The 72089-nt window shown below is 36.8% G+C and overlaps 2 protein-coding genes across 10 annotated transcripts; both read right to left on the reverse strand.

Moving 5' to 3' along the window:
* Positions 1–1790: 1790 nt before the first annotated feature.
* Positions 1791–29313, reverse strand: LOC131158430 (common plant regulatory factor 1-like). Of its 5 annotated transcripts, none has more exons than XM_058113293.1 (14): positions 29052–29313; positions 27441–27577; positions 26403–26447; positions 26163–26267; positions 25916–25996; positions 9999–10159; positions 9691–9742; positions 9521–9569; positions 9334–9441; positions 8998–9182; positions 8541–8618; positions 8301–8426; positions 6066–6131; positions 1791–2200 (listed from the first exon to the last, which is right to left on the reverse strand). In XM_058113293.1, exons 2-14 carry the CDS (start codon positions 27501–27503, stop codon positions 2132–2134), a joined length of 1188 nt encoding a protein of 395 aa, XP_057969276.1. In that variant the 5' UTR covers positions 27504–27577; positions 29052–29313; the 3' UTR covers positions 1791–2131. The 5 variants fall into 5 exon arrangements, with proteins under 5 accessions (XP_057969276.1, XP_057969277.1, XP_057969278.1 ...); XM_058113294.1 differs by having other exon boundaries at positions 27441–28870; XM_058113295.1 differs by lacking the exon at positions 6066–6131.
* A 6225-nt stretch (positions 29314–35538) lies between these two features.
* LOC131158431 (hydroxyproline O-galactosyltransferase HPGT1-like) lies at positions 35539–48590 on the reverse strand. Of its 5 annotated transcripts, none has more exons than XM_058113299.1 (12): positions 48310–48590; positions 48060–48123; positions 46930–46979; positions 46640–46833; positions 45275–45338; positions 45120–45192; positions 44494–44617; positions 42058–42145; positions 41901–41951; positions 38213–38284; positions 38004–38116; positions 35689–36102 (listed from the first exon to the last, which is right to left on the reverse strand). In XM_058113299.1, the coding sequence occupies exons 1-12, from the start codon at positions 48420–48422 to the stop codon at positions 36080–36082; spliced, it is 1029 nt and encodes a 342-aa protein (XP_057969282.1). In that variant the 5' UTR covers positions 48423–48590; the 3' UTR covers positions 35689–36079. The 5 variants fall into 5 exon arrangements, with proteins under 5 accessions (XP_057969285.1, XP_057969282.1, XP_057969284.1 ...); XM_058113301.1 differs by having other exon boundaries at positions 38034–38116; positions 48310–48570; XM_058113300.1 differs by having other exon boundaries at positions 38012–38116; positions 48310–48570.
* Positions 48591–72089: the final 23499 nt, after the last annotated feature.

The following is a 72089-nucleotide window of genomic DNA, read 5'->3' on the forward strand; positions in this document are numbered from 1 at the left end:
TGACTCAAATTCAGTATTTGAAGAAGGTAGTGCAAAGTTTTGGCATATCTGAACAGTTAAAACTAGTTAGCACTCCGTTTGCTCCTCATTTCAAACTTAGTGCATTTTTATCTCCTAATTTAGATGAGGAACGTAAGCGCCGCAAGTTCCTTATGCAAATGCAGTTGGTAGTCTAATGTATGCAATGGTTTGTACAAGACTTAATATTTCACAAGCTGTTAGTGTGGTGAACAGGAATGTGCATGATCCGAGTAAAGGACATTGGCAAGCTGTGAAATGGAATTTGTGATACATTATGAATAATATTGATGTTGGTATAGTATTTGAGAAAAATAGTACTATTGATCAATATGTTGTTGGATATGTGGATTCTAATTTTGCAGGTGATTTAAATAAACGTCGATCAACTATTGGATATGTATTTTCATTTTCTAATGTTCCAGTGAGTTGGAGGTCTACCTTACAGTCTACTATTGCTTTGTCTGCAACAGAAGTAGAGTACATGACAGCTTTAGAGGCTGTTAAGGAAGCAATTTGGTTGAAGGGTTTACTTAAAAATTTGGGAGTTATTCAGAAGCACATTACTGTGTTCTGTGATAGTTAGAATGCTATTTATTTGACAAAAAACTAAGTATACCATGCACGAACGAAGCACATTGACGTTCGATTTCACTTTATGCGGGACATAATTAATGAAGACAATATACTTCTTTATAAGATTGCTACAGCTAAGAATCCCGCAGATATGTTGACCAAAGTTGTGACGACAATCAAGTTCAAACATTGTTTGGACTTAATCAATATCCTGCAAGTCTAAATACTTTTAGAAGGCATCAATGATGTGGAACTCTAGAGAATGTTTGTGACTAAAAAATTTGTTGAATTTATCATTAAAGTGAAAATTTGTTGGTTTTTAGTCCCACATCGATGGGAAGGCTTTTCTAGCTCGAGGGTATATGAGGAGCTTCCCTCACCTTTTGTACAAAACACCTCTCATTTTGTAGAGTTAAAAATAGTATTTGTACTCTAGGATATTTTTAACTACTATTAGTAATTTGAAATTTGCTTAAGTTGTAATTTTCTATAAATAGTGAATTTATCGTCGACACCCGGTGACGTCGGTAATTCTTTGCCGAACCTCGTAAATTATTGTGTTGTTCCTTATTACTATTTTTTATTATTAGTTTTTGTATTGCTCTATTTTGATTATATATTCAATAGCAATAATTGTAATATTGGTGTTTCGCACAAATAGAGTGTCGAACAACAATAATTATTTGTATTAAATTTTGTTTATCCACTTAATAGAAGGACCAGGTCACTGAGCCACTAACTTATGTGGATTTTGACAAAAAATGAATAGCAAACTCATTCCCTAACACACAATACAAATAAATTTTTCAACATGATTTAATAGAATTAAAAGATTGTGATGTGAAAAATAAAATAAAAATAGACCTAAAATAACTTGAAATTTAGTCAAGAAAAATTTAATAATTCTTAATTTAATCAACGCTGATAAGATGAATTGGTGAAAAAAATTCCATATGACCAACCTTACCTAATACGACTAAAAGCTTGTTATTGTTGTATAATTTAATAGAATTATTTGCACAACGTTACTTGTTTGAAAATTACTGTAGTTATAATTATTAAATAAATTAAAGCAAAAATACATACAAAGAACCATAATTCTCACTAAATTGTGGTAAAGATTCTGATCTTGCAAACACACTTTCCCGGCATCCCTATTTAAGCTCAGAAGCAAATCAACCACTGCACATGTTACAAGAAACCCAAGGCAAATTGAAAATTAATTCCTTGTAATCAACATTGCAAACAATAAAAGGTTTTTTTAAAAAAAGAAAAAAAATATATTATAAATGCCCTCTGCACAATTTGCCCTTGCTACCATCAAACTCTGAGCAAACAAAATGAAAATCTAGTGGTTTGCTGGATTGTACATATAATACCAACTCCCTTGGTTTCTGATAAGCAAGCAGCAAAAGTATCAACCAGAAAGCTCGAGTTGAATCCAAGAACCGAAGGAGCTTGGTCCCTTTGCATGATCATGCTAACCGAGTCCGAGTAATTTAAGGTTACAAAATTCTCAGAACTGTTAGGTAGGGGGTTAACTTGGCTCAACCCGGTCTGAAACCACTTCTCCTGAGTGTTCTAATTCTGCATTATTTAGCTTATCCTGCAAAAACAAAGACACGTTAGCTTTAGTTTTTAAATGATTACAAATCCATGCTTAGGATGAGAAGAGGCAAGAATATCCCAAGCTCCCAGCATGCCCATTCAGATCCACCATCATAATTTTCAATATCCCACCAGTTCAAAAAACTATAGTATAGCCAAACCTGCTTTGTTGGTTGGCAAAAATTTGTTGGACAGTGTACACCACTATGAACCAAAGCAATGAAACCCTGACTTCTGAAAACTTGAGCTGAGTTGAGGATGTGCGCGTGTATGTAAGCATCAAGAACATAAATCATCGAAGAGGTATGATGAATCCAAAGAACGACTCTTTTTTGGGTTTTCTACACATATACTTGATATTGACATATTCAACTCCAAAACAAAAAACATATTAACTGTACTAAGGTGGTGTTTGGGAGCATGAATTTCAGGACTAGGATTTAGATTTGTGTGGATCTGGTAGAAACTCACTACATTTTTATACAGGGTAAGAGTATAATTCCATGCTCCCAAATGCACGGTAAGAGTTTTGTTAAGACAAGATCAAAATTTTATTGGGTGAGAAGGAAAGAAACACAGGTTAGGAAAGGGCAGGCCATGCTCTTAAAGGGGGGAAGAAATACAATAAAATTATGAGCACTTGATAAGAAATCCCAATTTCAAAGCCTGTACCTTAATATAACTAGTCATTGAAGTGCCTCATTTGTGGCTAATTCTTCTTGAAAGAAGAAACGATTGAAAATATTTTCTTCATTATTTTGTTCATATGTACAATCAAATATATAATACGATTACCTATTCTAAACAAGGAAACAATTTCATACTGAATAATATCAAATCCCCCATAATTACCCACTTTCCTAATTTGTATATTATTTACAAAGATACTTGGGATTGACATTCTAACACTCCCCCTCAAGTTGGATCATAAATATTAATCATCTCCAACTTGCTAATAAGATCATCAAAGCTCTGTCGTCCCAACCCTTTAATGAGAATATCTGCAGTTTGTTCCTTGGTTGGTACATAAGTCATACATATAATTCCTTCTTCAATTTTTTCTTTGATGAAGTGTCTGTCTATCTCCACATGTTTAGTCCTGTCATGTTGAACTGGATTAAGAGAGATGCTGATAGCTGCCTTATTGTCACTGTAGAGTTTGATAGGAAAGTTCACCGCTACCCGTAATTCCTCCAATAGTTTTCGTAACCACAATCCTTCACATATCCCTTGAGCGACTTGGGCGACTGCCCTAAATTCAGCTTCAGCACTACTACGAGCCACCACATTCTGTTTTTTGCTTCTCCAAGTTACGAGATTTACCCAGACGAATGTACAATATCCTGTGGTGGACCTTCTATCTTCTACTGATCCTGTCCAATCTGCATCTGTAAAGATCTCTACTTCCTTGCTTTCACATTTCTTAAAGAAGAGTCCTCTTCCCGGGGATCCCTTGAGATATCTAAGGATCTTGTATACAGCATCTAAGTGAACTTCCTTTAATGAATGCATGTGTTGACTTACTACACTGACTGCAAATGCAATATCTGGTCTAGTATGTGATAGGTAGATCAGCTTGCCAACCAATCTCTGATACCTCTCTTTTTCTACTGGTTTTCCACAATCTTCAACCCTCTTTACTGTTTCTATCGGGGTTTCGCTGGGTTTGCATCCTAGCATGTCAGTTTCAACTAGGAGGTCGGTAACATACTTTTGCTGAGAGACACTAATTCCCTTTTTCGTTCTTGCCACTTCCATGCCCAAAAAATACCGCATCTGTCCCAAGTCTTTAACTTCAAATTCAGTAGCCAGAACCTTCTTCAATCTCTCCATTTCTACAGTATCATCACCAGTAAGGATTATATCATCAACATATACTATTAGAATTGTTCTCTTACCTCCTTCATACAGTTGGAAGAATAGCGTATGGTCTGATTGCCCTTGCCGATACCCTTGATTCTGTAGTACCTTTGCGAATCTATCGAACCACGCTCTAAGAGATTGTTTGAGGCCATATAACGATTTCTTCAGTTTACACACTCTGTTTTCTTCACCTGTTCTACTGAATCCTAATGGTATAGTCATGTAAACTTTCTCTTCTAATTCTCCATTTAAGAAAGCATTTTTAATATTAAGCTATTGTAGTGGCCAATCTAAATTGGCTGCCAGGGACAAGAGAACCTGAACTGTATTTAAATTTGCCACTGGTGCAAATGTCTCAGTATAGTCAATGTCGTAGGTCTGTGTAAAGCCTTTTGCAACAAGTCTGGTTTTATATCTTTCAACTGTTTCATCAGATTTATATTTCACTGTGAAGACCCATTTACAACCCACTGGCTTCTTCCCTTTCAGTAGATCTGTTAACTTCCAAGTTCCATTTTTTTCTAGGGCTCGCATTTCTTCCATGACTGCCTCTCTCCATTCTGGTATTTCTAGAGCTTCCTGAATGTTTTTTGACATTTTCATCCTATCAAGGTTAGAGACAAATGCACGATATCCTGTAGACAAACTTTTATAAGACATATATTTCGACAAAGGGTATTGAGTACATGACCTGGTTTATTTTTTGATTGCAATAGGTAAGTTGATATCATCAGGTGCAGGATTATCAGAGGAAGACTCAATTACCAGATCGGGATAAGGCAAGGGCTCATGGTTATTCGGAGCCATCACCGGTTCCAATGCTCTTGGTGCCTCAGGTATAAGATTCTCCCTCTCCTTTGTTTTCGGCTTTCTTGAGTAAACCAATATGTCTACGTTGTTTTGCTCTCCTGCATCTCCCCCTGAGGGTAAGTGTTCAGTTGTGTTTGGCAAGTTGGGAAGTAATGCAATGGAAGGCTCAATAGATGGGTCAGGGAATGAAGTAACTGGAGTAACCGCAGATTTAGTAGTAAAAAGATCAAAGAACCGATCTTCACTCCATTTCTCCCCCTGAAGAGAGGGCTTTGGGAAATAAGGAGTGGTTTCAAAGAAGGTGACATCAAGACTAACGAACAATCGTTTTGAGACCGGATCATAGTATTTGTAGCCTTTCCGGGTAGGTGAAAAACCAACGGAATGCACATTTAATGGCACGAGGATCCAATTTATCGCAATGGTGTGCATGGACATGAACAAAAGCAGTACAACCAAAAATTTTTAGTGGGAGACTGGAAGGGAGTCGAGAGGTAGGAAAGTGTTCCTGAAATTTCTGAAGAGGGATGACAAATGAGAGTACCCGACTTGGCATTCAATTAATGACATGTGTGGTTGTTAAGATGGCATCACCCCAAAAATAATGTTTCAAGTGGGTAGTAAACATTAACGCCTGGGCAACTTCAAGTATATGTCTATTTTTTCGTTCAGCAACCCCATTTTGTTGAGGGGTATCCACACAAGAACTTTGATGAACAATCCCATTATCTTGAAGATAAGTTCCCAGGATGGTATTAAAATATTCCGTATCATTATCAGTATGTATGAATCATGGTATGAAAATTGATGAAAATGGAGCGGACTTCAATTTTGTCTTTCAGTAAGTAGACCCAACAAAGACGAGTATGGTCATTCATAAAGGTCACAAACCATTTTGTATTGGTGCAATTTAGGGAACGTGAGGACCCCATACATCACTGTGAAACATAGCAAATGGGCGAGATGATTTGTATATGGACGATGGAAAAGACGTACGACAATGTTTAGCAAGCTCAGATACTTCACATTGAAACTCAGAAGCCATTTTATTTAAACAAAGAGAAGAAAACAAACGTTTTAAATATTGAAAATTTGGGATGACCCATCCGTGAATGCCATAACAAAAGTTCACTATTTCTAGTAGATGCAGAATCACAAATTGCAGTATTACATAGTTCACTCAAACTTGCCTCCTCAAAGTAGTAGAGTCCCTCATACGCTTTAGCAGTGCCAATCGTCTTCCCCGATGATAGGTCCTGAAAAACACAATGAGAGGAAACAAATTTAGCAGAATAATTCGAGTCTTTTGTTAACTGACATTTAGATAACAGATTGCAAGATAAATTGGGGACATGTAAGACCGATTGTAAAGTTAAGGAATCAGATATGCGAATACTTCCGTTTCCAACAACTGGTGAGAGAGAGCCATCTGCAATTTTTACCCTCAAATTCCCGGCATATGGTGAGTAGGATGAAAAATATTGATAAGACCCAGTCATATGATCGGATGCACCCGAATCAATTATCCATGGAGATTTGTAACAAGATGTGGTATTTAAAACTGACAGATAATTACCTCGGTGAGCCAAGGAACCAAAGGAAGACTGACCCGATGTTTGCATTGATGAAATTATCTTATATAACTTATCCAACTGTTCAGGACTGAATGCACTGCTAGACGGGGTATTGTTGTTCTCTCCTTGAGATCTTTCAGTTGATCCGTCAATGCTGGCCTAGTACCCACGATTTTTTTGGTATTGTCTCGGTTTCCAATCTGCCGGTTTTCCATGAATCTCCCAGCAGGTATTTTTTGAATGACCTGTTTTTCGGCAATGTTCGCACCAAAATTTTCCTCTTTGCGGTCGTTGACTAGGTCCCCCTGGGCCTTTTGATACAAGAGCCGAGGCATCCGGCCCAACGTGTCCAATGAGCCCATCTAATTTTTGGGCAGATATAGGTACGGGAAGGTCCAGCCCAGCGGGTTCATTTTGAGGCCGCAGCATCACACGCCTCCTGTTCTCTTCCCTCCTGACCTCTGCGCAGACTTCTCGGGTTGAAGGGAGAGGTCACCGGCAAGGATCCGTCCCCTCGCGTCGTCGAGCTCTCGATTCAGGCCAGTAAGAAACTCGAAGACCCTCTCGTTTTCTAGCCTCCTTCGGTATCGCATGCTATCGCCGGAGCACTCCCACTCCTCGTCGATGCTCAAATCGAGCTCCTGCCATAGATGAGTCATCTCCATGAAATACTCGGTAACACCTCTCTCTCCTTGCCTCATCTGCCACAATCGGGTCTTGATGTCGAAGATTTGTGAGTAGCTTTTGACATCAGAGTATGTCTCACGTACGACTTCCTAGACTTCCTTCGACATTGGCAAGGACAAGTAAATTTTTCCGATTGATGGTTGCATCGAGTTGATGAGCCAAGCTGTGACCATGGAGTTTTCGGACCTCCATCTTTGCAAGGCTACAACGTTGGAAGGGCCTGGTTTCCTCCGCTCACCAGTAAGATAACCCAGCTTCCCTTTTCCCTCAATCACCAATTTCATGGACTGAGCCCATTCACGGAAATTTTTTCCGTTTAGTTTTTCCAATGAGAGTGGAAAGATTGTGTTAGCCAGCCCATTCGAACCCCACCGAACGTAGCCTCTGAGTCACCGGTGATGTTTGCAGAGGGGGTAGAGCCTCTGTTGTTAGCCATCGTTTAGCTAGGTTTAAGAAAACCTAGCTCTGATACCATGAAAGAAGAAACGATTGAAAATATTTTCTTCATTATTTTGTTCATATGTACAATCCAATATATAATACGATTACCTATTCTAAACAAGGAAACAATTTCCTACTGAATAATATCAAATCCCCCATAATTACCCACTTTCCTAATTTGTATATTATTTACAAAGATACTTGGGATTGAGATTCTAACACTTCTTTGCCATGCAAATTTTCATGGACATGCCAAGTCTGATTTCCTTCCTTCCAAGGATAAGCAACATCACACCCACCTTATCTAAAAGGTCCCAGACATAGAACCAACTTCTTCAACTGATAGAGTTGGCAATAGACCACCTCTTTTGATGTTTCTGTCGCCATCTCACTCTCTTTGCCCAATTATAGTATTATTAACACGAACTCACATACAGTCTTTGACTTTGGACAATCACCCTCACTTTCTTCACCTCCCACCCTGCCCAATCCTAACAATAGCCACCAAACCATCCAAGGGCTGAAGAGATGGTATCTAACACAGCACTAGCTCAAGCGCCAAAGCATCAATTGTACAATATATAGAAACACGTTATTGCATGGAATTTGAGATGGAGAGGGGTTCATTCTCAATTATAAGAACATTGCGACAAAAGGGAAAAAACAGAGAAACAGATTTTGTAGACATGCATGTGTACTGAGAGAGAGAGAGAGAGAGAGAACCTTTAATGCTGCATTATCTAGCCTCAATTTTTCTGAATCTTCTGTTAGTTGCTTAATTTCAGACTTGAGGGCCATGTTCTCCGCATTCAGGGATTCATAATTCACCATCAGTGCCTCATTTTCAGCCTGGAAGAAAGAACATGAAATACAGGGATAAACTAGCTCATTGACCGAGGCAAAATGCTCAAACAAACTAAATGCCATGGAAAACTTTTAAGAAACAACAGTACTATTTTATACCTGCTTCCTCAACCTAGACCTCCTAGCAGAATCTCTATTAGCCTGCTTTCTCCTCTCTCGTTTCAACAGCCGTTCATCCTGATGAAATAAACCACAGTGAAAAGAGCATCAATGTGATTATACTTCCATTCATTATTATTCAATTGTCAAATATGACAATATTCCAAAACTTCCAAACTCAACAGGCACTCATAACTAACAAATCAAAAAATTTAAATGAAACAGCACTTCCAACGCTAAATGATCCTGAAAAACAACAAATCTGATACAGCCCAACTGAATTAAGTGAATCCAGAAGTCAACTTTTTCTTAGTCATTAAAAACAAAAAAGGAAAAAAAAAAGAGAGAACAAAAATCTACAAGCACATTCTTGGCCAACTCAGCGCAATAAGAACTAGCTGAATTACATAATAGCCTCTTCAGCACAAAGTTACAAAAAACAGTTAAAATACTGCACCTGCACCCAGGCAGCAGAAGGCAACTCTGCACCAGCATTGGAACCAACATGAGATGCACTCATAGCTGTGCCACAGTTTGAAGGTCTGACTGATTTTTCTGAGACACTGGCAGAAACCACAGCAATATCATAGGTTGCAATTCTTTGCCCTTCAGGAACGGCACAGCCCAGTTGTGTGTCACTGCCTGTTGTACAAATAATTGAGCAAACAAATACTCAGGATACGGATGCCATCAAGTTTTTTCCAACTATACCAGAAACAAGTCCAACAATCCCTATTCCCTTTTCCCCCTTCATGATACTCCACCCAAAAATTAAAAATGTATTATACCTTACCAAACGAAAATTGGAAAGAAATATAGGAAACGTGAGGAGTAAGCATTATTATTTCAAAAAAATTGGATGCTGTAGGCAATGTTTCCTTCCACATTGAACTCAATTGTGCTGCACAAGTCATGCAACACTACATAAATTTTAGGTCAAAGTATAATATATATTTTAAAAGAAAGAAACCAATCATTACCGGTGGATAACATGCCCTTGGAACCACTAGTCCTCAGTGTTTGCTGCACCTAAAAGAAAATGACCACAGCACATATTACTAGTAACTGCATGCCTCTGAATCCCATACTCAAAAAATTTAACAGACAAAAACAAAGAAACAAAGCAGACACCACAACATAGAATTCCTACACCAACGTCTCCATTACTGCCATCGCTGGAACCATCAACGCTTTGTTCCTCACTGCATGAGTTCAAATCCAGAATCAGAAGCTCGCTTTAGTCATGTTCAGAGAAACCACTGTCAGAATACTACACTACTACTAATATTCTTATTATATATAGTGGGAATATATTGAATGAAAACAATTGGATGGCACACAACTTCAAATTATGCATTAAGAGTGTGATGCATGTATACAATTCATTCACCATCTTCTGGAAATGACACAATGATCCCAAAGAAAAATATAAGACAAATAATGTCTTCGTCAACATACCTCAATGTTGCCATATGGACTGACGCACCAGCATCAACCTTGGCACAATCATTGCAAACTGGAACTGCAGGCCTGTCCATGCTTTTCAATTTCTTTGCTAGGTGCTGATCCATTTTTTCAGGCGATTTGGAAGGGACATCTGGGCTTGATGGAGTTGCACCCTGCATCATGATCACTACTATAAGATCCATGTTCCCTCTAAAACTGCCACATACAGCAGAAATAACAACTGCTTCCTATCTTTCCTCCAGCCTCCAGGAATGAAGTATTTCTCTAGATGATATCACATGGTATTCAGACAGATTGAAGTGAAACTGTAGAAAATTCATTAGTAATTCTTCACATAAACATGGACAAGGTTCCATAATCATAGGGATGTGAGCTCTAAATATATGCAATGTGCAGATGTACTAACATAATAATGGCTTGTTTTGGACAGCTTTGAAGAAAAAGTGAATTCACGCTAGAAAGTTTACTTCTACACTAACATGCAAAATTTTGTTTGAGAAGTAATCTTTGATCCAACTTCCACTTTGGAGGAAGCTTCAACCACCAATTTTCCACCTAAAATCAGTTAAAAGGAAATTTCAACTACAAGCACGAAGCATGCAATTTACTAACCAAGCTGTTGAAGGCTGCCTAAAATACTACAAACCACTTTTAACTGAAATCTGTCCCAAACAAATATTAGATATTCTAGGTTTGGGACTTAATCACCAGCAATAAAAACTAGATGTTCTAGGTTTGGAACTTAATCATCAGCTGGATGATGAGGGATTCAGGAACCCACTGCAAGCATGCACCAACCCACAAGGGGATTACACACCTGCAGTGGCTGACCCAAACTAAATTTCAACTTTTATTTGGGGGGATGAATGGAGACATCAGAATCACCACCCCTAGATCCAAGACCGCAGAAAAGGTAGTGCTTGTGTGTGTGTGTGAGAGAGAGAGAGAGAGAGAGGACAAAGAAGCAAATGGTACAGTAGTGGAATCAATCCACATGATTCAGTAATTTTACTATAATTTAAAATTAAATGCATTCACTTAATTTTTTTCCGAAATACTCATTGTTAGACCAGATGGCATCCCAAGATCATTTTGATTTTATTCCTCAAGGATAAATTACTAAAAGTTTAGAAAAATAGAAAAGTTTACAAAAAGAAGAAACACCAGCACATGGCACTCACTTCACCTAGTGAAATTCTTATGGTGGCTTCTAGAAAAGAAGGGAGTAAATAGTAGGTATATAGATGTTATATATATCGTAGGGTAATAACCGTTGTGAGGACTGTAGTTCAAGAATTTAGAAAATTTCCAATTAAAGTATGAATGAAGGGTCTATTTTGAGAAGTGTTTTAAAAAGCAAGGCGTTTTACCCTCCACGAGGCGAGGCGTAAGCCTCAAGGCGTTGAGGCGATGTGGGCCAACAATGTATATCAAGCTTTAACACTCCCCCGCACATGCAGCCCGACAACACGTGGAGAGATAAACAAATAATAAATAACACCATAGAATAGACACGGGCGACAAGACTAGAACCCAAGACCTCCTGTTAACCAGAGCTCTGATACCAAGTTAGAAAGCTCATCCTCAAAACCTAGGTATTAAGGAGAGAGAGCTAAGAGGATCTTATACTAACTTTGGAATTGCTCACAGACGCGATGTGGAATTGGATGCACACCAAAACTCCCCCTCAAGCCCATGGGGGAAAATGAGGCAAGGAGAGCCCATGGGGGAAAATGAGGCGAGGAGTCCAACCCACGGAGGAGCCAAGCAGCCCAAGACCCAGCTCTAATACCAAGTTAGAGAGCTCATCCTCAAAACCTAGGTATTAAGGAGAGAGAGCTAAGAGGATCTTATACTGGCTTTGGAACTGCTCACAGAGACTATGTAGGACTGGACACACACCAACAGTTTCAAACGTGTTGTGCGATTGTAGAATACCTTTAAAATTTAAAGGAAAGTTGCATACGACAGCCATAAGACCAACTATGTCATAAATCAGAATGTTGGTCAACTAAAAAACAACATATCTAAAAAGTAAATGCGCACAAATGAGAATGCTAATGTGGATGAGCAGAGTAATTCTTACACATAAATTAAGGGATGAACACATCTGGGGTATGTAGGCATAGCACCTATAGAAGATAGGATAAGGGAATGGCACTAAAATGGTTCGAACAATTGCAATGTGGGCCAGATAAGTGATGGGCGCTAAAATGTTAGGCATAGTGATTTAGTCAGTATTGAAGGTCATGGGAGAAAAGGGAATAGACCTAGAATACATGGTGACACCTCAATTTTTTAGGATATTGCTCTAAACCACATTGAATGGCTGAAAATGATCCATAGAACCAACCTCACACATGATCTCATAGCATTTTTAAGGATATTCTTATTCTTATTCTTCTACATCAGATGAGTAAACCAAGCATAATCTAGAAGTTTGAAATTTGGAGAATTTTATCACAATGTGCATTTTAACATGTTGCTTCAACAGAGGATATAATTGCAGGGTGTTATAGTCAATGCTCAAGGAAGAGAATAACGCAACTGCTATGTGATCATGCACACACAGTACTATTGGGGGTGGATCTATGAGCAACAATCGCACACTAGAAAAATACACAACCACAATGCAACCCCAGTGTTGGCCTTACAAGGCTTAATCTCTTGTTTTGATGATAACAAATGAAGAAAATGTTTGATGACATTGTGTGTTCAAGTAATGATGTTTTTCAGGCAACTTAAAAGTATGTGATATATCTTGAAGAGATCAAAAAGGGAAGCTCAAAGACATCTGAAGATGGAATGAACTCAAAGCTTCAAGAGAATCATGAAGTTTCAAAGAACAAGAAATGCTTATTTTGTTAGGAAATCTTCATGTAAGTACTTCAAAGTTAAAAATGTCATTATGAATAAATTGAAGCTCATTAGGGGATAAATATAAACTTTGAGATTTTATTTTAATATCCCAAGAAAATATTTTTCAAGAGTAAGAAAGCAAAGAAACCAAATTTCTTTGAAAAAGAAAGAAGGAAAGTAGTTGTGTACTACCCAGGCAACCGAAGATTTTTGCTAAAGAAAATTAAGCAGGCAATGTACCTTTAGGCGCCTAACCCTGTGTCTATAGCCTCCTGAACCTCAGGCTACTAAGGTTGGACTTCAGGCAACCGAAGTATGGCAACGGGCAGATTTTTTAAATCTCTCTTTTTCAAATTTGATTGACTTGCACCCTAATATTTTTAGAAACTTTGAGGGCACTCCAAGGAAACTTGAGGAGCGCGAATGAAAGTGTTTTTGAAGCCTATATATACATGGTTTATGAGAATCAAAAGAGACCAAGCATTGAAAATTCCTTCAAGATATCTTTCACTTAAAGCTCTTGCTATTTTGTTTCTAAGTTCTGAATTGCTGCGAAATTTCTGATAAATCTCTGAGTTTTTACAACTTCTCTGAAGCATACGATTTAAGTTCTTGATCCTCATCAAAGAGAAGTAATCCGGTGATATTCACATAGAGCTTCTTACTTCATTCTTTTTATATTTTGATTTTGGAGTATATTAGTTTCTAAAGTGTACTAATCAGCTCTTTGTGTGAGCATTATTTGTACGTATCTATTTGAATTATTTCTTGTAGATTGACGATTCCAAGGGTTGTTTGGATCGTTGGCTAAGCAAGGAGATATTGCTTAGAGAGGCGAGCTCTAGCCTAGTTAAGGAGTGACCGGACGAGGGGATATCGTTTGGAGAAGGCGGGCTCTAGCCTTAACCAAGGAGTGTTGTAAAGGTTTGTTCCACCCGTCAACAGAACAAGTTTAGTGAATCCTTTGGTGTTTTGCCAAAGGCGAGGACGTAGGTTGGGTATAAGCCGAACCTCGTAAAAATCCCCGTCTCACTCTCTCTTTCCCTATTCTTTATTTTCAGTTTATATACAACTGCGTGGATGTTTTAAATATCTAAATTATACATACTACGCATATTTGGAAATCAAATAAACTTAGAGTCCAATTTTGATTTGAGTTGCGGAAACCGAAAGGGAGTACGTTTGTTACACCATATCTTGCGAAAACCTTACGAGAGTACGTTACTTGGTTAACATCCCAAAGATAAATTTGCCAAGAGTTTATTTGAGTTCCAAATATTTGGGAAAGAGTGGTTTGATTCATTTATACAGGGCTTTACATCAGCAAGCATAAATTCTCATTCACTACAGGGCTTGGTTCAAATTTGGCTAATATCAACAAACAACTATTTTGAGTTTTTATATTAAATAAGTACTGAATACTTTATATCTTGGTTTGGTTGTTTGTTGTTTAACTTGTACTTGGAAAATAAATTGATTGTTTGGCTTGAAGATATTGTTTAATTGATTGGTTGTTTAATTGTGTTATTGATTGGATAAAAGAACTAAGTTCTTGATTGATTAAAGAATTAAACAAATAAGTCAAGAATTGGTTAAAAGAAATAAAGGAAGTTTAAGGTATCTTAAAAGGAATTAAAAGAAATTGAAATTAGAATCCAATTCACCCCCCCTCTTGGGAAGCTATTCCTAATTTCACCCAGATTTATGTGGTTCGATCCAACCTGACCTACATCCACGGAGCACACACAATTTAACTATAAACTGAGAGAATTACAAGGAGGGGGAGGAGCACCTGCTCTCTCTCTCTCTCTCAACACACATTCGCGCAACTCTGCACTCACAACTACTGCAGCACACTTTGCAACTCACCACACATATTTATATATACATGGATGGAGGTGGAAGTCAATAGTAGGTGGCTGAATTTCAACATGGTCGGTAGGGTAGGTGGCCGCCGGTCTCCAACGTCAACGAACGCAGCTGGGTTGGTGCGGCTGCCTACTCCATTACGAGCCACACCCTAACAAATACAGAGATTGAAAGAAGGAATGATGAAGCTCCACTATGTCTTGAATCTAAAGATGAAGAGCCCAGACATCAGCTTTTCTATGTACGCCATTATTACGCTGGATAATAGTTTCCCTCAATATGTTTAGGTTTATTAGAGAAATATATACTTTCCATTTTAGAAAAATATACACTTTCCATTTTTTCAATTCTCTCATGTATATATATACCCTTGTAATCCTTGTAATATACGAGAATCAATAAAGAAAAATTATCTTTTCTCCAAATTTAACATGGCATCAAAGCTAGGTCTTGGGCTGCTTAACTCCTCCATGGGCCGGGCTTCTCGTCGCCTCATTTCCCCCATGGGCTCGAGGGGGAGTATTAATATCTGTTCAGTCCCACATCGTCTCTGTGAGCAGTTCCAAAGTCAGTATAAGATCCTCTTAACTCTCTCCTTAACACCTAAGTTTTAAGGATGAGCTCTCTAACGTGGTATCAGAGCCTAGGGTTTCTTAACCTATTTTTTCTTTTTTTGCCGCTGCCGCCATCAGCCTTCTTCTACTCGGCTTCCGTTTCTGCCGTTGCGATCTGATCAAGCCTCTCATCTTAGTTCGTTGGCCTTCTTCTGCTCGGCTGTCGTTTCTGCCGATGCGATCCGATCAGACCTCTAATCTTAGTCAGTCTCCTCCGCTAGTCTCAGTTGCAGCTCCAGTGTCGTCTCCATTGTTTGCAAATCTCCCGTTTTCTCCAGTTTCCGGCTCGTCTTAGTCACCAGCATACGCTCTCCTCTCTCTCTGAACCCGATTGCGGCTCACCTCTGTTCATCATTCTCCGGCATCTGTTCGTGCTCAGTTCTCAACGGCAACCCCCCCCCCTAAGCTCTCTCAATCTCCGGCGTCGTCTCAGCAGCTTCTTGATTTTCCGACAACTCACGGGCACGCAGTTCTCTCTTGGCTCTCTCTCGTTTCAACTCCGTTTGTCTTCTTCAGCAACTCTCCGCATCTCAGTCCGTCCTCACATCTCTCTATTCAGGTTCTCCCGTCTTCGACTGGTGCATCTCTGACGTTCACGTTCGGTTCGTTGTCAGCTCTCAGTCCCACCTGTCATCTTCATCACTCTCTGGTTCTTCTCCGGTTATCATCGTCTCTTAGCTCTTCGGCATTCGACTGTGGATCTCTGTTTTCTAGCTCTCGTCTCTCCAGTATCTCCGACTCATCTTAGCGTCTCCAATCATCTCTTGTTTCAGCCGTCGTCGTCTTCGACCCTCACAGCAGTCTCGAGTTGCCTTCTCCGACGACATCTCTGCTTGTTGCTCCGACTCCGGCACCATTCTTGTCTTCTAATAAATTTCCAACAGCAAATCCTCAAGCTCACAGCCTCTCTGTTTCTCCGCATCTCCACCTGGAAAAGGCTCCCATGCGGCACTCCAACGGCACCTTCGGCTTCTCTGATTAAACTCGAAGATTATCAAATCGAAGGTTTATATTTTTGGTCATTGCAAAGATCAGGTTTGACTCGATTCAGCAGTTTGATTCATCTAAACTGATCTGACGTTATAGAAGCATCTGATTCTTCAATGGCTACAAATATTGTCACAAATTCTTCAACCTCTTCTGAAATTGCTATCCTTGGTCTCACCAACAAACAATACCGTCAACTCTTGGATCTTTTATCGCTCTTGAACACCAACCACACCAACTCTACCAATTTTGCTGGTAACCTTGCCTCTTGCCATTCTGCTTCTCTTTCTAATACTGAATGGATTGTTGATTCGGGTGCCTCCGATCATATGACTTCAAATTTGTCTTCTCTTGATAATATTCAACTTCTTAATCCACCATGCCCCCATTAAGCTTCCCAATGGTGACATTGTTCTTGTAACTCATACCGACACTATGCGGTTTTCTTCTAATTTCTCTCTTTCTAATGTTCTTTATGTGCCTTCATTTAAATTTAATTTATTGTCATCAGCAAACTTACCACCGATCTCAATTGTGTTGCTGTATTTTTTCCTACCTTTTGTGTCTTTCAGGACCTATCAACGAGGAGGCTGATTGAAACGTGTGAAGTACGGGATGGGCTTTACCACTGTAAACCTCCCTCCGCCTCAATTTTCCACTCTCTGCGTGTTTCTGTCACTGCTCTTTATCACCGACGTCTTGGTCACATTTCTATTTCATATATTCTAAAAACTTTAAATATTTCTTCTTCTCATTTGCCTTGTGATGTTTGTGCTAGAGCAAAGCACACTCATTTACCTTTTTCTTTGAACACAAATAAGAGCAACTTTTGTTTTAATCGGATTTTTTGTGATACATGGGGTGGTTATTCTACAGCTTCACTTTCTGGTGCACATTATTTTTTAACAATCGTGGATGACTACTCGCATGCTACATGGGTCTATCTTATGCGCATGAAATCTGATACGTTCACTTGCCTTAAGCACATGCGCACTAATAAATGTCGAGAATTTCTATTCACTCCACTTCAAACCTTTTTCCATGATCAAGACATTTTTCATAAACGCACATGTGTGGATTCACCTCAACAGAATGGTGTTGCCGAGCATAAATATTGTCATCTTCTTAATGTGGCTCGGTGTTTACGTTTTCAAGCTATTCTTCCCATATCTTTTTCGGGTGAATGCATTTTCACAGCCACTTATTTAATTAACTGCACTCCTCCACCCAGTCTCAATCATAAGTCCCCTTATGAACTTCTTTTTCAGAAACCACCGTCATATACACACTTGCGAGTGTTTGGGTGCTTGTGTTATGCCCAAACTGCTCGTCAACATCGCGATAAATTCTCTTCTCGTGCTTTTCGATGTATTTTCTTAGGTTATCCTGCTCATCATAAGGCTTATCATGTCTACGATCTTGAAAACAAAAAAAATTTCATCTCCCGTGATGTCACTTTTGAAGAAAATGTTTTTCCCTATTATCTCATCTCTCCAACTCCTACATCTTCTCCAATCCTTCTTCTTCTTATTCCTGTTATACATCCTTCTTACACTTTACCTCCTCCACCAACCACACCTAACCCTAGCCCCTCATCTCTCACTCCTTCTCCCTTGGTCTCCTCCCCAACACCCCCACCCTCACCCCCTTCCCCATCACCCCCTCCACCCACCTCTTCACGGCCCAAACGAGCTGTCACACATCCCTCTTACTTGGCTGATTATATCTGCCCTACTTTACCAAAGTCCTCCATGGCTTCACAAGTTTCAAGATGTTCCTCAGGTACGATTCATTGTCTCTCCTCTTTTTTATCTTATCATCATTTCTCTAATCAACATTTGGCTTTTCTTTCTGTCAATCCCAACATCCCAAACCCACCTCTTATTCTCAGGTTGTGCTGCATCCACATTGGCATGATGCCATGGCTTCTGAAATCCAAACCTTAGAAACCAATAATACATGGATTCTTCAACACCTTCCACCTGGAAAAAAACCAATTGACTGTAAATGGGTGTTCAAAACAAAACTTCAAGCCGATGGATCCATAAAGCAACAGAAAGCTCGCTTGGTGGCCAAGAGCTACACTCAGGTAGAAGGTTTGGATTATCATGACACTTTTACTCTTGTTGCTAAACTCGTTACTGTTAGGTGTGTTCTTGCAGTGGCTGCAGCTCAGAATTGGCATCTCCTTCAATTGGACGTTAACAACGCTTTTCTCCATGGTGACCTCTATGAGGAGGTTTATATGCTCCCTCGACCAGGTTATTGCAAACAGGGGGAGACTTGTGTTTGTCATCTTCAAAAATCCCTTTATGGTCTTAAGCAAGCCTCTCGCAAATGGTTCTCTAAATTATCTTCTGTTTTACTTGCTACAGGTTTCATCCAATCTCAGGCCGATCATTCTCTTTTCACCCATTCTCGAGGTCAGTTTTTTACTCTCATACTTGTTTATGTTAATGACATTCTCATGACAAGTAATGATCTCTCTGATATTAGCACTTTCAAAGTCATGCTTGCTCAGAAATCCAAACTAAAGGATCTTGGCAAATTGAAATATTTCCTTGGCCTCGTAGTTGCTCGCTCTCCCACTAGCATATTTCTTAATCAATGAAAATATGCTCTTGACATCCTCACTGATAGCAGTCATCTTAGTAATTGTCCTGCCCACTTTCTCATGGAACAAAATCTCAAGCCCAATAATATTGATGGTGATCTTCTCTCCGATCCAAGCTCGTTTCGGCGACTCGTTGGACGTTTGATATATCTCACCATCACTCGTCCCGACATTGTATTTCCGGTCAACATTCTCAGTCAATTTATGCACCAACCTAGACGACCATATTATGATGTTGTTGTACGTGTTCTTCAAAACATTAAGACTTCTCCAGGACAAGGCTTATTTTTTCCTACTGCCAACACTCTTCAAGTCTCAGCCTATTCTGATTCGGATTGGGCTAATTGTCCCCTCACTCACCGCTCCACCACTGGTTTTTTCATTCAGTGGGGCACTAGTCCGATTTCCTAGCGCACTAAGAAAGAAGCTACAGTGTCTCGCTCCTCCGCCGAAGCTGAGTACCGTGCACTTGCTCCCACTACTTGTGAACTTACATGACTCAATACTCTTTTAAATGATCTTGGAGTACCGCATTCTCAACCTATGCTCTTATATTGTGACAACCAAGCGGCTCTTCACAGTGCCCAGAATCCAATTTTCCACAAACGTACAAAACATATAGAAGTCGATTGTCATATTGTTCATGAAAAGTTACGGGCTGGCCTCTTTTTCACTAAGCATATTCCTACCCACAGTCAGTTTGTCGATATCTTCACCAAAGCTTTGGGTCGTGAACATTTCCAAGACTTATCATACAAGTTGGGCATTACGGATCTTCATGCTCCAACTTGAGGGGGAGTATTAGAGAAATATATATACTTTCCATCTTAGAAAAATATACACTTTCCATTTTTTCAATTCTCTCATGTATATATATACCCTTGTAATCCTTGTAATATATGAGAATCAATAGAGAAAAATTATCTTTTCTCCAAATTTAACAACGTTCAAATTGGGATTTCCCAACCCGATCATAATCAGGTGGGCTAAAAAACTACTTCAATTTGCAAAATTCAAAACATGCAAAATCTAGTTCTGAGGTTCACAGCAGGAATGTGACTGGGAATGCTCTTAGAAGCATTAGGGGTGATACTAGCTAATAGGTGCTTTCTGTGTGAAGAGTCTAGGGAAATGCTAACCACATTTTTTGCTGCATGGCACTTTAGCTCAAAAAATTGGAGCCTGATCTGGCAATAGCTTAAGATTTCTTAGCGGATGCAACTAAATAATCCTTCTTTCCTTCTCAACTGAAAGCTAAGGGACTGTAATCAGAAGCTAGAAATGTGTGGAAGATGGGACTCTGCCTGTTTTGGAACATTTGAACATGAAGGAAGAGAAGGGCTTTTGAAGGAGTGGAGTGGTTTCTCTAGAAAAAAATATGTCAATGTGAATACTCTATCCTTTCGAAGTTCTAGAAACTTTATACCAGACCTCACGTCTCCATTTGGCTTTTCTGAATTGTAATCCTTGCTTTTTGGTGCAGCTGTATATGAGCTTGGCACCCTTTTGTCGACACTTTCAATTTTCCCTATCAAAAATGAGGGTCAAATGTAGTAATTACTACTACTAGGAACCCAAACAATGGTACAAATCTATTCAGGAAGCCATTACCTTTATGAATGGATACCTCCCTAGATAAGGCGACAAAAGGCCAAAAACACTCTTTATTCAATTCATGCTTTTATAATCCAAACTAAACTACATGACGTACGATAAAATTTGATTTCTCATTACTGCAAAAAGGGGGTGTAACTTGGTACCCCACATTAATTGCATGTTAATCATTTTAAGTGGTCTAAGTGTCTGGAATATTAAGTTTGGTTGTGAGCGGAATTCAATTTCAATATTTCTTGAATTCTTTTTAAATATGTACATCCCAATCTTACAATATATAATACAAACAAAGACTCTAAACAAGGAAACAATCTCCCTACAAAATAATACACAATTTTCTACATTTACTCACTTTCCTAATTTACTCAATATTGTCAAGGATACTCGGGATTTCAACACTCCCCCTCAAGTTGGATCATAGATATTAATCATATCCAACTTGCCAATGAAATCGTCAAAATTCTGTCATGCTAACCCTTTAGTAAAGATATCTGCAGTTTGTTCCTTGGTAGGTACACAAGTCATACAGATGATTCCTTCTTCAACCTTCTCTTTGATAAAATGTTGGTCCACTTCCACATGTTTAGTCCTATCATGTTGAACTGGATTGAGAGAGATACTGATGACTGCTTTGTTGTCACAATAGAGTTTGATAGGAAATTTCACCGAAACTTGTAGCTCTTCCAAGAGTTTCCATAACCATAGTCCTTCACATATCCCTTGTGCAACTACTCTGAATTTAGCTTCAGGGCTACTTCGAGCCACCACATTTTGTTTTTTGCTCCTCTACGTTACCAAATTTCCCCATACAAAGGTGCAATATCCAGTGGTTGACCTTCTATCTTCTGCCGATCCTGCCCAATCCGCATCTGTGAAGATTTCCACTTCCTTGCTTTCACATTTTTTTAAAAAGAGTCCCTTGCCTAAAGAACCCTTGAGGTATCTGAGGATCTTATACACAGCATCTAGATGAGTCTTTTTCGGTGAATGCATGTGTTGACTTACAACACTTACCGCAAATGTTATGTCGGGTCTAGTGTGCGATAAGTAAATTAGTTTACCAAATAATCTCTGATACCTTTCTCTTTCAATTGGTATTCCACATTCTTCGACCCTCTTTACTGCTTCAATCAGGGTTTCACTAGATTTGCATCCAAGCATGCCAGTTTCGGTTAGAAGATCAAGGATATACTTTCGCTAGGAGACACTGATACGTTTCTTTGATCTAGCAATTTCCATTCCCAAGAAGTATCACATTTGTCCCAGGTCTTTAACTTCAAATTTAGCAGCTAGGACTTTCTTTAATCTTTCCATCTCCACTATACTATCTCCAGTTAGAATATATCATCAACATATACTATTAGAATTGTTTTCTTACCATTTTTAGACTGTTTGAAGAACATAGTGTGATCTGATTGCCCTTGTCGATATCCCTAATTTTTAATTACCTTTGCAAATTTGTCAAACCATGCTCTGGGGGATTGCTTGAATCCATACAAGGACTTCTTGAGTTTGCATACTCTATTTTCTTCACCTTTCTTATTGAATCCTGGTGGTATAGTCATGTAGACTTCTTCTTCTAGCTCACCATTTAGAAATGCATTCTTAATGTTTAGTTGTTGTAATGGCCAATCTAAGTTAGCTGCTAAAGACAGGAGTACCCGAACTGTGTTTAGTTTTGCCACTGGTGCAAATGTCTCCATGTAGTCAATGTCGTAAGTCTGTGAAAATTCTTTTGCAACGAGTCTGGCTTTATATCGTTCAACTGTCCCATCAACTCTATATTTCACTATGAAAACTCATTTGCAGCCAACTGGTTTCTTTCCACTTGACAGGTTCATAACATTCCAAGTTTCAATTTTTTCGAGAGCCCACATTTCTTCCACAACGGCTTCCCTCCATTCAGGACTTTCCAAAGCTTCCTAAATATCTTTTGGAATTTTAATCCTGTCAAGGTTAGAGGTAAAAGTACGATACCCTGTAGATAGAGTTTTATAGGACATGTATTTTGACCAAGGATATAGAGTACATGACCTAGTTTGTTTTCTGATTGCAATGGGTAAATTTATGTCATTAGGTGTAGACTTATCAGAAGAAAGCTCATGATCATTGATTACCTGATCAGGACTGAGCGTCAACTCATGGTTGCTCAGAGCTATCATCGGTTCCAACTCTTTTGGCGCCTCAGGTATGAGATTCTCCCTGTGCTTTGTTTTTGGCTTTCTAGAGTAAACTAGTATTTCCTTTTGTTTTTCTACATCTCACCCTGAGTTTGAGTGATCATTTGTATATTGTAGGTCAGAACATGCAATGGGAGACGCAATAGATGGGTCAAGGAATGAAGCAATGGGAGACTCATTAGATGGCACAGATTTAGTAGCAAAGAAATCAAAGAACCGATCTTCACTACACTTCCCCCCCTGAAGAGAGGGCTTCTGGAAATAAGGAGTGGTTTCAAAAAAAGTGACATCAAGACTAACAAACATTTTTTTGGAGACTAGGTCATAACATTTGTAGCCTTTCTGGGTAGGAGAGTAACCAATAAAGACAAATTTAACGACACGAGGTTCCAATTTATCTCGATTGTGAGCATGTACATGAACAAATGCAGTACATCCAAAGATTTTCAGAGGAAGACTGGAGTGGAGTCGAGAGTAGGAAAATATTCCTGGAATTTCTGGAGATGAGTTATAAAGGAAAGAACTCGACTCGGCATTCGATTAATGAGATGTGTAGCTGTTAAGATAGCATCACCCCAAAAATAGTTCTTCATATTTGTAGTGAACATCAATGCCCGAGCTACTTCAAGTATATGTCTGTTTTTTCGTTCAGCGATCACATTTTGTTGAGGGGTATCCACACAAGAACTCTGATGTACAATTCCACTTTCTTGAAGATAATTTCCTAGAATATCATTAAAATATTCTACACCATTATCAGTGCGTAGAATTTGAATGCGAGTTTGAAATTGTGTTTGAATCATGGAGTGAAAACTAACAAAAATAGACCGGACTTCAGTTTTATCTTTCAACAAGTAGACCCAACAAATACAAGTATGATCATCAATAAAGGTAACAAACCATTTGTATGAGTACGATTGGGGGAGCGTGAGGGTCCCCCACAAATCACTATGAATCATAGTGAATGGGTGGGATGGTTTGTATGCGGATTTTGGGAAAGAATTACGCTGGTGTTTTGCAAGCTCACAAACTTCACATTGAAAATCAAAAGACATTTTATTTAAACAAATAGAAGGAAATAAACCTCTTAAATATTGAAAATTTGGGTGACCCATCCTAGAATGCCATAACAAAAGTTCCCTATCTCTAGAAATAGATGCAGAATCACAAATTGCAGTATTACATTGTTCACTCGTATTTGCCTCCTTAAAGTAGTAGAGTCTCTCACACATCTTAACATTGCCAATCATCTTCCCCGATGATAGGTCCTGGAAAACACAATGAGATAAAACAAATTTAGCAGAGCAATTGGAATCTTTTGTCAACTGGCTAATGGATAACAAGTTGCAAGATAGCTTAGGAACATGTAGGACAAATTTTAAAAGTTATAGAATCAGATATGCGAATACTTCCTTTGCCAGCAACAGGTGATAGAGATCCATCTGCAATTTTTACCTTCAGATTTCCAGTATATGGTGAATAGAATGAGAACAATTGATAGGAGTCAGTCATATGATCAAATGCACCCGAGTCAATTATCCATGGTGAAGTGTAATGGGATATAGTATTTAGGGCTGACAAAAAATTACCTCAGTGAGCTAGAGAACTAGTGGAAGACTGACCTGATGTTTGAATTGAGGAAAACATTTTATATAGCTAATCCAACTGCTCAGGACTGAATACACCACTTGGAGTGGTATTATTGGTTTTTTCACCTTGTGATTTTTCAGTTGAACTGTCAATAGTAGCCTATACCCACGATTTTTTTGATATTGTCTCGGCTTCCAATTTGCAGGTTTTCCATGAATCTCCCAGCAGGTATCTTTTGAATGACCTGGCTTTCGAAAGTGCTCGCACCATATTTTACCTTTTTGTGATCTTTGCCCAAATCCTGCAGGGCCTTTTGATATAAGGGCCGAGACGTCAGGCCCATTGGGATTCGGCCCATTCCCATTTGTACTCAGATTTTGGACGGACAGGTCTGGCCCGATATGATCTCCTTAGGGCCTCATCATCACTCGTCTCCTGCTCTCCTCCCTCCTTACCTCGGCGAATACTTCTTGGGTTAAAGGCAGAGGTCACCGGCCGAGGATTGGTCCCCGCACATCGTCCAGATCTCAATCGAGGCCAGCCAAGAATTCGAAGACCCGTTCGTTTTCGAGCCTCCTCCTGTATCGTGTGCTGTCGCCGGAGCACTCCCATTCCTCTTCGATGCTCAGATCGAGCTTCTGCCAAAGATGGGTCATCTCCATGAAATACTCCATGACATCTCTATCACCTTGCCTCATATGCCACAACCTGGTTTTGATTTCAAAGATTTGCAAATAACTCTCGACATCAGAGTAGGTTTCACGAACGGCGTCCCAGACATCCTTCGCCGTAGGCAAGAACAGGTAGATTTTTCCGATCGCCGGCTTCATCAAGTTGACAAGCCAAGTCGTGACCATGGAGTTTTTGGACCTCCATTTTTGCAAGGCGACAGAATCGGTAGGGTCTGGTCTCCTCTGTTCGCCGGTAAGGTAACCCAGTTTCCCTTTTCCTTCAATCACCAATTTTATAGATTGAGCCCATTCGCGGAAGTTTTTTCCGTTCAATTTCTCCACTAAGAGTGGAAAGGCCGTATTGTCCAGCCCATTCAAACCCCCAGCAGATGTAGCCTCCGAATCCCCGTCGGGTTTTCCAGAAGAGGTCGACCCTCTACTGGTGCTACTAGCCATCGTTAGCTAAGGTTGAGAAACCCTAGCTCTGATACCAAGTGAGCGGAATTCAATTTCAATATTTCTTAAATTATTTTTAAATATGTACATCCCAATCTTACAATATATAATACAAACAAAGACTCTAAACAAGGAAACAATCTCCCTACAGAATAATACACAATTTTCTACATTTACTCACTTTGCTAATTTACTCAATATTGTCAAGGATACTCGGGATTTCAACACTGGCAACATGTTGTTATCATTTCATATATGCCATGGGGTTTGAGATGAGTGATTTCCAGTTGTAAATTTGTAATCAAATAGCAACCCACATAGACATCACATGATCTAAGTGATGAAGAAAAAGTTTCATCAATATTAATATCATTTTGCAAGAAGTGATCTTTATAACAGATTATCATTTACAAGTCTACAACCACCCACAAAGGTTTCAAAAGCATAGACTTACAGGAAGAAATGCAGAATGAGCATAAAGACCTCCATGCGAGTAGATTGTTGTGTAGGGCACACCATAGGGTTGCATCAGTGGCTGAGGCAGTGATATGTCAAAGAATAAGTCTATTATACTATTATATACTCTAATTGGTAATATGGCTCCTAGTCAGGCACTCAGGCCCATAGAGTTGCAAGAAGAAAGAGGGAAAAAATGGGAAAGCAGATGACACCAATGGATCTTTAAAATAAATAACAAATACCTGAGGTGCTGCCCACGCATACGGGTGAGGAACTTGACCAGCCGGGACTACAGGATTGAAATTCTGGGTTGGTGGTGGTAAAGGGATTCCAGGACCATAACATGCCTAAAGATACAGTAGATTGGTTGAATCATAAAAAAATTTCATGGAATTGAATATACAATTATTCTGAAGATTGAAAGGCACAAATTGTAATAATGCTCAAAAAAGAATGGATGGTGTAATATGAAAAGAAAAAACCTGAACTGCTGCCCAGTCAGGATAGATGTGGATGTTGATATGTTCCTACAAACACAGACTGGCCAAGTTTAGGAATTAATCTTGAAAACTTAACCAGACAGGAAAAAAAAAATAAAAAGGAACTCTCTCTCCAAAACAACATCCATGAACCAAATTCAGGGCCTACACTCCAGAGCATGTTATATGACAATACATTGTGCAGTGATTAATAAAGAGCAAATGGCACTCTAAAATTATTGAAGATGTGACTTTCTAACCGTTCATCTGGAAAGTTTGAAAATAAAAATTCTGTAATTGTATTCTACAACTAATGACCATCGTGTCAGCATCATAAATATAATTTTGTTTCGTAAAGTGTCTCACAAACTATCTCATATATATTGCTCCACATATATAATGTTTCTTATTTTATGTGCTGGATCTACATATTGTTAAGTCATCTATTACAAACCCAAGGTTATGCTAATTCCCATTATAAATTATGAGCCACTGGACAACTGTGATTTATGCGTAATATGTTTCAAAAAATTAATTCATTTTTTATTTTTGTCTATTTCTATAATTTTTTTTTTTTTTCTAAATTAAACAAAAATATTATAAGATGTTAAAAACTGGACAACAAATAAAAAACCACGGGTATTTATGAACAAATTATGAGTTAGTTATGAAAATTTATGTCATAGATATAAGTAGGTATAGATATTAGATACGTAGCATTTTCTTATTTGCCAATAATTTTTCTATTTAATTACTGTTTTACGGGGATATTTTGGGAATAAAAGAAGTGGACACCAAAGTGGGCCTCTGGACTACCAGGCTCCCCAATTTCAAGGGTAAGGGGAGGACCGTCATAGTGTATGCAGCCTTACCCCTGCTCGTAAGCAGAGAGGTTGTTTCCTCGGACTTGAACCTGTGACCAATTGGTCAAAAACGGAGCAACCTTACCATTGATCTAAGGCCCTTTGAATATGTAATATATTAGGAAAGTTGGTACTTTACATATACTGCAACACACGGAACAAGTGGGGAACAGCAAACCTTTCTGGTTGGAGATCCTTTCTCAGATTTAATAGTCTTGTCTTCACTTTTGCCCATGGTCATGTTCCAAAATGAGTCATCAGCCAGGGAGCCAATGCCGGATCAAAATGTTAGGTATTCTGTTTTCTCCCTTTTTCCTTTGAAAGCGATGAAAAGACTGGATCAGCATCAGTGGAACCAAGCAAACCTAGAATAAACATTTGAGTTCTAGCCGCAAGTAAAAAAAGATGTGGGCTACATGATCCTACATAGAGTTCTTCTATGGGTGAGCCTGCCAAACACATTTAGGCTCCTAAGTCAGTGGCCTCACTAACAGAAGACACGTCATTGAGATAGAGTTCCCAAATGAAAAACAAGTTTACCTGCTGAAATAGATAAGCAATCACATTCAAACAAAAATCAACTCCATAAATATAGAGTAGGTTTGGATTAAATTTCCAAAAGCAGCCACCTTAATTCAAACACAGTTATTTCACATCTATACTTTAAATATTTTTTCCATATCTTTAACGTTACAATTAACTGAAGAAGTTTGTTGAAGTTCATCGAAGACAGAGTAAAAACAGAGTTGAGCAGAGTAGTGGGCCACTCAAGCTCAGCCTGAGAAACTAGGCAGATTAAAAAATAAAACCGAGATTGGCTCATTTATACCATTGACAAGCTCAAAAGAGCTTCTACCCAAACCAATCTCAAACCTAGCTTGAGAAAAACTTAATTTTATATATAGAAAAAGTTAATTGTCATACTAAGAAAAACTATCACACTCAGATTGAGCACAAAAATTCATGAGCTCAAAGGTGTGATTGAGCTTCGCACATATGTTCACAAACAATACTCCAAACAGGATCTAAATGCTTGAGCCAAGCTCAGATAGCTTGGTTTGTTTTGAAGCCCTAAATGGGAGCATGGGATAAGATCAAGTCTTCCAATAACTTGCATGAAATAATTCCACGGTGGTAATGCTAGAGTTTCCAAGATATGTCCAGCCAAAATAACAGTATAAGTTGAATTTATGTATTGGCTTTAAATTTTCACAACCCATTAATGTAATGGTTGTTTTGTTATACTTAAATTTAAAGTTCAAAACACCATATTGGAGCTTAAACCTACATGCAGTTTCAACAATAGAAACACAAGCTTTAAAAATCAACTTGAAGTTCATCAGTTAATGAGGACAACGTGCACTAAACAAGACATATGTATCTGAGAGTTGCAGCCATCTATTCTTTTGCGTCCATTGGAATTTTTTTTAAGAAGACTAATGGATTTTTCATCCTCCAGGACCACCACCTTTAAAAATCAACTTGAAGTTCATCATTGCTTCAGAAAAAATGTATTTATTGAATGCTACGAAGCTCTGAAGAAGTTTCATTTCGACCTCTCGACGCTCGTAAAAGCAACTTGGCTCACGCAATTGGTCCCACATTGTTCTGAAACCGCACAAAACCGAGAACAACAATCAAGGTAAAACAAAAATCAAAGACACAGTTTACGAGGACTCCAGAAATCTTCATAATCCGGACACTTTCAACCTCCAGTAGCACATTCAATAACCTACTCAAATACTCCAAAGATCAATAAAAACAAGCATTATACAACATAGTAGCATACCTTCAACAAACTAAGGAGAAAAACCGTCTCGAAACACCACAGAACTCGCAATATATGATCACAGAAACCCTAACCCTACGGCTTTCTCCATTTCGACAGTCCCTCTCGCACCCTCCCTTCGCTCGCACGCCTGCTCTGAAATTTGTTTTCTCGGGAATCAGTGGAGAAGAGTGCGCAGAAGAGAGAGAGAGAGAGAGAGAGAGTACGAAAAGTGAAACGGCGCCAAAAGATCGGCCACGTCACGCGACGCGTGTTCCTCCACAGTACGGCGTGGATCACGGTTCTGTTTTTATAGATTTAATTTGTTGTGGATTCCAACTTTCTGTAAGCGTGGCATCTTTTGAGCCGTGTTGGCTCCAGAGTTGCCAGAAGTGGCCCAGCTAGTGCGCCAGCTAATCGTCCATGTCACGCTGATGACGTGGCTACCCAGAGATCAGTTGTTAGGTCCCTGCTGAGTTTTTTTTTTTTTTTTGTGGGTTTATCTATTTTTCTTTTTTTTTTTTGGTTGCTTTTTCCTTTGTAAATTTCGACTTTCAACGCCCAGAAGTGAGGCCCCCATTCAACCTAATTAAAATTCCACACAGAAAATTTTTAAAAATAAAAAATAAAGAATGAGTGGAACAAATTAAAGATGAAAGAATAAAAAGAAAAGTAGGCCTAAAAGTTATCCCTTTTTTTTTCATCTTTTTCTCTTCATTTGATAAAAGAGTGGACAAAAAGTGAGTGAAAAATCAGACATGATGGGGAAAAAAAAAAAGCAAAAGGAAAGTGAAAAAGAATTATGCTTGATATTGTAAAATTTGAAAAAAAAAAAAAATTGAAAGGACCAAATTTTGTTTGTTCTTCCATTTAAAATTTAGGGTCAAAAATATTGACTTACTCTAAGGCTCGGCAAAAAAAAAAAAAACAAATTTTTCCTAAAATTTGAATGTCTTTCTCGGACTTCAAGAATTTCAAGAACTTCTCCTAAAATTTGTCAAAAAAAAACAAAAACCTCTCTTTGTCTTTTATAACAAGTAAGGCAAACTTTTTAAGGAGATATTTGTATATTTTTGATAAATTTTAAGTTAAGTCTGTGACATTTTTGAAATTTTAAGAAAGGTCAATGAAATTTTTAAAATTTCAAATGAGGTTTCAATATTTCTCCTTATTAGAAATGAGAGAAAAATATAATAAGATTTATCGTCGTTAGTTCAACTCTAGAGTTTCGTTTGGTGTATTTCGTTTTTATTTTGGTTGTTTTTATATTTTTATCTCCTTTATTAATTATGTTTAGTTTTGTTCATCATAGTTTGATAAATTTGTTTTAACTTGTAACCACGGTATTCCTACGTCAAAAGTGAGGATATATTAATAAATAAATGAAAGTGCCGCCCTCTTTGAGTAAAAAAAAAATATTGTTCTTATATCTTATTAATAATATGTTTTTTTTTCTTTTATGTTTTCTTTACTTCAAGCAAATGAGATGAAGGCGTTGACAAATTTGCTTTCTATTTTCTATATTTAGCTTTTTTGCAGCATCACTATTCAAACATTGACATATAATTCACCTTTAAAAAAAAATGAATTAAGTGGATTGTGCATCAACCCCCGGCTATAAGAGTAGTATATATAGTGGAGTTATATGATATTGTATGAAAAGGAAAAATCATAGATCTCATTTTATTATTAAAAAAAAAGTATATTTTTTTCAAAATTTTTAATTTTTAAATAATTACAAAGAGTTTAACTTGCTTTTAGGATTCTCATTTAAAAGATAGCAAATATAGATTTCTTCTAAATGTGTAAAATATATTTTCACTTTATATTCCTAGATTTCAAAATAATAATAAAAAGAATATTTATTTTTTAAAATCTTTCAATATTGATATAACATAATATTTGGAATCATGGATTTTGGGGATTGAATTTGGAGTTGTGTAAATTTTAAAAAGAAACTTTATACATAATTCACACAAATTAAATTCCTACGGAACCAAGGTCGAAAAGATTGAAAAAATCGATTATTCACTGATGAAAGATTCATCGAAAAGTTAAGAATTCATAATCCTTTTTAGAAATCGAATGGATTCGGTTTTATATATATGCAAGGAATGTAATCAAAAAAGAAAGAAGAAGAGTCTATCTAAATTTGGAAAATCAAAAAACAAGATGACATTTTTTGTAATTATTTAAAAAATTACTAATTTTGCAAACAAATGACTGCAAAACTGTTTATTGTTGTTCATTTATTTTATACAAATATTACAAAAATTTTAAAAAAATTATAACTTTTTAGAAAGTTAAAATGAAAAATAAAAATTATTTTTCACAACTAAAAACACTCATATTCTGTTCATTTCTCTTTCCCACTCTTGTACTCTTTCCTCCTCATTCTTCATTTTGTTTTTTTGTTGGTCAATCATAAAGTCCATTCTAGGCTTGGGCTACACAATGGGAGGTAGCCCATCTCCCATCCCATGTTCCTTTCCACCCTTCTCAGAATTCGAACTCAATACTTCCAATAAGAATATTTCAAGATTTGACCTCTAAGATATCTCTAAAGAGTCGTTCATCATTTATTCATACATCAAACACAACATTAAGTGTTTTTTTTTTTTCTTAATTTAAAGATATGCTATTCAACTACAATGATTAGATTACAAGTCTAACATATCGTTACTAGTTATTTGTTTGGTATGTAAGAATTGAATGATGTATAATGAAATTATTATTATTATTTTTATAATTTTACATACTACATAATTTTTTATTTTGTTTCACAATCAGTTGATTCAATTCTAATTACCAAGCTGGATGGCAGTTTGATTTGGTATTAATTTTATCAATTTGCATTGATTTCAAAGTATCATAGGTAGCATTAGAACTATTTGGTGTATGTATTTTAAATATAAAATTTGCAATATGTAAATTAATAGAGTTGTTGTTTTATAAAATTTAAGGACTGAATTCAAAATATATTCATACAAAAAAGTAATTAATATAGAGTGCAGTCTCTTATATATCAAATAAACCAATTACTCCATTTATGTTAAGTGTCTCTAAATTCATTAATAGTTGAGATTAATATTAGCACACACGCACACACGAGCGCACACGAGTTTAACATAATTGTAATTTATCTGAGTCTCGATTCTTGTCTATTTATAATTATATTGTTGAATGTTATCTTTCCTAAAGAATGCCCCCAATTATCATTTATTTTCTTTTTTTTTAGATCTAAATTAGTTTTATTTTGGGTTGAAATTATGATTTTCGGTTACTATAATTTGGATTATGGATCATATACTCTCTTTGTTCTTTTAGTTTATATGATGATTTTATTTAATTATGGATAATGTAGAAATCTATATAATGATATGTATTAGATTGTGTGAGATAGTTAATAAAATTTTTTAAAAAAATAAATGTGAACAATGATCAGGAAGCGAATTTCGATGATGAAATTCTTTTAAAGAGGGATGAATGTAATAACCCAAAAAAAAATTTAAAAAATTAAAAAATTAAAATTATTAATTAATTAATTAATTAGTTAAACTCTATTAAATTAACGTATTAAATAAAAAAAGAAATAGTATGAAAAAAATTAAGACTAATTATTAATTAATTAATTATTATTGAATTAATTAAATAAATAAATAAATAAAATGAATAGTGTGGAAAAAAATGAAATAAAGATATATAAATATATATATATCTATATATATATATATATATATATATATATTAAATGTAATAGGATGGATTGGATTTCAATTTGAAATCCAATTCCTTCTTCTTCTTCTTCGACGCTTCTCCATCTCTCTCTCTGTAACTCTCTCACGTCCTCGCGTCACTTGCCCCTCCGTCTTCGTCCCTCTCTTCTCAATTTTTCGGTGGATATTTGGCCGATCGAGAAACGGAAGGTACCGTTGGGTTCCTAGTTCCGCTACCAACATTTTTTGAGTGGATTTATCATGGGAGTGGCGTAAGCACCACTCCTGGGCAAAAGTATATTTTTTCTAAATCCTTAATTTTTCCCTAAATATATCGTTAAATCGACGATCAGGTACCACCATGGGGTCTTAGTCGTGATCGTCGTCATTTTGGTGTGAGTAAATTTTCAATTGAGATTTTCTAAATCCCACTCCAAAGCGAGAGTGAGATTTTGAAATTTTGATAAATTGGTTATATTTGAGGGTTTAATTATTTATTTGGAATTTATGGACTTAAGAAATATTAAAATAATATTTTATTTAGGGTTAATTTAATGGAATTAGGATATTTGATTTAGGACTCGAGTGAGCGCCGCAGGTATTTTTCAGGGTCCTTGTTGACGTAGTTCAAAAAACCAAGTAAGGGGAAAAATATATATTAAACAAGATTTTTTATGAATTTAATAGAAAATCAATTGTGTTATATATACGTGTATATGTTTCAGTATGGGTTTAAAATGTCAACCATTTAAATTATATTTTTTTCGAGTTTAGGGCTGTTTATTAGATACGTATATGCGAAAATGAACTGATGAAAGTGGAAAATATTTTCAGGATAATTATGTAAAATGAAAGGTATTTTCAGTATATAAACGTTAAATGTTGGTTGACTTATTTTACAGGCAATGTATGACTTCTGTTACTAAATTGTGTAGCATGAGTAAATGTAAGTTTTATGCAAATATATGTTAAATGTATAAGATGCAGACTAAGTAAATAAAGCATTAATAAAGAAATATGATATGAACCATGCTACTTGTATATATTAATGCAACCATGTAAATGTATAACAGTTGAAAAATGTTTGGTAAAATAGTTGAAAGATGTTGGGTAAAATAGCTAAAAGATGTTGGGTAAAACAGTTAAAAGATGCTAGGCATGTAATGAAATGAAATGAAAATAAATAAAATGAAAATGAAGTATGAAATGTGAATAATGTAAAATGGGAAAGAGTCACTTAAAGTGAAATGAAATGAAATGTTAAAGTTATGAACATGAACATAGGTGAATGATTGAATAATGATAGAAAGAATAATGTATTATAATATTAGAAGTATCTATACTCGTAGAACATGTTACGATTGGGCAGGACGTACTCTTCGTCTGAGGGTTTGCTGAAAAAGGCGAGTGCGCTAGTAACTTCAGATGTGGCAGTAGCTGCATAACGTACTAAGGCAGAGGGAACCTACTTGTATGGGCGGATAGATTTCCCTATCCTTGGGGCATTCGCTGGTAAACCTTTATTTGAACCGTGTGAGTACGAGATCAATCTAATACTTGAGGGATTACTGAGTAAGATGAGTGCCCTAATATGCTTCAATTGTGACCTTCGGGTTGCAGGGCAGATGAGTGCTACTTGTATGTGCGGGTAATCACCCCTATTATTGGGTAATCTCATGAGTTAAATCTTTTACATGTTATTGATTAGGTTTAGAGAATGATTTCAAAAATTATGTTAACAATTTTTAAATGTTAAATAATATGTTGTTATATAAACTCATGTTAGTCACATGCTATTTTAATATATTGTTTCTTTCATTACTGAGATGTGTTTCACTCAAATATGAATTTATCTTTTTTAGGATTTCCTTGAGATCGAGCTTAGAGAACTCAATGTTTTATAGCATTTTTGAAAAATAGGAAGAGAAAATAGTATATTTTTATGTTAATTTTGAGATGTATATTTTATGTTTTATGTATTGAAGTCTTCAGATAGGTGAATAGTTGTGAATACTGATATTTTTGGAGACATGTATATATTTGATTACAGGTGGTGAATAGTTCATTTGGATTATGGATAGGAACAGTAAACTTTGGTATTATATTTATAGAAATTATATTTATATTTTCCACTGCGTACATGATATTAGTATGTGGATTATCAGATAAATGAATCAATTAGTGGCACCCCGAACCCACATAGAGGGTCGGGGCGTTACATTTATATTTTTTTAAAATATATGTTTATAAACCGTTTAAAAAAGAATTCATGCAACCAACCCCATTGCGTCTAGTGAATTTTTCACAAATATATGAAAAACCATGAATATAGAAAACAACAAAAACATATTTTCTAACTCTTCCATATAATTTTTTAAAAAAATTATATTTTCAAAAGTATTTTTTTTTCACATATGAATAAAGCCAATGCCTTCTATTATTTTCAAAATCTTTTAAAATAAATGCTAGAATACTGAAAAATAAGTTTAATTTTTCGTAATTCTTGTAAAATGAAAATGGAAATTGGAAAATATTTTCCCCAATCAAACAAGCACTTCAATTTCCCTAATGTATCTTCTCTCCACTAAAACCATGCCAAGTAAGTTTGAACGGGTCATGTTACTTGGTTGCTTCCTCCCATCCACTGCCTTCGGGGCTTTTCAACTTCCCATCCGTTAACATATGGCTAGGGCAACAAACCCACCATCTAACATAACCAAACCCTGAATTGAAGGGTGAAATATAATACAGCTATACTCCAACTTCACTCGTAGCAATAAAAGAGAACAAACACAAAAGGTTCAATTGGGCTTCAGGGCTTTACATAGAACCAACGAATATGAAGATGACAATGAAAATGTGTGCCTCTCCTCTCTCTCTCTCTGTCTCTCACACACACAATTTTTTCAAAGAAATAAATGTTTTGAATCTTCAACACAAGATTTCCCTACCCTGTGAATGATGTTTCTCTATTCCATGGAGCCAAGTAATCAGTGACAACTATTTCGCCATACAAGGCAAAAAAAAACCTCATCCAAAAGCCAAAAAGAATTGAAATGGCGAATTATATCACATCATAGCATTTTAAATGAATAGAGCACCCTGCAGTTTTTCAAAATATACTGTAAATGATTGTTATGCTGCCTGCATCCAGAGCTGTCACCAGAGTCACTGCTATTTGTTTGTAAGCTTTCTATTCTCATAACACCTCTTGCAGCAAGCAGCAGCAGCTGGAATAAGCATATCCTGTCTTCACCTCAACAGGCATCTCAAATTATGCAGGAAAAGAATGCCTTTCACAACTATATAAGCCGATGAACAAACCTACTCAAGTCATACAGCTGCACATACCGCACCTGAAATGTTTAATTGATAATTTTAAAAAATCCACCAGCTAGACTATCATTAAATTTAACTATTCCTAAAAGTCTAAAGGGAAAAAAGTGGTAGTCCTCAAAGTGACAAAATGTAAAGTTCCAAACTTACCATTCACTATACATTCATTCAAAATGAAAATTCCATTTATACCCCTAAATTCAAGTTTGAATGTTCCATTCACTTGCCTCTTCAGATTTCAGCGATCATCTGTTTTCCAAATCAATTTACAATTGTAACTGTTGCAAAACCCTTCAACTTCTGCTATCAACTCTACGCATATCGTGGTAGCCTAAACATCAGCAATGGAAGCCCAAACATTTTAGGTGCTATGTAGGTTTGCCTAGGCTATGGATGATCATTTTTTCTATATGCCTATGAATGGGCATGAATGATCTGATAATGTACCCACTGTTGGAGAAATCTAATGGTGATCACTATCTTCAGCCACCAGGAAAGCTCAACTTCTGTGTCTCCAGACGAGTGGAATATAGGTTAGTTGAATTACCTTATGATTGTGAATATGTGCTTCGTTTGCAACAATATTTAATTCAAATTTATTTGTATGCAATTTTCAATTTTCAAATTCCCCGATTCAGCTAAATGTAGTCTTAAATTCTTAACTTTTCTGTCAAGTTTCTGTCTCTATGAAAAAAAATGGCCTCCCTAATATTGAATCTCTTCAATCCAATCTAAGAAACATGTATAATGCTGAAATAGCAAAATACCAATAAAAGGAAGAAAACAGTCTTCATGCTATTTCGAAGTGCTCAGCATAAGTTTCCCCCCAAACCCACTTTCTCCCAATAAACACATTGAATAGAGTTTGAGCTCTTAAAAGTTACATATTTGAAGCTTTTAAAAAGATTAAAATTCACTTCTTTCTTTAAAAAGTAATTCTATTAATTTTTTCCGCCAATTAGGTACATATGAATAATTAAAGAATCCAACACTTTTTTTTTTAAACATATGAATAAACTCAATGTTCTCTCTCTTCAAGATTTTCCTATCTTTTCCTTTCTTTTATAAGACTGATGGTTCTATATGCCATTCTGTCAGAAGCATACACTGTTTCTCCCTTTCCATTAGTATCCAGATAATAATAAGCGAATGACCTAATTCATTCAACAGAATTTGTGAAAAATAAAAATAATAATAATAATGTGAGATGAAAAAAGATATAATTCTCCATATAGAAGATCTAACAGTCCACAAATAAGCTATTTATGAGCTGCTTCTATTTTTTTTTTATAACAATTTATGAGCTTCTTCTTTATTTCATAAGGAACCTAAATAAGGGACTGGGAAGATGATGTATTCATTCTCACAAAGAAACAGCATCATCTTTGTCTGATCTTCATCCCTGGTTTTTAAATTAGTTATGCAACTTATGCTTCTTAAAGATGAAAAGGAACGTAGACTTGTTTTCAAGAAACTACTGATGTGGTCAAAACACAATTATTTTTTAGAAGCATATTGTAATGTGACATCTGACACACACACTGCCCAGGTATATAATCCCAGAAACTGATAACTGAGTGATCCAAGATCAAGGAAACAGACTTCCATCTAAATTATGACGTCTTCTAAAGTTTTTCCAAAGAAGAGCCCAAGGATTATAGCCACTGACATGGAGTTTAGAAAATGGGAACTGTTGCAAGTTCCAGAAAAGCAAGGTCCCTTGGAGAGGAACACTGCAGCCCTGTGGTGGCAATATAGGTAAACCCCTTTCAATATGCCAACTAAGTTGTCGCATGTGTCTCAACAATTCATGGATTCAACCAACAACATGCATATTCCCCTGTTCCAGTAAAAATCCCATTTTTTTTTGTTGTGTGTGTGTGTGAGTGTGTGTGTGAGAGAGAGAGAGAGAGAGAGAAACCGGATGACCAAGAGGAGCAGCAAAACTTGCTTTCATCTATATGCATCGCATCAAGTCCTATAAACCATGACCCAGCACTAACATCATCGTGGGCAAATGTTCGAAGAATTGACCTACAAAGCCAAAGGGAAAGACGGTCAATTAAATCACCTACATCTACATGCCTTTGCAAAACCCAAATGCAAAAGGAAAGAAAAGAGAGAAAAAACCTGTTTATTGAAATAAACTGGGCTAGAGCTTGTGAAATGGCATATATCTCACCCGAAGCGTGACGAAAGTATCTGTTGGTGAACAACAAAAAAAGTTTGTTTTGTTGGTGTCTTATTACGTGCATGGGCATCAATTAATGAATTCTTAAAACTGAATAATCAGCAGTTACATTGACAATGAATGGTAGTAAAGTACAGTCAGCAAATGATTGACTATATAACTGAGACTTGGTTCACAACAATGATAGTCACACAGGGGAGGTTGCACCACTGTGACCTGGACATCAACATCCAAGACACAGAAACGGCCTCTCTGTACATAGGTAAGGCTGCATACATCTAATTGTACCCAGTCCCCAATCCCCATAGCGGTAGGAGCCTCATGCATTAGATTCCCCATCATTTCTTCACTCATCTGATTTTTTTAATTTGTTTTTTGGCAAGGAATAGTGACTGCTGCTAAGGGAATAAGCTGGCTTCTCAAAAGAGCATGAAAGTTTACTGTATCGGCGCTTGGGTACGGTGTCAACTATGCGAGGGTTCCTGCATCATTCTGGACGTGGGCAGGTAAAGACGTTAGTTCAAGAAACTAGGATTAGATTAGCAACTTGGAATATAGGGACACTTACGGGTAAAAGCATGGAAATTGGGGATACAATGATTAGAAGAAGAATTAATATAATTTGCCTTCAAGAAACTAAGTAGGTGGGGGAGAAAGCTAGAGAAATCGATAAATCAGATTTTAAACTTTGGTACACTGGAAAAGAAAAACATAAGAATGGAGTAGGCATTATTATAGACAAAAACTTAAAAGATAGCGTTGTGGATGTAATTAGTAAGGGATAGAATTATAAAAATCAAAATGGTATTAGGACAAGAGATAATAAATATCATTAGTGCTTATGCTCCTCAAATTGGCTTAGCAGAAAATCTTAAGAGACAATTTTGGGAAGATATGGATAGTATTATACAAGGCATACCAGGAACTGAGAAAATATTTATAGGAGGAGATCTGAATGGACATGTTGGAAGAGATAATAAAAATTATGAAAGGATACATAGAGGATATGGATATGGAGACAAAAATGAGTCTGGGGAGATGATCTTAGACTTTGCTATGTCATATGATTTTAGTATAATGAATACTTGCTTTAAGAAGAGAGAAGAACACTTAATAACCTTTAAAAGTGGACAAAATAGAAGTCAAATAGATTTTTTTTTAACTAGGAGGGTAGATCGTGTATCATGCAAGGATTGTAAAGTTATTCCAGGTGAAAGTCTAACCACACAACATAGAGTCTTAGTGTTAGATATATGCATTAAAAAATGGAAGAAAAAGGATAAAATAAACCAGTGTAGGAGAACTAGATGGTGGAACCTAAAAGGAGAAAATATAATAAAATTTAAAGATAAAATGATCAAAGATGAGGATTGGACCTTAGAGGATGGGATAGATTCAAATACTCTTTAGAATAGATTAGCTAGCTCTATTAAAAAATAACAAAAGAGATTTTAGGCGAATCAAGGGGAAGATTCTCAAATAGCAAAGAAAGTTGGTGGTGGGATAAAGATGTACAAAAAATCATAAAGACAAAAAGAATTTGGTATAAAACATGGAAAAAATGTAGAAACAGCAATAACTTTGAAAAATATAAGGAGGCAAGAAAAGATACAAAAAGGGCCGTTAGTGAAGCTAAATATAGATCATTTAATAGTTTGTATGATAGATTAGGTACAAAAGAAGGGGAAAGAGATATATTTAAACTTGCTAAAGCTAGAGAAAGGAAGAACAAGGACTTAGGAAATGTAAAATGTATAAAAAGTGAGGATGATGAGGACGAAGATATTAAAGAAAGATGGCGAAGTTACTTTAGTAAGTTGTTTAACGAAAACCAAATAGAAGGCTTAAATTTAGAATTGTCAAATGAGGAAAAGACTAAAAATATAAGATTTATTCGAAAAATTAGAGTTAACGAAGTTAAGTTTGCACTAAAAAAGATAAAAAATGGGAAAGCTATGGGACCAGATAACATCCCAATTGAAGTTTGGAAATGCTTGGGTGATAACGGAATTATATGGTTAACTAATTTATTTAATACAATTGTAAAAACTAAGAAAATGCCAGATGAATGGAGGAAAAGCACTTTAATATACAAAAATAAAGGAGATATTCAAACTTGTAATTATTATCGTGGAATTAAACTTATGAGTCATACGATGAAACTATGGGAAAGAGTAGTTGAACAAAGATTAAGGTTAGAAACGAAGATCTCAAAAAATCAATTTGGTTTTATGCCTGGGAGATCTACCACAGAAGCTATTTATCTTTTAAGAAGATTAATGGAAAAGTTTAGGGAAAAGAAGAGGGACTTGCATATGATATTTATTGACCTTGAGAAAGCATATGATAGGATACCTAAGGAAGTTCTATGGTGGGTTTTAGAAAAAAAGGGTGTATGTTGTAGGTATACCGATGTCATTAAGGATATGTACGATAGAGTAATGACTAGTGTAAAGACTATAGATGGAGAAACTAGAGAATTTCCAATTACCATAGGTGTACATCAAGGATCTGCTTTGAGTCCTCATCTTTTTGCTTTAGTGATGGACCAATTGACTAAGAGTATTCAAAAGGAGGTTCCATGGTGTATGTTGTTTGCAGATGATATTGTATTAATTGACAAAACTAAAAATGGAGTAGAGGCTGAGTTAGAATTATGGAGAGAAGCTTTGGAATCTAGCGGCTTTAAGATAAGTAGAAATAAAACAGAATATATGAAATGTAATTTTAGTATTGATAGGAGGAATATTGGAGACAAAGTTAAAATTAATGAAAAAGAAATAAATAGCACTTGTAGATTTCGATACCTTGGGTCTATTATGCAAGCTGAAGGAGAAATTGAAGATGATGTAATGCGTAGAGTTAAAGCAGGTTGGGTAAAATGGAGAAGTTCTTCAAGTGTTCTAGGTGATCGTAGAATGCCCTTAAAATTGAAAGGGAAGTTTTATAGGACAACTATAAGACCAACTATGCTATATGGATCAGAATGTTGGGCGACGAAGAAACATAATATCCAAAAAGTAAAAGTTGCCGAGATGAGGATGCTTAGATGGATGAGTGGTATAACATTAAAAGATAAATTAAGGAATGAACATATTCGTGGTAAGTTAGGTGTAGCTCCTATAGAAGATAAAATAAGGGAAGGACGACTCAGATGGTATGGACACTTTCAACGTAGGCCTTATAGTGCACCTGTGAGGAAGAGTGACTTAGTTACTGTGGGGGGCAGTAGAAGGGGTAGGGGTAGACCTAAAATAACTTGGGAGGAGATAGTGAGTAAGAATTTAATGTCTTTGAATCTATCAAAAGAAATGGTCCATGATCGCATAAATTGGCGGAAAATGATTCATATAGCCGACCCCACTTAGTGGGACTAAGGCTTGGTTTTGTTGTTGTTGTTGTTGCATCCAAATCCATAAGAAATTTATCAGAAGTTCAAAATTTTGTTCAGCTTCAAATATTAAAACAGTCATTGAGCATGTCTCCTAAAATGGGCTCGATCAATGCAACACCATAGAGAATATAGTTCCACAATTATTTAAACCATAGAACCATAACAGAAAATATAGTCCCACGATTGTTTAATATCTTCTACTAACTATAGAAAACAATATGTGGTTTACTCACGTTTTTTTGTCACCAAATTTCCACCAGTCTGGTTCATACCATTTGTGAGACCTACGGACAAGCATATATTTTTGTTAGAAAGAATGGAAACTTAATTTAATTTGGAACTCATTTTCTGAACAAGTTATCTTCTAATAAACATTTGGCATTGACTCACGGCTCAGAGAAAACTTCGCCTGATTTCATGCATCCGATATAAACACGAGGTTTGTCCAAATGAGGAGTGAGTGTTGCCCCCAAGGCATCTGTTATAAGAAGACAAAGCATAAGACTGCTAGAACTATAAGAAAACAACTACTCAGTGGGTTTCACAGCCACAAAAAACCCCAAACAGGCCAAGTTAAAACTGCCCTTAATTTAATTCATGCAAAGTTCTAGATGAGGCAAACCAGATATTTCAAAATATAAATGAGACCTCAATCTCCTTCTAATATCACCCACTTCTTCTCACCACTTATGCCTTCATTTCCTCTACACTGCAACCTGACCCTAACTGGAGTTATAAATTCCTCTTTCATTACTCTCCCCTCCATTACTGCCCTCTCTCGAAAAAATTACAATATTTTTTCTTTTAAGTAAAAAACAGAAAAATATATTGATTCAAATTGAATTCATTTCATTTTGAAGTGCATTAGCCCTTATGCTTTGAATCTGACATCACCATCCTCAAGAGTCTCATGTAAGGACATAGATAATTCTTTTAAAAAGAAGCAAAATTCAAAATTAAAGGCAGAGAGAGAGAGAGAGAGTACAAAATGTGGCTTTTAGGGAAAATGTCATGGAAATTATTGCAACAAATCATATATAAAATAAAAATAATACGTGCAAGGATGAATAATATTACAAGTTGCAGGTCTTCACTTTGATTTTCTGCTTTCAAATTAAGGACCTCTATTTTTTTTTTATGCAATGCAATTAGTTGCCATGCAGCACATAGAGAGAGACAGAGAGAGAGAGAGCTAATAAAATGTGATTTTTCTCACCAAAAATCATGGAAGTTATAGCAACAAATCAAATATGAAAGATATACATACAAGGATGCATGACATTTCACAAATTACAGGTCTTCAAATTGATTTTCTGTTTTCAAATTGGAAAGGGCTTCCATTTTTTTAAATGCAATGCAATTGATTGCCATGCAGCACACTAGATACAGACAATCACATATACACAAAAATAAAAATTTTAAAAATTATTAGCAATGAATTTTTAGTCTAAAGATACAAGGCAGGCACTGGGAGACTGGCTTTAGGAGGGAGAGTGGGGTTGGCGATGCATAAATGACACTAAATAGAGTTTTGCCCACTCAACGCATGGGAGGGTTGGGTTCTCGGATTGAAGTTAGCAACTGTGTAGCTGGTGCCTTTGAGATCCGGCAGAAAATCCTTCTGTTACATCTCAAGTATTAACCAGAGCTTGTACAAGTTCTATCTCTTGGCCCTCAAAATTTGTTTCTCTATTATGAAATTATGAATTAATCCCCCACATTTTTTTAAGCAGGTCCCATTTTTAATTATTTTTGGCATAGATGTGCAAATGTAAAATTCTAGCTCCTCTTCCAATATTTGCAAACAGTGCTGTCAAATTTAGTCAAACATGTATGCAAAATCTTAAACCAACGCAACTCAACTTTTAACTGTATCAAACTTAATCCCAAAATATCATATGAGCACAAATGCAGAGGAGGAGGAGGAGGCAGCAGCGGGGAGAGGAGGGACAAATAACATAAGTGAAAACCAAAAATGAAAACCAAAAACCAGAAACATAAACTAAAAACTAGTAATCTGTTCGATTAATATTTATAAAATTAAAAATAATTAAAAAATTCTCATTTTCGCCTTTGAATCAAACAATATTAAAAAATATGATTAAAATTATAAAATTGAAATATAATACACATTAAAAATACATTAATAAAAATAGAAATTATTATAATTATTTTACTTAATTATTATTCTTTCAAAATTTGCTTTACAGAAAAAATTTTATTGGACATAACAATTGAAAAATAGTAAAACTATTTTGTAATTGACTTTTTTATTATTATATTTTGAAATTTATGTATGTTGTTATTTTAATTATATTTAAATTCATATGATTACTTTATTTTTTTTTAATCTAAAGCGTATAAAATGAATGATTTAATTCAGAAGAAATATTTCTAAATATTAAAATTTCTGGCAATAGGTTGCCAAAACAATTGAAAATCATAAAATATAGTTTTTAATTTTTTTCACAAACGGATGAAAATTGACAATAGAAACAGATTGGTAACACAGACAAACACGTTTCTATAACCTGTTTCTTCATTGTGCAAAAAGAGAAACAAAAAACAAAAAATAACAATGATACCAAGCAGGCCCTAATATTCCAATAGAAGTCCCATATGCTACACAAATCTTCTTCTTTTCACAATATTAAATCAAATTGGGCATACGGTCATACAAAGTCAGAGGGAAAATGATGTTAATTAAAACAAAATTTCTCAATAAATCATACCTGCTACACGCTACAAGGATTTTTTTTTTCACATATAGTAGCACAGAGAAGAAGTATACTATTCATTACCTAACAATCAATAAGGACTACATACCAATATTAACATAGACATTATCATTGACCTTTGTGTAGAACTCAGCATCCCACTTCTCCACTGCATAACTGAAGAATAATTTTATCTTCTTTGGATGCTCCCTAGGTGCCTCCACATGATCATCCTGTTGGAGGGGAACAAGAAAGAAATCACATGCTAACATTTTTGACAGATTGGAAACTCAACTGTGTTAAGTATGCTATATAAACAATGTGGTATGTGGACTTGGGTTGAGAATTGGTCACTATACAAATTATGATCATTTCTCATTGTAAGGTAGAAGACTGTATAAGCTAAATTATATAATATGGCTATGCTGTTCCTCACACACAAGCATGTGCCAGTGAAAGCTAAAAGGTACTAAAATAATGTGTTCTGGAGGTAGCTGCTCTTAGCTTAATTAGTAGGTCTCCAAATACAATTTTTCTGAACAGAAATAGGCAGTTTATTAGAAAAACAGTTTAGTCCTCCCAGTAAAGCCACTTATTCAAGGAATCATCTTTCAGTTGCATAAAACAAAACAAAAGTTTAAGCTCTTTAACGAATAAGATTAAGCTCTTTAACAAAGCAAAATTTTAAACTTTTCCATGGTTCTTAAAATAAATTCAACTAACTATTCAACGTACAAGAACAATGAAGTCATTGGTCTCCTTATTTTCAATTTCGATGTCCCTGTCTGAGCTGTCTCCGCGATTCGCACTGCAAGAAGCACATTAAAATTAAATAGGCAAAGAACTGCACATAATTCTCTACTACAATATCAGATGGACTAGATAGAGACCTTCTTCCTATTACAAATCGTATGACAATGCCCTTTTGATCCTCCAATTTCTTTAAATTTGAACCTGCACATCACATATCTAGGTTACTAAAATGAGATATAACATATAAGTATATTTCTAAAGCTATGATTGTTGAAAAATAAATCATGATCAAGCAAAATATTCCGTATAACTAGCAATATAAATCTGTTAGGAGTAACCAACTTTTTGATTCAAAGATAGAGTACAATTGGATTTTGGAAATATTGAAAAGAAAAGAGTTTGAAACTGCTTTGGAAAGGACTCCATTTTCAAGCAATGACATAAGGTTAATCAATTGTTCCTTTTTATTTTTTTTTTCCCCCATATATCAGCATAAAACTTCTACTATAAGAAAGGAAAACATAGTGAAAAAAACCAAACACGTAATTATATCTCACCGATAAAGTATTAGAAAGTTGTATGTAGGCATCACATCTTGAAACTCCTTAAAATTGTTTTTACACTACACTAGCGGGGCAAAACACCAATGGCTAATCATTAAGGTTCTGTAGTTTGTACATGGATGGGCCAAGTGCCAACCTCCTGCAAACACAACTACTATTGCCCACTGAACCGAACTTGTACAATAAGGTTTCCCAACTCATATTTCCAGGAATCCTCAAAGATTACTTCAACAAATCTATTAGTTAACCCACATAATTTGTCATAAGAAATATATATCCCAAATTTCATTTTCCATCTTTTTGTTTAACCCACACAATCTTTACACCCAAATCAGTGTTCCACACAAAGCTGGCATCAGCTTCTATGTGCATACATGAATCATTTTATTGAATTCTTCATTCTTCATTAGTTCATTTTATTCAAATGGACATACTAGTAATGCCTTTCCTACCATCATAGCATTTATCCATCCTAAAATTCTCATGTTGCCATCCTCAATCACATGTTTCACGATCATATTGCTCCATATATTGTTTTTGACTTTATTAACACCTCCTTCAGTTCTATTCTCCATCAAAACATTGAGCATCTTAAAAAGAAAGCACCGCATCCCAACTTTAGCTATTGCTATTATATAAGCTTCATTCTCCTGGTTAGTTCCTCATATGTAATAAAACAACCAAGACAATAGAAATGACTTCTCCAGGGCATCTCTACCACACTGGACTCATGCTTCTTCAGCTCACATGTCATTACATTTTTTTTTTCTTTTTTTGCTTGATTTTCAATGTATTTCCTCAGATGGACCTTATATCCCCAGCTATGGAACTAGCAGTCCACTCATAATGGTCCAAATGACGATTACATTGGTATAGGGGTCACTATATATGTTCGATTATGCAACAAATAATGGGGATGCTCACAAGGAGGAAGAGTACCTGCTGGCATCCATGCCCTACGAATTGCATCTCTGTTTTTCTTGTGACCAAAAGTCGTAATGATTCCTATGACAATGAGATTCTTTTTCTTAGAAGGAGTCCCAATGTTATTTGAGAGGCGCTTTGGAACCAAACCTTCCTGCTTAGCTTCACCCAGCTCCATCTCAAGGGCTGTTAACTTCTTCTTTTGTTCCCTAGAAAATGAAAGAGCCACCATGACCCCATTTCCAAATAAAATAGAATCCTTAAAAAAAATAAGCCGACATCAAGGATAGCGAGAACTAACTTACCTACAGGCTATGATTTTCAATGTGTCATCAACAGATATGGCAGACTTCCCCTGAAAATATATATATATTAAATATCTAGATAATCTTCTTATTTAATGACTTTCCCAAAAAATACAAAACAAAACAAAAACAAAATATGTACATACAGGATATGAAATGCAGAGAAATAAGTGACAATAGTAACAAGAAGACCCAAACTCTTACCCATGTATTATAAGTAGGTGACCATCAAAGAATGCATCCTTAATTACAACACGATAACCAAAAGAGAAGGTCTAATTGCTTGAGACTAAATGGTTTATTTAACAGTCATTCCACTCATTCGTATGTGACCCATCTAATGACATGTAGGTTTCCCACCGATCTAGAATCAGCAGAAAGTACAGTAGTACTTCATAACATCTAAATTTGTAGTCCAACATGGACACGCCATCACAATCACCAAAATAAAGTAGCAGAAATGGCACTGGCGATAAAAATGCAATGGACCAAGCGAACATTTGGATGTCCAATTGAAATTGGATTGCTCCAAAGTACATTTGTATGCCAAGTAAAAGAGATGGAAACATTCCATTCCACTCATTCGTCTATGACCCATCCAACCAAAGGTAGGTTTTCCATTGATCTAGGATCAGTAGAGAGTACAGTAGAAATTCACAACATCTAAATTCATAGTCCAACAGGAACACACCAACAAAATCATCAAATAAAGTAGAAATGGTACTGTGGATAAATAAGCAGTGGACAGAGAGCATATTTGGACATCCAATTGAAATTGAATTGCACCACAGTACATTTGCACCCCAAGTAAAACAGATGGAAACATTCCACTCCTAAAGGCAGATCAGGCGCACGAAAATCCTCTTCTCCACAGAAAGAAAATGGTGTATCCATTTGGGAGCAAAAATTTCAAACTCAGATTTGAATTTGCAACAACTTGAATTAAGCTCACTACAATTTTTATTAAATTTTGTTCAAATCGACGATAATCTCAAACAAAAGTTTGAACTCCAAATCCCAAAAACACAGTAAATCCCAACAAAGAAAGAGTCCCCCACCAAAATCTGAACAAAAAGCGAATGACTGAAATAAAAAACCCAAAAAAATATACCGACTATAGATTTGATTACCTGGCCAGTCCTCCTATCAAGCTCTTTAATCAAGTAAACCCTGCTCTCTGCGTCCATCCATAGCCTACGGAATAACAAAAAGCACATTTCACCAAACATTAATCAATTAAAACCTTCTAAACTGAATATAAACATAAATTTAGCAAATCCCGACTCCAGTAACAACCGGAGCGGAAAAAGAAAAACAAAGTGGCAAAGACAAGAACACAAAATTGCAATAGACAAAGAGAGGAATGGAGTGTGAACTAACCGACCGGCGACGTAGATCGCAGCCATGGTCGCGAACATCGCGAGTGAGAGAGACGAAATCGGTGATCGAAGAGCGGAACCAGTTAGCCGGTTCTGCGAAGCCCGGCTATTCATCGCTTCTCCGTGATCGCAACAATTCCCTAGAAATGGAGAAGAGAGAGAGAGAGAGAGAGAGAGAGGAACAATCTCGCCGCCTTGGGTTCGGATTTGGAAGAGGAGGTTGGTTAGTGAAATGAAAGAAGACGTTGCAACAGATATTTCAACGTGCTGCGGCTTAAAAAGAAAAGTAACGGGAAAATTTTTCTCTCCTCCCAATCAGGGGGAGACTCTCTGTTTCCGTTTTCTGCGGGCTCGGTAAAAAAATATTCACCCGCTGTAAAAACCCCGAGAAGAACGGGGGACACAAAAAAGCACACCATTTTCACTTTTTTACCACGAAAACGCTCCACATCGTTGGCCCACCACCACGGTAGGACCCACTATGGACTCTGATTAAATAACATCACTTTTTTGTTTGGCTGAATAAATATAAAAGTAAAATAAGGGTCTTTGGATTGCCTCTGAGTCTAAGTCCTCAATTTTAATTTACTATAATTTTAAATTTAAAAATAAAGTTAAATTATAAAAAAAAATCAAGAATTTTTTAACTATTAAATAATAAATAATGAATAATATATTTGTTAAAATATTATACATTATTCAAAACATGCATTTATTACATTCAATTCTTATACATTTTAGATTTTTTTTTTATAATGCCCTCACACAATTTAATATATATTTACTTTTTTGAGAAAAAAACACAATAATTAATAGATACATAAATTAATTTAATGTTTTGCTTAAAAAATATCATAAATAAGGTAAATTAATTTATATTCTTCATTCAAAATCACATGAATTGTAAGGTAGAAACTACCGGTTGACTTGACATATTTTAATAATTGTATAAATGACATTCTCAATAATTTTATAAATATGAACTACAAAATCTTCGTGTTGCTCCATACATTAAGTTCGAGTGAGAAATAGAGTTTTCAAAAAATGCTAATATTTTCCTCTTAATCATTTATTTGGATTTTGTTTAATCAAATGAATGAGTAAATCGTCAAAAATCTCATATATTGTACAAGTCTCTACTAGTAATTATAGGAGTCAAGTCCCAAATTCATGTATGTATGGTACAAAACATATCTAGTTTACATACATTGAATTTTTAATAATTTTTTTTTGCATATATTATGTTAAACTTTGAAGTACACATTATACAAAGAGCTATGTATTTAATGCATAGGAGGAGGAGGCGGGTCTTTTTTTCTTAAAAATATTGCCTTTTTAGGAGAGAGTTGATGCATGCACCTAGTATATATATATATATATATATGTTAATAATATATTTTTATATTTCAATTACAAGTGAGTTTAACATCCCCTTTTAAATTAATTTTTCATTTTAAAAATAAAAGTCGGGCTTAACGCCTTTGCTAATATATTAGAGTTTTCAAAAGGTTAATTTTTAATTTTTTTGTTCATTTTTTAAAATTACGTAAAATTGAAACTTTAAAAGTTAAAAATTCATTTTTTTTCTAACAAATTATTTTATTTTGTAGGTCTCCGTAGTTATTTTCAAGTATCATGAAATTATACAAGAGAATTTGTTTTTTCCTTTTATAAGCTCTATTTGAATACTAAAAATATATAATAATTTTGGTCATTTAGCAAAAAAATTGCTTCTTAAATTTTAGGATATATGTTTCATCATTATTATATCATGTAATTCTTTTTTTACTTTGTTTTGCATGTAAAAAGTCAAAATTGTTGTTAGACATATTTTTACCATTTCAAACTGCTCCAAATCACTCGACAGTCAGTTTTGAAAAAAAAAAAACAAAAAAACTCATAATGACAAGGATTTTGCCTCGATTTTCTTGTCTAAAGTCAAAATCATTATTAGACCTCTTGTTACAATTTTAAATTACTCAGAATCACTTGATACAATCAGATTTGGTGGAAATAGTGCATAAAAGCCCAAAATGATACGAGTTTTGCCTCAATTTATGTGCATGAGGTTAAAAACACTGTTAAATCTTTTCATACTATTTCGAATTGCTCTAAATCATCTAATGTAATCAGAGTTGGCAAAAAGAATGTAGAAAACTTCAAAGGATATGAGTTTTACCTCAATTTATATGCACGCAAATTGGATCGAATTAGCCGATACAGTTAGAATTGGTAAAAAATAAGTAGGAATGCCCGAAATGATGGAGGTTTTGTCTCATTTTGCATGCATAAAGTCAAAATTGCTACCACTCCCCCACTTTAATGTTTTGGATTGTCCCAAATCCCCTGGTACAATTGAAAATGGTAAAAACAAAGCAGAAAAAGACACAAACAAAAGGTAAATATGAGAAAATGTAAAAATGTTTACCAAGCTTCGTTTTGGTCATTCGATCAAAATGGTCATCGACAACTGAGAAAACACAAAAAATGTGCAACAAATATATATATATATATATATATATATATATTCATACTATAAAATAGGTAAAAATTATAGGGACAAGCTAATGAAATAAAGATATCTACATAGCATATCACACAATTACTCAAAAAAAAAAAACACAAATAAAGGGAACACATACAAGTGACTCTACTCTCAAAGTGTCCTTAGCAAAGTTATCAAATTGTCAATGTTGGATTTTGTCTGGGGCGTCGATGAAAAGGGAATGATGGTCTGTAGCACCCCAGAAAATTATAGGCATGGAAGTATAAATCAATCAATTACAAAGTTCCAAACTACTAATTACTACCTCAATCAATTTTTAATTAATCAACCCAATAAGTAATTTTAAATGTCTTTATCAAGCATACAATGTTACCCAATTATTCAACCATACACCAATTTTTCAACTCATATGCAATATGAATACGCATAATTTAAAGAGAGATAAGGGTAAGAGAGATGCAAACTCGATTTTACGATGTTCGGCCTACCCCAGCCTACATCCTCGCCTTGAGTAACCCACTCAAGAATTCCACTAAATAATTCGCTCATTTAACTAGAACGGAGCTTCCCTTACAACCTGCTGCTTACAAGAGGCGTAACTTCCTCCTCAATCCCGGTTCACAACCCGAACCGTGTATACAAAATGAAATTTCAATTTTTGCAAAAACTCAAATGTTTCTACACAGAGCTAGTGAGTACAAGATAAATCCTAACACATAATCATATGTTAAATGTTTAAAACTCTATGTGTATGTACCAATATGATTTTTATATTAAGAATTATATGCTTCACAAATATACCCTTTAATCAATATCAAAAATATTTTTTATAAATAAATGATTTGGAGAACTTAGGGTTTGATTTTCGAATACTTTATGCAAAAGTATAAAACAAGATCCTTTTTAAAATAAACTAGAATAATACGTGGATCTACGTTCTTGCTATCAAATATTTTGCAAGATTAAATCTTTAAATAAAAAATATGACTTTAAATATTCCAAAGACTAAAACTCTATGTTTAAAAGATATTCACTCAAGAATATGTATTTAGACGCTCTAAGAATTTTCAATCAAATAGTTTTCGTAATAATCAAATATTAAGTCTTTAAAAGAAATTATAAACTTGAATATCACAAATATTCAACCTTTTAGCGAAAATCCTTTCTCAAATAAAACTTATCAAGTAATAACACACGGATTTTGCTTGTCAATAAAAATAGTAGATAAATGAGTAAGAGAGATAGAAAATCTTTGAAATATATATATATATATATATATATATATATATATATTGATGCCACAAACAATCACTAGTTTATCAAACCTCAATCACCAAAGATCGCTTGCAAGATGTGTAGATTTAAATCCCTTTTAAAAGCAAAATTGATTTGCCCAATGAGTATGAATGCAGTAGAGTATTGGCAAAATCTTTAAAGTGTAGGTCCCTCTTAGTCCAAGATCACAGGATTAGTCTCTCTAACGTGTGTCTCCTTGTGTCTCTAGGTTTAAGATGTGTTTAAATACTATTCTCACTCTTATATTGATTCCTAGCCGTCGGATCATGTAAAAATAGGAGTTTTACGTCTATGTCCGCGCTGGAGCGTAAGTCAGTGCCCCAACATTCGTCGAGGAGTGGGTAAGTTCGTCGACGAGTGTATAACACTCGTTCGTTGACGAGGCCATAAGTTCGTCGACAATAGCCCTATCTGAAATTTTAGTGCTCTCGGTATTTTCTCGTTGACGAGACAATGTGTTCGTCACTGAGTGGCTTCATATGTTCATCGACGAGACCAAGGGGTTCATCGACGAGGCCTCTAATAATTTGTCCCGAAAATTCATTTCAGCTTAGAACTATTTCAAATAAATTTATCATGAGATGCATGAGTCCTAAGGTCAATCTAAGATGTAATTGAGCTTCAAAATATATCATATGACATGTAAATACATCAAATCTAGATATCAATTCTCATTAAAGTCTTCAACTTGAAGCTTGTCCATTCATCCTTCTTCACTTTTAGTTCCATGGGTTGTGCCAGGTGTATATGTTTTACTCCTCGTGGCTTCCATGACTTTCTGGCCTTCCGTGCATGATAAATAATAGTCCTGCTCACAAACTTAATGCACAAATCAAATACCAAGTGATTTGTCATTATCAAAATAGGATTGTACTCATAGAGTCAACAAATTCTTCAACCATTTAATACCTCAGATGTATTCAAGCTAAGTTTGTGAATAAGTTGATCTAGGGTGGTCACGGTTGGACATGGCGAGTAGGTGAAGATGTTAGGGTGAAGGACCCGACACCTCACAAATAGGCTGGATCCTTTTCAGACTAGTCCACTTCATACATTTAGCGTTTGTTCCTTACAATATATGGGATGTTTGATCGCAACACTCCTCCTTACATATGATGAACGAACTCATTCCTTTTGAGTGTTTTTGAGGGTATACTAGTTAGGTCGAGTCAAAACGACCATTCTGTAGGTGTCCACTTGTAACGACCCGAAGAATAATGGTATTTAAATAATAAAAGAAAGGAAAATGGAACAGGAACTGAAGGAAGCAGTCGACTTCGTCGACAAACGTAAAGCGTTCGTCGAAGACATTGCATTTTGGATGGCATAATCCCGAGGAATTTTTCAGCTCCTCGTCAACGAACACAGGGGACTCGTCAACAAGGGTATAGGAGGAGCTCGTCGACAAGGACAGGATTCGTCAACAAGAAGATACCGAGAGAGAATTTGTGGAAACCTAAAATTCATCGACGAGGGTTGAGCTTCGTCGGCGAACTTTCTATAGGACTTATCGATGAGGTGACGTGGCTCGTCGACGAATCCCGCAGTATAAATAGGGTTAAACGAGAGTTTTCAGTCATTTTCCTGCGCTGAATCTCTCTCTTTCTCTCCTCATATGGTTTCTCCTTTTTCTCACTAAGATTTTGGGCCGGATTTCCGCCGGTTCGACAATCTGAAGCCACCACAACGCTCTTGGGAAAGTTCTCTGCAAGTCTGCCGGAGCAGATAGTCAGTGGGGCTGAATTGGAAACCATCTCAAATCCAGGGTAAGTTTTCTACTCAGTATTTGGTTATTTGATAGTTGTAGGAAGTGTTATATGCGTAGAAATACTGAACTTTAGTTATGGGGAATGCTGTTTTCAGGGTGTTGAGTTGGGAACCTTGTGGGTGCGGGACAAATTTTCTTAGAGGCTTTTCAAGAATCAGGTAAGGGGATAAACTAAGCTACTATTTTATGAAAAATAGGTATATTGTTATAGTATTTGATTTCAGGAAAATAAATATATTTATATATGATTTATATTTGGGAAAATACTGTTGAAAGTGATGATATGTTAAATATACGAAAAACTTGTTTAGTGTGGCATGAGTAGAAATTAATACGAAATACTGTTTCTGGGAATGTGTTAATGATACAGATTTTTATAATGGAAAATTGGCGTACGGGCCGAGATTTTTATATGTTTGCCGGCATACGAGCCGAGCTATGTATATGATTTGCCGGCGTATGGGACAAGCTATGGAAATGATTTGTCAGTGTACGGGCTGAGCTATGTATATGATTTGCTGGCGTACAGGCTGAGCTATGGAAATGATTTGCTAGCGTACGGGCTGAGCTATGTATATGATTTGTTGGCGTACGGGCCGAGCTATGGTAAAATGTGAAATACCGGCGTACGGGCCAATGATTTTCATGATATACGTATATATGCAAAATGATATGATTGATTTGAAAATTAATGATATGAAATATCAATGTATCATAGTTTCAATATATGTTATATGGTATCAGAACCTGGTTGGCTTGGTCTAGGCTAGCACTTGCACGGTACTGTTGCTATGTGTCCATGGTCATCATGATCATAATATCTGTGTTAACGCCGCTGTACGGAGTGGTGTAAGATTGGATGGTCGATATGGTTTGAAGAAGTGTGTGAGTGCCCCTGGTGTACGGACCAGGTCTAGTAGACTCATCAGACTTATAGACTGTACTTTTGACTTGGCAGTGATCGGCTAACCATTGTCAGGTCTCGCCTTCGGGCCACACAACCCAGTCATGTGGGGGTAATACATGACAACAGCCAGCTAACCTACCAGGAATGTTTTTGTATTATTATTATATGAGATGAAATATGTTTATGAAAATGTAGTATGTTCTGCCATGTTTTGATGACATATATGTTTTCCCAAATTTGACTAAACAGTTACTGAATATGTTCTGTATGGTATATGTATAACACGGAATACTCATGTTATCACACACTGGTATTAGTTTATTTCCCTTACTGAGACGTGTCTCACCCCAAAATTTTATAAACTTTTTAGGAGCCCCAAATAGGAGAGCGGCAAAAGCCCCGCTGATCTAGTGTTATTTGTCTGCCCTCTTTGAAGGATAAGTTTTAGTAGGGATAATTGGATTTTGTGGGAAGTGTCGATAGATCTTGTTTTTGAGATGTATATACTGAAATACAGTGGATATAGTGACTCTGGTATTTGTGGTAAAGTGATGGATGTTTTTCGTATTTATAATACAGTGATTGTAGTAATTCTGGTATTGTGATGTATGGTATAATGAGGTGTTTATGATTTATGTTTCCTGCTGCATAGACTTCCGTGATGTGTTTCTAATGTATCCCTGGTACCCATGGGTCCAAGTGGATTATGATCTGCTGAGATTTGCGATATTGATTTTATTATATTTTGGAAAAAAATATATATGGGGAAATTAAGCAGGTCGTCACACCACTGGTATCCTAGGTGTAATGAGTCACACACATCACACATTCATAAGACCGCATTAACTCTGAATTGTATTGCTAGTTAACTTTATGTGAGTATACTGTTCTTAAATGCTATATAATGACGAAACTTGTATGAGTGACGTGCTTCAGGGTTGTGTGCATTGAATATGAACGAGCTTGTGTGAAATTTAGCTATATTCCTGTATGTGAAACGGTATGATTGTGTCACATGTACATTCATGTTTGTTAAAGTTAGTATTCGTGGATACCGCCCTGAAATTCATTCACGTTATTTGCTAGAGACTAGTAAAACGTTAGTTGGGGGGTGTGATTACGCGCTTAAACTGCGTAATTAGGTGGTTTAATTCATGCATTGAGATTTATATTTTTAATTAAATACCTAATTACTCTCAATATTTTAACATGGTGTCTTAATTTGTAATATTTGGATTTTATAGAGAAATTTATGAATTTTTGGCATTTTTTTATCGCAGGGTAATTATCTGGAGCTAAAATCGTCACTACGTCATAATATGCACGTAATTTTCTCGTTTGAGCTTCGATCGAGATGATTCAAAATTCTGGAGAAATATGAGAAGATTATCTACAACTTCTGTGTTTCAAGTGTTAAGAGATACTAACTCTAAGATGGTCAAACTCAGACTTGTTTGCCAAAAAAAAAAAAAATGAAATAGAAAAAAAAATAAAAAATAAAAATAAAAGTAAAACTCACCTTGATGCGACCCGATCATGCAGTCGTGTGACGCCCCGATTTTCGTATAATTTTTTTTCTCAATGATAAATAAATAATCACTCGTCATTCAGAACATCCACAAATCGACTACGTCAACAATCATACTGTCATTCATACGACCCGACCCGCATTGGGTACTGGGTAAAAAGTTATTTTATTATACAATCTAACAGCGGAAGACAGTATATACATATAAGTTAGAATATAATATCCAGAGTACTAACATACATATTTATACAATATTATCTTATACCCAAAAACGATACAACCCTAGAGAATCACACCTCCCTAGTCCAAACTCACCCTGTATATCAGGGTTCCAACTCCTTACTATCATGGAGCTCTATCACCTGGTCGGTCTCTGTTCCCTAAAAAATCTAGATAATTTGGGTGAGACACATCTTAGTAAGAAGGAATAAATTATTTACAGTGTGTGCCCATATGAGTTCAGTTATAACATGCTTTACTTTTCAAAACAACATTTCATCTGAGAAAAATACACTGATATTCACATTCTCATAATCATATAGATATACAACACAAGATTTTATAAGCTTTAAAACCATTTCTCAAATTCAATGATTCCCAACACATAATTATTCGCGAAGTTCCTGAGAATAGAGAAGATTACCCACCCATACAAGTAGCTTTTCTCTACCTTAACACATTATGCAGCCGGGTATGGCCAAATCTGATACCTATCAGGCACTCACCTCACTCAGTAAGCCCTCAGGCGGAGAGTTTCACTTCACCTAAATTATTTATGTCATTAACTCACATGATTCATTTCTCATATTTAACATTCTTTATTTCTCAATTTTCATTCTTTCTTTCATTTCTCATTTTAGCCAATTTTATCATTCTTTCACTTTCTGTTTTCATTTTACTTTCCGACTCATGAGTATCCTTGGTATCAAATACCAACATCGTGTCTGTAACTTATGGTCACCCTGAGGATCTTTCTATCCACGCCATGCTTTCCCCCATGGTCAAGGTTGTGCGACCCGAAGGCTGGATCTAACTGCAGTTGGCCAACCTGGTTAGATCAAATATCATATCACATATCGCATCTGTAGTACGACTGGTGATTACGCGTTAAAACTGCGTAATTGAGCACTTTAATCCGGTCTCTACGGCTTATATTTTTAATTAAATGTCCAATTACTTCCAATATTTTAATAAAGTGTCAAATTTATCATTTTTTAGTTTTATTGCACAATTTATAAATTTTTGGCAATTTTTTATCGCAGGAAAATCCTCGGGAATCAAAACCAGTACCTGTTCGTATTTCATGTATAACATTTCCGTCTGAGCTCCAATCGAGATGATTCAAATTTATAGAGAAAGAAGAAATGATTATCTACAATTTTTGTGTTTTGAGTTTTGCGAGAAACGGGCTCCAGAAGGGTCAAATTTGGTGGTGAACATAGAATGAAAAAAATGAAAATAATAATAATAATAAAAATAATTAAAGTCTTGATTTGACCCGGCCATGCAAGCCAGGTTGGGTCGTAGCTTCATGGGTCTAGGGCAAGCCATTCCCTTTTTTTTCCTTTAAATATATTTTTTTCTTCCTTTTGCCCTGTTGGGCGCTACCCCCAACCGAGATCTCTTCTTCTTCTTCTTCTTCTCTTCTCCTTATTCTTCTTCTTCTTCTTTAGTTTGTTTTGCTTCATTCCATCTTGCTCTACTTTTCTTCCCTATCTTCCTCTCTCTATTCTCAGTCCAGCCTCAACTCCTCATGCAATAGCTCCATCTTCTCATCTGCTGTAACAGCTGCTGCACAAGCCTTCCACACAGCAGTCCTCACGGCCCCCTTGCTCAGCCTGCAGTAGACCACCACGAGCAGTGGCTCCTACTAGCAGCCTGCAGACCCGAGGACTCTCTCCGTTGTTCCACCCTGCAGCACAGGCTTTAAGGCTCTCTGCAACAGGCCCCTCCTTTCTCCCTTTCTCTCTCTCTTTCTCTCTTTCTATCTTTTTATTTAATTTCTTTCATTCTCTTTTCCTTTCTTTCAAATTTTCTTTTATTTTATTATTATTATTATTGTTATTTGCTTGAATAGTATTTTAGATTGTTAAAGTTTCTTTTAGACTTGATTACTTTTGGGATCTTTATTAAAGTAAGAATTTTTGTGGGAATGTTTAGTTAGGTTCTTTATTTTTGCGGCAGTGTTTATTTATTTATCTATTTGTCCTTGTCTTAAAAATTAAATTTGTTACCCTTTTAAAGTTTAATTTTTGATTGAAACTCGATTAGTTTAGGGTTAATCTTACCAAAGTTTTCATTTTTATTGTGTTTCGTTACTGTTTGCGTATCTTAAATTATGATGTTGGTTTGTAATTTTTGGCCCATGTTAAAGATTTGGTTTTTATTGCGTGCGTGTGTGTTTAGTTGAGTTTCCATTACGTATTTTTAATTCCGGGTTCAAAGTTGTCATTTTTAATTAGTGTGTGTTTTGATGTTCCTTAGGTAGATTAGAGTTTCCATTCTTACTCTTTAAATCGAAGCATGTTAGTTTTACGACTTTAATTTATGTTTTTTTTTAAGTCTCCACGATTTTGAAAAACCCTGAATCTGAATTGAGTTCAGTACTCCTTTTGTTTTCGATTGGAAAAACGTAAAATCTGAAATTAAAACGCATTCCCTGAGGAGACGATCTAGCCCTTGGGCTGAAGATTATACGACGTAACTCTTAGACTTGGGATAGCTTCCGACCTGCTCATTTTCGAGTGAGTCAAGTGCCTATAACCCTGATTCGAATTCAGAGGGCCCAACAACCCTACAAAATGGCTCAACCAATTGTCGCGCCACACGCTCAAAGAGTCTGTGTGGTTGCACTAACACCACTAGCAATGGTATCGTGCTCAATATCATAATCATCCATTAGGGTTCACTACCACATACCCGCAATGATTATGCAGTATTGATATTTCATCAATCATATTCCAATATATCACAATTCAGTTCAATATAAATATTCTCATAATTTTTTGAGCACATTTCATCATCTCGTAATAACATATATCATATTTCATGTATTTTTTCATTTTTTCCCCAAAATACTAGTATCAATAATTTGTACAAACTCATTTCTTATGCAAATAATTTTCACTCACAAATAAATGTCACATTTCATTATTTTCCACTAATCACATCAATCATTCTCATTTCAATATTTTCTCAGAAAATACCTATCGTTATATTTCACATTTTTCAACACATGTCATGTACCACACAGTTTTCATCTAATATTCATAATATATCAATTTAAGATTCCAAAGCATCACAAATTAATATTACTCAAATGCCATACAATTTATCTGATATTTATATCATAATAATTTTCAGGAAAAATACAATATGCTCATTTTCATATATTAATCCAAACGATAATTCTAAAAATACTGCTATAATTTATTCCACTTACCCGACTTACTGAGAGTCTCGTTAGGATCCAAATCCTACGCCCTTGGCGCCCGAAATTCAACTCCTACAATTTACATTTTCTTTATATTAATTAATTTATTTTTCCAAAATAATACTCATCTAACCTTCCCTAGGCCTCATGTACTCCAAATTAACATTTAAACCAATATTTGACACCCCCACTTAATTTTCTGAATTTTTCTTGTGGGTCCCAAAATCACACCCACGACGCTCACCCTAGCCCTAAATTCCAGAAATCCTACTTCAACTCCAAATGCTCAACATTTTAGCATTTTTAAATTAATCCTAATTAATTAAAAATAAGCCCCTTAATGACCCCCATACCCCAAATTTGGGGTTTTGCCCACGACGACCCCACGAGAATTCCGTCCCTCTAGACTTGTAGAGAATCATCCCTAGATTTTCGTGGTGGTGTCTGTTTGTCAATCGGATTTATAATTTGTAAGAAATTAAAGAAAAAGGAAAAATTGGATTACCCTAGGAGATATGTCTACTTCGTTCCTACCACTGATCCGCTTTGATAGAAATGACGGCAGCAGAGAATAGAGTCCAGCGGTATCTTCTGATTTTCGATTAGGCGAAAATCTGTCACAAAATCGAGGAGAGAGGGAGAGAGAATGAGAGAAAAGAGAGAGAGTCTATGCGCGTAGGAAACAGAAGAAGAAAGGAATAAGAAAAGAAGAAGAATAAGAAGAAAGAACGAAAACAGAAAACCAAAAGTAAAAAAAATGAATCTCCTGAAGCTTCTAGCTTTAGGATAATAATAATAATAATATATTTAATTAATAATAATATATTTTATTAATAAAAATAAAAATAAATTTTAATTATTATTATTTTTTAAATCTGATTAATTAATTAATTAATTTTTTTTTGAATCACCCCACTAATCTTGTATAGCCCTTTTTGGGGTTATTACATTCTCCCTTCTTTATAAAAATTTTGTCCTTGAAATTTTCTTATTCATCAACTTTCCATCCTTAGAAAGAAAACACCACAATCTTATTAATTACCCTCACTTATGGCGGAGGAATACCGTGATTACAACGAGGGTTCTAGGAGATTACAACTTTTTCAAAATTCTCTCAAAGCCATTCATATTATAAAACTAAAAATTCTATCTATCCTACGTCACACTATACAAATAAAAATATACAATATTATTCCATTCACTTGACTGACTCAACTCTAAGCTCCACTGAATAAGTGTGGATATTTCTAGCGCATCTGATCCCCTAGTTCATTGGAAGCCTCCTCAATGGCATGGTTGCGCCACAAAACTTTTACTAGTGGAATTTTCTTCATGTGTAACTCTTGTTCCTTCCAATCAAGAATCTACACTAGCACTTCCTCACAAGCTAAGGTATCACCCAACTCCAGTGCTTCATAGCTGATCACATGGGAGGGGTTTGGGACGTATTTCCTCAGCATAGAAACGTGGAATATGTCATGGATCCTAGATGTGACGCCCCGAACCCACCAAGTGGGGCGCGAGTGCCACGTGTTCCAATCACCTGTATCTGATACCATAATATACATGCACGCTGCGGAACACAAATAAATATCCTCAAGTAAATACCAGAGTTCATATAGTAACCCAAAAACAAACACTACAACATCCAGATATCCATATCCACAACCAGTATTTAAAACATAATCTCGTACAAATATATCTATACATATATTAGTATCTCACAATACCCCAAAAAGAAACCACCAAAAACAGTCCTAGCCTAGGCCTTCAAACCCGGTCTCCAGAAGAACCTGAAAATTTGTTAATCCACTAGGGTGAGACACTTCTCAGTAAGGGTGGAATAAATTATAACAGTGTGTGACAAATGAGTTTTAATATTTACATATCAAAATAAACTGCTTCTCACATAATATCAATAACAACTGAGAGAATGTACCATTAATAACATTCCCGACATCTAATATCATACACACATCCAATATGCACAAGTACATAATTTTTATGCAGGCGAAAGTCCCCTAGGATAGGGAAGATTACCCGCCCATACAAGTAGCTTCCCTCTGCTCTCTAGTACTAAAAACTACCTACTAGAGCACTCACCTTTCTCAATAAGCCCTCATGTGAAGTATTACCTCGCCGCCAATATATACATCTTTATTATTTTAAAGGCGAAGATTTTCGAGGATCGGGATGTCTACCCGCCCATACAAGTAGCATCCATTTGCATTGATACCAAGAAACTACCTAGCAGAGCACTCGCCTTTCTCAGCAAGCCCCCAGTGGTATGTTTACCTCGCCGTATGCACACACATGCATTCATAATATGCTATACCATTATTTTTATGCTATAATTAAATTCACATGTGTCATGACCTGCTCATTTTCACACACACACACACACACACACACACACATATATATATATAATCATATACATCTCATCGTAATGTGCAATACAACACATATACTAAAGTATTACAAATACTATCTCTCAGTATATACATCCCAAAAATAAATCTAGGGACAATTCCCACAAAAACCTAACTGTCCCTACCAAAAACTTACCCTTCGCAGAGGACAGATAAACAACACTAATTCTGCGGGGCTTTTCCCGCTCTCTTATCCGGGGCTCCTAAAAAGTTATTAAAATTTAGGGGTGAGACACCTCTCAGTAAGGGAAATAAACTAATACTAGTGTGTGGCAACATGAGTAATTCGTGTTCAACACATATATCATATATAACATATTCAATACTGTTTATCAAATCTGGGAAAACATACGTATTTCAAAACATGGCAAAACATACTGCATTTTCATCACATAATATCTCATCTCATATCATAATAATAACATAAAACAATCCCTGGTAGGTTAGCTGACTGTTGTCATGTATTACCCCCATATGACTAGGTTGTGTGGCCCGAAGGCGGGACCTGACAATGGTTGGCCGACCACTGCCAAGACAATAGTCTAGTCTATAGGTCCGATGGGTCTACCCAGACTGGTCCGTACACGAGGGGGGATAACAGTACACTTCTTGAAAATAACCACATCGACCATCCAATCTCACACCACTCTGTACAGCGGCGTTAACGCAGATATCATGATCACAACGACCATGGACACATAGCAATGGTATCGTGCAAGTGCTAGTCTAAACCAAGCCAACCAAGTTCTAATATCATATACATATACTAAAATTGTGATACATAGATATCTCATATCATTCATTTTCACATCAATCATATCATTTCATATATATACGTGTATCATGAAAATCATCGGCCCGTACACCGGCAAATCATATCCACATATATATACATATGAAAACATCTCGGCCCGTACGCCGGTTTTCCATCATAAAAATCCATATCATCCACATTCCCAGAAAACAACATTTCACAACATTTTTGCTCATGCCACACAGTAGATTTTCCATATATTCAACATACGATCATTTTCACAGTATTTTGCAAATATAAGACATATATATATATATATATATATATATATATAAACATTTTCTCAAAAACGGAAACTAGCTTAGTTTATCCCCTTACCTGATTCCTGGAAAACCCCTAATAAAACTGCCCCCCACCCCCAGGGTTCCAAACTCAACACCCTAAAAATGAAAAATCTCAAAATTAAAGTTCAGTATTTCGAAACATACAATATTTTCCTCAACTGCCAAAAACCTAAATATTGGGTAGAAAGTTTTCACCCAAAAGCATTCAAGTTTAACACCTGAGGGGTTCCCTAACCAATACACTGAAACTGAAAACCCCCAATATTAAACTTCAGTATTTTCATGCGTACAACATTTCTTATAACTAGCGCAAGACCAAATATGGCTTAAAAAGCCTTACCTTAACTTTGGGATGATTTCCAACTAGCTTTCTCCCACGATTCGCTCCAGCAGATTTGGAGAGAACTCCGCTAGGAGCATTGTGGTGACTTCAGATTGTCGATTCGGTGTAAAAAGAGCCCAAAAAAGAAAAGAGAGAGAGAGTGAGCCGAAGGGGAGAGAGAGAAGAGAGTGATGGCTTCTTTCATAAGATAAAAATTTGAATTTTCGTATATATAAAACAGCAGATTTTGTCGATGAACCTGACCTTCGTCGATGAGTCCTTCACAAATTTCGTCGACGAGACCCTGTATTCGTCCACGAAATTCGGGCTGCCTCATAACCCCTCTCGGTATTTTCTCATCGACGAAGCCCTGTATTCGTCGACGAATTCTCTTAAGCCTTCGTCGACGAAACCCTATGTTCGTCGACGAAGCTTGACAGCTTCCCTTTTTTCCCAACTTCCATTTCCCTTTTTTTTTATTATTATTTAACTACCATTTTATTCGGGTCGTTACATCCTCCCCTCCTTATAAAAATTTCGTCCTCAAAATTTACCGTTCACATAACCCGTCATCCCTTATTAAGGCAAAATGGTCTACTTATTTTATTATCTACCCTCGCTTGTGGCGGAGAAATACCGTGGTTACACTCCAAGTCCCGGAAGATTACATGTACAAAAGAAATCTTCTCCCAGAACTAAAAATACCACACTAATTAACCATTACATGTACTTGCAAAAGAAAATATTATCTATCCACTTGTATTTTATCCAATCAGATCTACTGGAATAAATGCGGATACCTCTATTTCATATGCTCCTTGGACTCCCAAGAAGACTCTTCTACTGCATGATTCCTCCACAAAACTTTTACCTAAGGAATCGTCCTGATACGTAACTCTTGCACTTTCCTATCCAGAATCTGAACTGATACCTCCTCATATCCCAGTAAATCACTAAGCTCCAACTTATCATAACTGATGATATGAGAAGGTTTGGGGACGTATTTCCTCAACATAGCAACATGGAATACGTCGTGGATCCTGGATAACACCGGTGGCAAAGCTAGTCTGTAGGCTACCGGTCCCACTTTATCTAGAATCTCAAATGGACCGATAAACCTAGTACTAAGTTTATCCTTCTTCCCAAATCGCATAACCCCTTTCATCGGAGCTATCTTCAAAAACACATGGTCCCCTACGTCAAACTCTAATTTCCTGCGGCGATGGTCGGCATAACTCTTCTATCGGTTCTGAGCTGCACTGATCCTGTCCTTGATGAGCCGAACCTTATCACACGCTTGCTACACAAGCTCTGGCCCCACTACTCGTTGCTCACCCACTTCATCCCAAAACAAAGGAGAACGACATCTCCTACCATATAAAGCCTCAAATGGTGCCATGCCAATGCTAGACTGATAGATGTTATACGCAAACTCTACCAATGGCATGAACTGAGTCCAGCTACCCCCAAAGTCCAACATGCACGCACGAAGCATGTCCTCTAGTATCTGCATCGTCCTCTCAGTCTGCCCATCTGACTGTGGATGGAATGTCGTGCTAAATGATAATTGAGACCCCATAGCCTCCTGCAAACTCCTCCAAAATCATGATGTAAATCGCGGGTCTCTATTCGACACAATCGATACTGGCACCCCATGAGAACGAACTATCTCCTGAACGTAAATCTTTGCTAAACGGCTGAGGGAGTGGCTGATCTTGATAGGTATAAAGTGGGCGATCTTCGTCAAACGGTCAACAATCACCCAGATGGCATTCTGGCCATGTAATGCAGTCGGTAGTCTTGACACGAAGTCCATGGATATATGATCCCACTTCCACTCCGGGATAAATAACGGCTGCAACTGCCCTACCGGCCTCTGGTGCTCAACCTTTACCTGCTGGCACGTTAAACACTAGGCTACATACTCGGCGATCTCTCTCTTCATTCCCCTCCACTAGTACAACTCTCGCAGATCTCTATACATCTTTGTACTACCAGGATGAACTGTATATAAGGATCTATGAGCCTCCTCTAAAATCGTCCTCCTAATGTCAGCATCTGTAGGAACACATAGTTTGGAACGGAACCGCAAAGCTCCGTCATCTACTATATTAAAATCCTCCCCCTGTCCACTCTGCACTCTGTCTATCACCTCTACTAACTTTGGATCTTCCTTCTGAGCAACTTTAATTCTTTCCTGCGGAGTAGGTTGTACCACTAGGCTAGCAATACAAATCGGGAGATCACTCTCTACCAACTCTATGCCGAGTCTCTCTAGATCCATCATGATCGGATGCTGGATCCCCATAGTCACCAACACTGGCTCCTTGGATTTCCTGCTCAGCGCATCAGCTACCACGTTTGCTTTCCCTGGGTGATAGCTGATGGTACAGTCAAAATCTTTAATCAGCTCCAACCACCTTCTCTGTCTCATATTCAGTTCCTTTTGCGTAAAGAAATACTTTAAACTCTTGTGGTCGGAGAAGATCTCACACTGCTCGCCGTACAGGTAATGCCTCCAGATTTTCAATGTGTGTACTACTACAGCCAACTCAAGATCATGGGTAGGGTAGTTCTTTTCATATTCTTTCAATTGTCTGGACGCATACGCCACTACCCTGCCATGCTACATCAATACACAGCCAAGTCCCTTCAAGGACGCATCACTCTAAATGAAATACCCCTCACCCCCAGATGGGATGACCAACACTGGCACCGTGACTAACCTCTGCTTCAGCTCCTGAAAACTCTGCTCACAGCTGTCGTCCCACTCAAATCTGACATTTTTTCTCGTAAGTCATGTCAAAGGTCCTGACAATGTTGAGAACCCCTCAACGAAGTGGTGATAATATCCTACTAGCCCTAAGAAACTCCGGATCTCCTGGACATTCCTCGGTCTAGCCCAGTTCACCACCGCCTCAATCTTACTGGGATCTACAGAAATACCTTCTCCAGATATAACATGCCCCAAGAACACGACCTTCTCAAGCCAAAACTCACATTTACTGAATTTGGCGTATAACTTCTTCTCCTGAAGTGTCTGCAAAACCTGCCTCAGGTGCGTCTCATGCTCCTCATAACTCCTCGAATAGACTAGTACATCATCAATAAACACAACAACAAACTGGTCTAGGTATCGGTAGAAGACTCTGTTCATCAAGTCCATAAATACCGCAGGAGCATTCGTCAATCCAAACGGCATAACAAGAAACTCGTAATGCCCATACCTAGTCCTGAAGGCCGTCTTCGAGATGTCTTCTGCTTTCACCTTCACTTGATGGTAGCCGGATGTGAGGTCAATCTTCGAATACACCTGTGTACCCTGGAGCCGGTCAAACAAATCATCAATATGGGGTAGAGGATATTTGTTCTTGATGGTCACTTTATTAATCTCCCTGTAGTCTATACACATCCTCATAGTCCCATCCTTCTTCTTCACAAATAGAACAAGAGCTCCCCACGAAGATACACTAAGCCGTATGAAGCCCTTATCAAGCAGATCCTGCAACTGATTCTTCAATTCTGCCAATTCTACTGGCGTCATTCGGTAAGGTACTTTAGAAATCGGCGTCGTACCGGAAGGTAGATCAATAGGGAAATCTACCTCACGATCGGGTGGCAAGCCTGGTAACTCATCTGGAAAAACATCTATAAACTCCTTCACTATAGGCGTGCTAGCAAGTTTCGATTCATTTTCTGACATCTCTTCCACAACAGTCACAAACCCCTGACAACCACTCAATAGTAGTCACCTGGCCTGAATAGCTAAAACTGGCTGAGGCGAAGATTGCACTCGCGACCCTACGAACTTAAATTCCGCTTTTCCCGGAGATCTGAATGTCACCTCTCGTGCACAGCAATCTATGCTAGAAAAATTAGCCGCTAGCCAATCTTTGCCAAATATAATGTCAAACCCGTGCACATCTAACACTATCAAATCAGCAGACAATATTTTCCCCTGAATCTCTACTGGGCAGTCGCGGAGTACCCTACTACATCTCACTACTGATCTAGTCGGCGTAGATACCAATAATTCAACATCTAATGACTGTGTTTCAATCCCACATAATTTAATACACCCGAAGACACAAACGAGTGTGTAGCTCCTGAATCAAATAATGCAATAACTCTAAAAGAAAGCATAATCACCATACCTGTCACCACGTCACCTGCTGTCTCAGCCTCGCCCGGCATCAAAGTGAACACCCTGGCTGGAGCCGTATTCCTCTGCTGGCCCCCACGTGGTGCCTGGTAACCTCCTCGATATGGTCTAGGAGCTGGAACTGCATCTGGTGGTGTAGGGCAGTCTCGTACCATATGCCTCGATTTACCACAGCGATAACACACTGGAACTGTATCTGATGGGGTAGGACAGTCTCGCACCATGTGCCCTGATCTACCACAGCGGTAGCACACCATACCACCAGCTCGACACTCCCCCCAGTGCCTCCTACCACAAGTCTGACAGACTTGAGGACCCTGCCCTGTCTGTACCTTGCGTCCTCCTGTCTCCTATCTCCATCCTCTACCATGGTTTCCTCTCCTCCACTGACCCGGTCTATAACCCTGCTGATAGCCGGTAGATGCAGATCTCTTCTTCTGTCCCTGCTCCTTTGCATCAAGACGCTCCCCAATCTCTGCCAAAGCTGCCCTGTCGACTAACTCAGCAAAGTCTTGGATCCACAGCACCACCACCTGCTTGAATATACTCTGCCTCAAGTCTCTCTCAAACTGTCTTGCCTTCCTCACCTCATTAGGAATAATATACGAGGCGAAACGAGAGAGCTCGATGAAATGTGCTGCGTACTGCTGGACGGATAGCTGTCCCTACTTTAGACTCAGTAACTCTTCTACTTTAGCCTCCCTAACAGTAGCTGAAAAATATCTGTCAAAGAACAGATCTTTAAACCGGTCCCATGTCATAGCTATCGGAGTCACCCTCTGCTGCTCTAATAGTCTCACCGCAGTCCACCACCTCTCAACCTCTCCTGTCAGTCTATAGGTGGCAAAAAGGGCCCCCTGTTCCTTAGTACACTGTAGTACAGCCAAGATCTTCTCAATCTCCAGCATCCAGTTCTCGGCGGCCACAGGATCAACTCCGCCTGAGAATGCTGGAGGATTCATCTTCGTGAACTTCTCTATGGTGCATCCATGGCTTACAAATGGACCACTCTGTTCCCTCAAACTCCTAGCAATCTCAGCCATAACTCGCTAAGCCACGCTACGTAATACCGTATCAGAGTCTGTCTCAGCTGCACCTGATGGTCCTGCACCATCACTGCCACTCACATGGGCATTATTTCCTCCTTCTGGATCCATCCTGAAACAACAAACACGACTTAGAACTTCTATCCTTATAGTTTACCCACCTATCCTCACCACTTATCTCAACATTCCTAACTCATTTCTAATCCCCTGTTCAACATTCTAGGAACACAACCCAACAATAGCTTACTATGGTTTTCCTAAAATCGTCACCCCAGGAAAAGCACATAAACTACCACGGAAGTCCTGCTTCCAGACTGTAGAACAAAACCTCAAATCATTTCCTAAACTCTGGTATTGTTTCTGCTGCACTCTAAAGTCTACAGAACCTAACAACCTAGGCTCTGATACCAAGCTGTCATGACCTGCTCATTTTCATATATATATATATATATATATATATATATTCAATAAAAATCAACGCCATGCACTCCAACTTAGCAGGTCACCATCCACCTGGACTCGTGAGTACCAGGGATATAATAGAACATACAGCAGAAGCCAATGCAGCAGAAAGTATATAATCATATACATCTCATCATAATGTGCAATACAACACATATACCAAAGTACTACAAACACTATCTCTCAGTATATACATCCCAAAAATAAATCTAGGGACAATTCGAACAAAAACCTAACTGTCCCTATCAAAAACTTACCCTTCACAGAAGACAGATAAACAACACTAATTCTGCGGGCTTTTCCCGCTCTCCTATCCGGGGCTCCTAAAAAGTTATTAAAATTTAGGGGTGAGACACCTCTCAGTAAGGGAAATAAACTAATACTAGTGTGTGGCAACATGAGTAATTCGTGTTCAACACATATATCATATATAACATATTCAATACTGTTTATCAAATCTGGGAAAACATACGTATTTCAAAACATGGCAAAACATACTGCATTTTCATCACATAATATCTCATCTCATATCATAATAATAACATAAAACAATCCCTGGTAGGTTAGCTGACTGTTGTCATGTATTACCCCCATATGACTAGGTTGTGTGGCCCGAAGGCGGGACCTGACAATGGTTGGCCGACCACTGCCAAGACAATAGTCTAGTCTATAGGTCCGATGGGTCTACCCAGACTGGTCCGTACACGAGGGGGGATAACAGTACACTTCTTGAAAATAACCACATCGACCATCCAATCTCACACCACTCTGTACAGCGGCGTTAACGCAGATATCATGATCACAACGACCATGGACACATAGCAATGGTATCGTGCAAGTGCTAGTCTAAACCAAGCCAACCAAGTTCTAATATCATATACATATACTAAAATTGTGATACATAGATATCTCATATCATTCATTTTCACATCAATCATATCATTTCACATATATACGTGTATCATGAAAATCATCGGCCCGTACGCCGGTATTACACATTTTAACATAGCACGGCCCGTACGCCGGCAAATCACATAGCACAGCCCGTATGCTGGCAAACCACATAGCACGGCCCGTACGCCGGCAAATCACATAGCACGGCCCGTACGCTGGTAAATCACATAGCACGGCCCGTACATCGGCAAATCACATCCATATATATATATATATGAAAACATCTTGGCCCGTACTTCGGTTTTCCATCATAAAAATCCATATCATCCACATTCCCAGAAAATAGCATTTCACAACATTTTTACTCATGCCACACAGTAGATTTTCCACATATTCAACATACGATCATTTTCACAGTATTTTGCAAATATAAGACATATATATATATATATAAACATATACATTTTCCATAAATCAAATGATAAATATATATATATATATATATATATATATATATAAGCATTTTCTCAAAAACGGAAACTAGCTTAGTTTATCCCTTTACCTGATTCCTAGAAAGCCCTTAATAAAACTGCCCCGCACCCGCAGGGTTCCAAACTCAACACCCTAAAAATGAAAAATCTCAGAATTAAAGTTCAGTATTTTGAAACATACAATATTTTCCTGAACTGCCAAAAACCCAAATATTGAGTAGAAAGTTTTCACCCAAAAGCATTCAAGTTTAACACCTGAGGGGTTCCCTCACCAATACTCTGAAACTGAAAACCCCCAATATTAAATTTCAGTATTTTCATATGCACAACATTTCTTATAACTAGCGCAAGACCAAGTATGGCTTAAAAAGCCTTACCTCAACTTTGGGATGATTTCCAACTAGCTTTCTCCCACGATCCGCTCCAACAGATTTGGAGAGAACTCCGCCAGGAGCATCGTGGTGACTTCGGATTGTCGATCCGGTGTAAAAATAGCCCAAAAACGAAGAGAGAGAGAGAGAGAGAGAGAGAGAGAGAGAGAGAGTGAGCCGAAGGGGAGAGAGAGAAGAGAGTGATGGCTTCTTTCATAAGATAAAAATTCGGGTTTTCGTATATATAAAACAGCGGATTTCGTCGACGAGTCCTTTACAAATTTCGTTGATGAGACCCTGTATTCTTCGACGAAATTCAAGCTGCCTCAGAACCCCTCTAGGTATTTTCTCATCAACGAAGTCCTGTCTTCATCGACGAATTCTCTTAAGCCTTCATCGACAAAACCCTCTGTTCGTCGATGAAGCTTGGCAGCTTCCCTTCTTTCCCAACTTCCATTTCCCTTTTCTTTTATTATTTAACTACCATTTTATTCGGGTCGTTACAACATGTGCACAACACATCCACACATGAATCATGCATCTCATACTTCATCTTCCAATGTCCTCAGTACATAGCCCACATAGAGCAACTGCGTACATGTCAGTACGTAGCCCACACAGGCACCTACGTACTTCTTGTCTAAACGTGGCCCACACAGGCACCACTACCCACACATGGTACATTACATGGCCCACACAGGCGTCATTATCAACATAGGATATAACGTGCCCCACACAGGCACCACTACCCCCACAGGGTACATAACATGGCCCACATAGGCGCCATTATCCACACAGGATATAACGTGGCCCACACAGGCATCACTCCAACTTCCGCAACACCTGGCCCACACAGGCACCACTATTCACCAGTATCCAATCCCCATGACCTACTCGTCATACATCAGTAGAACAAGTTCCTCGACCTGCCAATGTCCTACTCCATATAAATTACAGTATGACGACCTCCTCAACCTGCCAACGTCATATCATGATTTATATCTAGGCAATATAACAACCTCCTCATGCCAACATTATATTGTGATGCATACGAATACATTACCA

This window comes from Malania oleifera, chromosome 6 (assembly GCF_029873635.1).
Source record: "Malania oleifera isolate guangnan ecotype guangnan chromosome 6, ASM2987363v1, whole genome shotgun sequence".
Classification (NCBI taxonomy): Eukaryota; Viridiplantae; Streptophyta; class Magnoliopsida; order Santalales; family Ximeniaceae; genus Malania; species Malania oleifera.

Bases quoted from the DNA above. Each gene is read 5' to 3' on its own strand.
- LOC131158430 (XM_058113293.1), bottom strand. From the start codon at position 27,503: ATGACCATGGGCAAAAGTGAAGACAAGACTATTAAATCTGAGAAAGGA. The intron at 8,619-8,997 runs GTGCAGTATTTT...TTATTTCATCAG, and splicing joins CTTCTGCTGCCTGGGTGCAG to GATGAACGGCTGTTGAAACG. The intron at 8,427-8,540 runs GTATAAAATAGT...TCTTTCTTCCAG, and splicing joins GGTCTAGGTTGAGGAAGCAG to GCTGAAAATGAGGCACTGAT.
- LOC131158431 (XM_058113298.1), bottom strand. From the start codon at position 48,422: ATGAATAGCCGGGCTTCGCAGAACCGGCTAACTGGTTCCGCTCTTCGA. The intron at 46,980-48,059 runs GTAATCAAATCT...ATATATTTTCAG, and splicing joins TTGATAGGAGGACTGGCCAG to GGGAAGTCTGCCATATCTGT. The intron at 44,618-45,119 runs GTACGTTGAATA...CCCCTCCAACAG, and splicing joins CCAATGACTTCATTGTTCTT to GATGATCATGTGGAGGCACC.